This window comes from Betta splendens, chromosome 9, assembly GCF_900634795.4.
Source record: "Betta splendens chromosome 9, fBetSpl5.4, whole genome shotgun sequence".
In the NCBI taxonomy this organism is placed as follows: Eukaryota; Metazoa; Chordata; class Actinopteri; order Anabantiformes; family Osphronemidae; genus Betta; species Betta splendens.
In genome coordinates this window covers 14,675,428-14,736,375 of record NC_040889.2, presented here as the reverse complement: position 1 = coordinate 14,736,375, position 60,948 = coordinate 14,675,428, and the positions used below count along the sequence as shown (strand labels likewise).

Sequence of the window (60,948 nt, the reverse complement as noted above, 5' to 3'; positions counted from 1 at the left end):
TAACGAAGTCCCAGGTTACAGCTACACTTCCCAGATTGTGAGCCAACAAGTATTCCTCAGGCTAGTTGGTAAAGATGGACTCCCTGCAGGACACTACTCCCCAGAGTTCCCATTGCCTCCTCGTTGATGAAGAAAACAACGTTATGATTAGTTTGTTCCTATAGTATATAGGATATAGTATAGGATAAAATGAATATTAAGCTAACCTTTTTGACACCAGGACACTGAGTGAAGGTGATTTATTTTGGCTGAGATAACACCATCTTAAACAAAGCGCACTGTATGGTACATTTTGGTGCTTTCACATGTTAGTTTTAAATACTTTTTTCTAACACAGTTGTGCATTGGTGTTTTAGATTTCAGTATAATTATAATAGACACTCACAATGCCCAAGCCGGGGACATGGCATGATCCACCACATGATGACATATATGAATTTTCCATGGATGCAGAGGAGGCTCAGTCTCTTCATTTGCATGGGAAATCTTTAGAAAAAACTTCACCCCTGAGCAAATATATTGAGACTGAACACCAGCAAGGTGGGCTCTTCTTTCTATCTCCCTTCGATGCCTCCCTGGATGCCTCTGTTGACCCTCAGAAGAAAAGGAGGAAAAAATGTGGTGCATGCATTCCCTGCCTACGCAAAGAGAACTGTGGTTCCTGTGTAAACTGCCTCAACCGCAAGACGGGCAAACAGATCTGCAAGCTTCGCAAATGTGTACACCTGAAGAAGCGACATCACGAGTGGGAGGTTAGTAGGTCACTCATACCTTTACAAATACTATGTGGTGTATCATATACACAAAAATAGTCAAAACACCAAAAATGTAACTTATATACACACAATATACTACAAATGTTAGCAATGAAGTTTGTCCAACCACCTCTATGTGTGCAGCAAATATTAATGCTTGCTTATTACTGTCTAATGGCATAGGGCAAGAACAAGTGTACACTATAATGGTCATACCACTAATGTTGTAGGTTTACCAGAGATGTTGAGGTTCTGTTTCTCACTGTCTTAATTCCGTTTCCAAAATTAGCTGAGATTATTTTAAGATTATGTGACAAAGTAGATAAAGTGTTTGCTTGTACTTGGTAACCACCTAAAACGCACACACTGGAGTTTTGTTTTAGAAACACATTTTACCTTTAGCTGGTTGGGGCACTTTAGGACAACATTAAATGTACTTGAGCAATCTGCCCATCCACTTATATGTAGTACTTTCTTTGCAGACCATTATAGCCACTAGTTACAGAATTAGAATCCTTCAAGTATAGAGTTGCTTGTCTACGTGTAATGCAAACAGGGCTGTACTGGAAATCAAAATGTACAAATGAACTTTTTCTGCTTATGGCACAACAGCTTCTGTTTTAAGAAACAAACCCTAGTTTCCTTATCACCAATACCTTCTGAGATTGCCTTCACTTCTCTATTTGTACATTTAGGATTTTCTGTGTAAATGTGCCCTGCAAATATTCCCCAAACAGAGGTGCAGCAGTTTAATAAAGTAATCTGAGAGCCTGTACCCACCTACATTACTGTAATGTAATTAAATTAGAAATTATAGCTTTGATTTGAACTGTTAAATTAAAAAAGTGTTCCAGTCACTTGGTTTACGTAGTCAGCATATTAAATAAACAGGTATCGGTATTTAAACGTTTCAGTCTAAAGTCTCAGTCAGTAGTAGTGGTCTGTATGTGTGTTTGCATGGTTGTGAGCACTAACAAACAGCAGCATTGGAGAATTCCTGCCGTTGCCTGTGCTTTGTCCTTTGACCTCTGTGACTTCGAATGAGAGTGGGGGTTAACCTTAGGGCATTCAGTATTTGTGTGAGTTCGGGTGTGTGAAGAAAGAGAAAGACTGCAGGTTTTAAAAAGTGTACACTTGTGTTAATGGAAGTGCAATTCTATTGTGTGTGCGACTGTGTGTGTTTGTATGTATACCAGTGTCTTGAACACGGGGGATGGGTTGTAAAGTCAAGAAGAAGGAAGAGAAAACCAGTAAATGGTCAAAAGCAGGAAGAGGAGTAAATGCAAGAAAAAAACGAAACAAAAAAGCCTACTAAAGCAAAATCTAAACCTAAAGCCTTAACAGCCTCTCTAAGAGCTAATGCATAGAAGAACAAGCACATTATTTCTGTTTCTACTTCTAAAATTCAAGTCAGTTTAGTTTTATTTATATAGCACCAAATTAAGTCACCTCAAGGCACTTTACAAAGTAAGCTCAGGAGCTTACACAACTGTAGAACCCAACAAATCCCTGTGTGTGTGTAATAAAATACCTTATTCACACACTGAATAACTAGAAGATAACACAAAAGAGGTAAAACAAAAATTTCTAGAATTAAATTTATGTCATACCATGATTTTCAAAATTATCTATTTTGTCCAAGACAGTAAACACCAAAGTTAGTACAAAAGTAATTAAATTTATGATAAACATACATTTTAACTTAATCTAGATTCGAATGAAAGGATTGCCATAATGCAGCATTGATCAAGTAAACACAAGGATCATGTGTCTGTCCATTAGTTGAGCTCCTGTGATATGATTCGTACCTAAAGGCCATTGTCTGCTTGTCTTCAACGTGCAGAAGCACAACATCCTGTTAAATTTTTTTAATGTTGTGTTGCCATGTACAGTATGCCTTTTTCGCCCATGGTGAAAATGCTAGTTGCATAACCTAAAGAATATTTACTCAACACTTCATCGCTGTCTAAAGTTCTCTAAAGTTGTAGCTCAGAGGCTTAGATGCCTTTGCAGACAAGGGCATGTTACTCTTGAAGCGCACAAAGCTATTCCCCAGAGGAAAATGCCTGAGGTTTGGTTGCCACAAACAGGAAATCAGGGCTTCAATTAGCATGTCTCAAACTGTTTGTGTTCTGTTTGGTGAGACTCTTCAAATAACACTTTCTCTCTCTCTCTTGCCAAATTAGCAAATACTACTAATAGTAGTTTATGGAATCATGGATCAAATCACAATTTGAGGATTTATGAGAGCAATACTGGAAGAATGCAAATTGAGTGTAAAGAATTTATAGGCAAATCCTTGTACATAAGGTTTGTGGAACACAACAATGACCAGCACAGATCCCATGTCATGTCTTTGTCATGTAAGTGCAGCAGCTGAGAGGGAAACTGACTTGTTTAAAGATTATTAGTAATTGCAATTGTAACTAATTGCAACCATTACCTTTTTCAGAGACTCTTGTTTTTAGGGGTAATAGATGTTTATAGCCTCAGTATCTCAAAACCGCCGACCTCAAAGTGAACTCTCCCTCCTTTTTACAGTAGTAGATCCAGCAAACACAGAACAGAATTTATTCACTTGTCTGTGATATTACATTCTGGTCAGGCTATCATTAATTTGCAAACGTATGTTAAGGTTTTAAATGGACAATTGACGTTCTGTCTACTACTGCTACAGTCCTTTTATACTCAATACACAAGTCAAATGTAAACATGAGAAGGGAAGACTATTACTACACTGGAACTGCTAGTACAGTCATATAATAATAGTAGTTGTAGATGGGTAATGTTGGTTCAACATACTGTAGCTTGTCACAAATTCAAACATAATAAATATTTTTATAGTAGTTATGAGTAGAAATATTGTGAGTATCTACATCTAATTTGAAAGTACCGTTTTGTATTGGTCTTCTGAGACTGTTAATGGTCCACTGGACACAAAAGCAAGGTAAGTTGTCTCCTTAAACAAGTTTTCACCAAGTGCCCATCAATATCCCTCCCCCTCCATCCCTGCATGAGTAACCATGTCTCATGCTGCCTGACACCCTCAGTTTTGTCCAATGACTACAGCTTTGTAGCTCTCTGTTTTACATTGAGAGTGTTAGCAGCAACTCTTAACCTGTGTTTTCTCAGTACCTATTCTTAAATCCTATATAGCCTAATATACAGCGCAAATGTTTTTGCTTGTAGCTTTTGTGTTCACTCCATTTTACAACACACCTTTTATTACTTTGTATCATGTGACGATTCTGTCAGCAATTTGCTAATCTGCCCTGAACATTGACCATGAGTGCACAATGTGCTGTGCTTTTGTCAGACAAGATCAATTACTACAAATGAATATAACAGTATTTCTGCATGTGAATGTGAGGCTAAGCATGAATGAGAACTTATTACAGGTCTGCTTGTGTGGGCAGAGACTTCTATTACATGTCAGTAGGGAATGGCTGTAGTTGGAGGTGTTTGAATGAAATGAAGCTGAATGAAGACAATGCAAGTGTCAAGATTATAATACTGCTTCTTAGTAGGTGAGATGTAAAAGTAGGTGTTTCTGTTCAGATGTTCTGAGTGATTGCTAGGTTTCTGCTGTTGGCATATTGTCCGTGTCTCCATGGGTTTTCTCTTGGTACTCTGAAGTCCTCCCACAGTCCAAAGCCATGTGGTTTGGGTAACTCAAGACTGAATACTGAATGAGTAGTGGTGTGATGGACTGGTGACCTGTCCAGACTGTACCGCACCGCTTGCTAGGTAGCTGGAACTGCGATACTTAAAAGCATGAGCGGTTCAGAAGAAGACGGTTAACTGCTGCCTTTACTCAACTGAAACACGTGTAGCGTACCTAATACACCACCTGTAGCGATGACGTAAGATGTACACCCGAGTAGCGGAGACCGCTGTCCAGCTACCACAAACACCTCCGCTCACACAAACACGCGCACTTACGCGCATTCATACAAACACGTGGCCCATCTGACGTCAGCGGGGGGATTTCCCTTGCCATATTAGAGAGTGAGACAGACACAAGAATTGCTGTGTCACTGTGTGGCTGCATCGTCTCAGCATGCCACACGTCAGCTGCCTTTCCCTTTTCGATTCCCTCTCTGGTTCTGCGCCTCTGTTTTCCTCGACCTGCCTTGTATTCGCCAGACTATCTGAACTTTTGCTGACTTAGTCTTGTCTTTGGGAAGTTTCTTATTCAGCAGCTCTTTTCATGCTCATACGTATTTGCATGACACTTTACCGCCTTGCTGCTGTTTAATTTTGTCAATTATCCTATTTATTACAGCTGATCAGTGGTAGTTTTTAAGAGAAATGCGCCCAGACAGTGTCACATGGTTAGTGATCTAGAAAAAAACTTCCCTTTGGCTTTGTGGTAATGATTAGTAAGGCAAGTAGGTTGATTTGCTTATTAGACACAAGCAAACATTTTGAATGCAGACTTCCAGGTTCAGAAGGGAATATCATTGTTTTAAAAGGTCTTGGTAGTTTTGTCCTTCAAGTAATAATTATGTGTTTACTCAGCAGATTATTCTTATGAGTATATATATATAATGACAACCTTACAGCTGACCGCAGGTCTGCAGCTTTAGTGTGTACAAGTGTTGTTGCACTTGTTTGCTGTCTTTAGTTGATTTAGAGTAGAATAGAGTCAGTAAACTATATATTTGTGCTTTTTACTAGTAATGCTGTGCCAAGAGGTTCGGTATATAAATGTGTGTATGTTGTGTGTGCAGGCTGTGCAGTCCAGTCCAGTTATTGCAGGCAGCCGTGACACAGATGGTGCTCAGTGATACCACATACCAGAGGCATTGTTTAGGGAAGGCGAGTTCGAGGAGATAATTGACAGGCATAGAGAGGACCCATCCCCCACAACACATGCACACCTCCCGTCCACCTTTATTCTGTCTTGTTATGCAAGTCTCTCTTTTATGATGCTGTACTCTCAGCGATAATCCCCCCCCCCCCCCCCCCCTTTTTATTTTTTTTACATGTACCTCCTTCTTTTTACTGGCTCTCTCGGTTCTCCCTCTCTTTGCATTGCCCTTATGTGCTCTCCTTCAGTTTCACCCTAGCAGCAGAGCCCAGCCTGGTCTCTGATTGGTGGACAGACTTGCCTTTGTGTGCTATCTCTAGCGTGACGTCTCTGGCAAGCTGTGCGTGTGTGTGTGTGTGTGTGTGTGTGTGTGTGTGTGTGTGTGTGTGTGTGTGTGTGTGTGTGTGTGTGTCTACATTTTACATCTATGTTTAAAGAGGGAGATAAGGGGGAGGGGGTGTTTGAAGGGGCATTGACATCATGTATGCAGAAGGAAACAAAAAAAAAATACTGAACAGGGAGGAAGGGGTGATAGCGATCACAGTGCGTGTGTTTGTGTGCATGTGCGTGCAGTAGACCTATTGGCATAGTAGAGAAAGAGAGCGAGCAAGAGAGAGAGGGGGTAAGCGACAGAAAGAGAGCGAGAGAGAAGGAGAGAGAGAGAGAGAGAGAGAGCGTGCGTACGAGGCTTCATGTAAAACCAGATTAAAAACACAAGATGGCTTCCTGAATGGGCTGCCGGAGCACAGACGAAATAGAGCGAGAGACAGAGAAAGAAGAGAGGAGAGACAGAGAGAGAGAGAGAGACAGAAGAAAGAAATAGAGTGATAGAGGTGAAGACGAGAGGGAGTCGGGAGACTTCTGATGGGGATTCGGACAACAGACGAAGGAGTACAAACCAAGGCAGCTCAGAGGCTTGCAGGGTAAATATTCATCATTCTAGACTATTTTAGGATTGATAGGTGGGTGGGTGGGTAGGGGAGTAGGGGGTTGGGATAAGCTTGATGGGACTAGTGAACAGTTCTAGCACAAAACATATAATTTAGGGGAGATGTGGAATATATGACATTGTTTTTAAACAATTGCGTTTGATTTCCATGTATTACAGTTTACACTTATATGACCTGTCTACTCACACTTGTATTTTTTAGCACATTAATCCTCAATTCTGAAAACAAGTTATACAGACATGTCTAATGCATATATTAAGAAACCTGCACCAGTTCATGGTACTGACATTACATAAGTCTATAATTGAAATTAAGACCTTGCTTTTGCGCTCTCATTTTCTGTCCCAGCAGTAGAGGGAAGTACCGGCTCACTGTTCAGGCAATGTTCATAGAAAAGCGATTTACGTGTACAGCTGTCTGTTTGATGATTGCAGAGGATGGCAAGAATGATATGACAATAGCCTATAAAATGACATCCCCACGTATACAATTTCTAGCTGGTAGCCCTAGTGTTCTTAATGACGAACCAAGCCCTTGTCGCATTATTGTATTGATTGTTATTCTTCCCCCCTCCTATCTCTTTCTGTCTCCTTCTCACTCCCACCTTTCTTCTGTGCAAAGGCTGTGAAGGTGGAATATTCTGAAGACAACAGTCGAGGCATTTTGGGAAATCCTGAACTGGCAGCTAAGGTAAGAGAGAGCCCTGGGTTTGTGTTTCCATACTGTGTGTCTGTCAACAGTGCATCAGCTTTGTCCTTGATGCTTTGATGGTCAGTTGGTGGGTATCAGTGCAGTGGGGCTCTCATGAACTGTAATTGTAGTGGTTAGCCAGGGCAGTAACCAGTCTCCCTACTTGTGTGTGCATTTGTGCCCACTTATCATCTATTTCATTTATGTTAATGGAATTAACCATCAACTTACTTACTTAAGAAAGGCTCCTTTTTTTACAATTGTATTTTTAAGATATCATCAGACTTTTTATTAAACACATCAGGGAAACAATAAAATTGTTAAAATAGCCTTGAAGTCATTGTTGCATGGAGTAGGTGTGTTAAAGGTGTATTAGACACCTTTAGTCCCATTTACATTGCTCTATGCAGAGTCCATCTACATTAAATCATCTGTTTCTGCTATAAATCCAATTGAACCAGGCGCCTCAGTGATCAAGTGGCAGCATCCTCAGTTTAAAGCGTCCCACGCTGCCCGCTGATTGGTGCCCGAGCCAGGCATGTGTAGATACAAGAGACCAGGGAGAGTAGGAGGGTGGAGGAGGAGGAACCCTGCTCGCTGGCTCAGGAGCTAGGGGGCTGTCCTTGTTCTCCTAGGTTCTGAAGTCAAATGAGGTAAAGGGAGTAAAAGTTAGTGGGTCACGCATGCGTACGTGTTTGATTGTCTTGCGTAGTAACCTGTGGCGCGGAGCAGGTTTGTATGTTTACATGGAAAAGATGTTTGAGTCGCAAGGTTGAATCAAGAGAAACCATTTACTGAACATGACAACGGAGTGAAATATAAGTAGGTAGTAAAAAACAGGCCTTTGACGGCCAGTCAAATAAATATGTCTGTAAAAGGTATGATATGTGCGACTAGACAACAAGTAAAGTGGTAAAAACATGGAAGGAGAATATTAGTTTGCTATTCAATTTGATGAATAAGTTAAGCTTAGTTCTATAGACATACAATCTAGAGCTATGTCTGAACAATATGTAGTCTCCATTCAGTCTTTTCATCTGTAAAATATGAACTACACCATCAGGTTTGATGAAAAGAGCGGTTGAGTGTGTTTGACAAGTTTGTTCTCTGTTGTTCCTGATAGTTTAGTGTCATGGCTGCTGTGTACTATATGTCCTTGGTGAATTACTACACAAAGACAAGCATGCACAGTCAAAGGAGGGCACTACCATTGACATTTATAATAAACAAGTTTCAACATACACTGTATAAACATTATACAACAATCATAGGTAAGAAGTGATTCTGCTACACACATAGATTGATGATTAATCATTTATTCCACTTGTACAGCACAATACGTTTCTAGTGTCTACTAGTTTTCTTGCTATGCAAGAAGCAAACCTGAATTACAGGTTTACACAACAGGTTACGAGACAGACTGCACGCACATTTTTTTTTCCACGCCCATAGACAGGATTTCCTTTTACAGATGAAAAGAAGTTCACACAGCTCACTAGTGGGAACGAGTCAAAAGCAGAGTAGAAACTCTTGAACCACTGAGTACGTGACAACAGATGGAACGTTTGTTAATCACATGCTTTGCCTTGCGTGGAATCCCCAGCCTTGCTTACAAAGGGTTAACACTGACCTAGTTTCCGTGGTAACACTGAATGTCTGATGACATCATTGCTTTAATTTTAGCTCAAGTCCGGTATCCAAGGTTGATCACATGACCAAGTAGCCAGCACCACTTACACATGTGTGTGTATTTGTGTAGTAAGTGGTTTGGTATATAGTACAGACACAGGAAGTGGAGGGTTTGACATCACGTCTTCCATTCACCGTTAGCTTTCGATGTATTTACTGCAATGTTTCCACTAAGTCGGTAAAGAAGTACAGCTCTGTAACATGTTTGCCGTAAAAAGTGATGTAATAGATACAAGTAGCTTAATCTTTTTAATCGCAGGTCATTGGTTTTTCTATAATGTCCTTGATCTACCATGTTACTTCTTGTTTGAGGATGGGGTATTATAATCAAAGTTATTTCTAAATGTTACGAGAGCTCCACAGGGATTGACACATGAAAACAAGATTTATAAATTATGAATATGTCATAAGTCATAATTGTCAAAAGTCTTTTTTGGTCTTTTTTTGGTTTGTCTTTGCTACATATTGTACCCTGAAAAGGATATCACTTAACCTTAATCATTCTGTGCCCATGCAGTTTCAAACAACTTCTTTTTTATGACAGCAATAATTATATAAATGTACTTGAAGGTAGATTATTGGTGAAAACCTGACTAATACTATTTATAGATAAACCGCCTTCTACACCTCATAGCAACTGAACTGAACAACTATCGTATCAATGGTGGCAAAAATGCACTGTCCTGATGAAGGTCTTTTTATTAGACTCAACATGGCTGGACGATAGCCTGCATGGCACAATGAGTTGTGGTTGGTGGCTTGTTGGCATTGTTGGTGGTATTTGTGTTTGATGTCAGAGGGAGGTTGTCAGCCGCCTGGTGCCGCAGTTAATAAAAAATGAATGGAAAGAGAGGGGGTGGAGCCCTTAGCTGTTGCTGGAGCTCTTTAACTCTCGCCGCTCTGGTTGCTGCTCGGCTGCTCCCACTGGGCTTACAGTTTATACAGCCCTGAATCTCACTGCTGCTAGATTTTATGCAACACAGCCACGGCTATTGGAGTTTTCACCACACTACTAAATTATACATATAGAAAATTATTTCTGTATATAATATCATGGATATTCACAATAGACCTTTAGTAGCCAGAAAGGTGGATGATCAGAATAAGTGACATCGTAGCTTATGGCAATGTTTTTTTCTGTATTGCCACAGTCAAGTGCTGTCCCTTTAAGCCTGGCTACGCCTGACTAGAACATATGGGAAGCTAATCTTAGCCCAAGTCCTAAGAGAGACAAGGCTGGCAGCAAGCCACCGTGCAGGACTGCAAAAGGGTTCTCTTGCTTTCTCTTCGTTATGTCTAAGCAAATAGGGATTTAACCAAAATAATATTTATATAAATTCATTAGACAAATTATGTATCCTGTAATGCGTAGATACCATAGATCTCTCTGGTGGTCATATCAAATCAGTTTATGATTATGTCACAGTCCTATAAGGTTTGTAAATGACTTGGTACATTTGACTATAATGTTGCCGTTCATAATGTTCTCTGAACCCTTTCATTTCCTTCTTATCCATCCTTCTTTGTTTAAAAATATATTGGAAACATATTCTGTATATTTAGTACGTTCAAATCCCTCCAAAACGTTAAGCACAAAGGCTTGTGTCTAAAAAATAGCTACCCCCCTCCTCATCTTTCATCATTATCTCTGAGTGGCTCCACCCTGGCTTAAAACAGCCTCCCACCTTTCCATTTTCTCCCTCCTCTTTCTCAAACCACTCCTCCCTTTCTCTTTGTGAGGAGTGGTAACGGGAGGGGCTTGGGCAGTTGGGTGAAGGGGGTGGCTTCCCCAGCTGGGTTATTCGTGCTGACTTGCACGTGCTACATGTCAGGAGGTATGACTCAGACTGGATACCCTACACTTGTTACTACGATCTACACCCAAACACACTGCAATTTATTCTTCCTGGTAGCAGGTCAGAGGTGGGGGTGGGGGCAGATGACAATAAAACTAAGACAAAGAGACAAAACAGCCTGACAGAAAGAGGAAAAAATAGGCAGTGCTTTAAATACAGTGGAAATGTTCAGATACAGTAAATACACATTGTGTTAAAAAGTGTAAAAAAACATTGTACCGTCTATCTCTAACAAACAAAACATATTTGTAATTGATTTAAAAAAGTTCAAATGAGGCCAAAAATAAGAAACAGTGTTAAATGTTAAATTTGTTGAGCCAGGTTGAAGTACTCTGTTAAATCTATTGCACTCATTTGACCACTTGTCCCTCCCACTAATAAACCCAGTAACCTCTAGTAAATGATCCATTACTTTGTGCATTCTAACATGTGTGTGAGCATGTTCGGTAAGATGAAGAAAAGTAACACTTAGATAGAACATTTGCTTCTTTGTTCATGTTGATGGCAAATTGTGTGTGTTGAGAGAGAGGTGTTGTTGAAACACAAAAAAGAAACACAAAGATAAGGCCACAGACTAAAAGCAATGGTTAAAGGAGGGGAGTCAGCTGACAGGAAGAGGTGGGGGGAAAAGCCTCGTGCATGTCATTGTGATGCGAGTTGTTTAATGACTGCCAGAAAAATGTTTACCCTGAAAGACAAAACTCTTTTTAATAAGTAAAGGTGATGAAGGGGCAGAAAAACTAAGTTTAATAAATCCCTCAAATACTGTTTGTTCTTTGAGCCCTTGAATGTGAACAATTTGTTCTTTCGTGGCTTTTGTGTTACATCCCACAACCAATGTGATGGTGAAATTTTTAAAACATATTTGAGTTTGTGAAGAGGTTATGTCAGGACTTTGTTGAGAAGAAAAGGCAAAGATGACTCAGGCTTAGTCATATGCAAGTCAATCCAACACACACTGCTGAGAATGGACTTTTGTTGTCAGTCATCACTCCTACCACCAAGACCTTTCCTCTGAGCTGCTGAGAAACACTAAGTGAGAGACAGAGAAGTGAGAGAGATGGAGAGAGAAAAAGAACACGACGAGGGCGTGAATGAACTCATTTGGATAAGAATTTGACTACACTGAGATGAAGCGATTGATGTAACATCAGCCTCTGGTATATCTTTGTCTTTTCATGCCGGGTTACAGCAGATATACTGTAAGTTTGTACTTTATTTTCACAAAAAAGGTTGAATGTGCTTGAATTGTTGTTGTAATTTTCATTGCCTTGATTGCCTTGAAACCTCAGTGTGTCATGTGAAGCGAAAACTACTTAGTTACAAGTTAACCAGAATGTTTGTCTTAAGTGAAAATGTAACTTGTGAAGTGTTAAGTGCTATGAAGCAATTATGTGGAGGATCTGATTTGAAAACAGCTATGTTCGGCAAACTTAACTGGATACATTATACTGTTGGTTTTGTGTACAGAATTACTCAGAAATATCTTCATACCAAGGACATACATAATCTGATTTCACACTTTTTTGATAGGCTGGCATGAAACTTATGGTTTGTCAACGTGGGTGATCAAGGTAACCAATTCTTTCCTCTGGGGAATGATTCTGTTATCAGCTCATTTTTCTATTAGCCACATTATTTGATTGATTTATAACATCATTGTATATTTTTGTGATAATCTCAAATCTACCAAAGTCTCTTTTAGCCTAATGCCCATGCTAGCTGTATAGTACGACTTTTCTGATAGCGACACAGCAATGAAATATTAGAGTAAAGGTTCAAGAGGTATATAAAATATTGTGCCTAGGAGAGAGTGTAATTTAGGGGTTAAGTCAAGTTGCGGTACAAATGCTGTGTCACTGCAGCTGGAGGAGCGAGTAAGCGAATAAATCGGTTGAGGGAAAAAGTGTGTCTTCCAGCAGCAGTTGGTGTGTGGAGATGGCTGATAGTGGGCTTGTGTTAGATGACACGTGTGCCCACCCAGTGGTGGAGGCAAACGTCCTGGTGGGAAACACTGGTGATGTTGATGATGACGATGCAGCTACGTCATCGCCACATATGTTTCCTACCGCTGTTGCTCACTGCTCTCGCTCTTGCTCATTGGCACACGCCGGTCACATGACCTAAGGACCTACTTCCCTTAGACAGCTTAGGCTGCACTGTGTTTCTATTTAGGATTGAAGCTTATCTCTATGTGTCTGTGAAAATGTTTGGCAAGAGGGACTGGGAGTGTAAAATTTGCAGGGCCGGAGAGCGTGTGCATCAGAAAGGGTAATGGTATAATCGCTGCTAGAAGGAGCTCAGGAAACAAAACAGAGAAGCATATCGAAAGAGGGAGGCACAAGCTGACTGAGAATGGAAGAGAAATGAGAGACAAGACAGAGCTAGAAAATCAGAGAAAAGCAAAGAGAAAGAGAAGCAAAGGCAGACTGCGGAGGTTAATCTAGCCGCCGTGTAGTGTGTAGCGTAGTCATCAAAATGTGCAGTAATATAAGAATAATACTATGTAAGAGGTGACAGCGAACTGCATGGAGATGATCACCATGTCCGCACTGCCTGCTCCTCGTCCTGGTTGAATATGCTTCAGATGTCCCACAGTGTTGGAGGGAAGAGAGGAGACACCAAAAGGCTGGTCGGTCAGTAAGTGGTTGAGAGGAACCCCGTGATCAAGGCATCGCTGATGATGAACATGTCAGTAACGCCAATGCAGAAAAATGGTGAGGAGACTAAACAAGCGCACGTTTTCGTAGGCTGTTGGAAGAGGAGAGAGCAAAAGCCTTGGGACTTTAACAAACTGTGATGGATTGATTGCTTGGTAACAACAACATGTCCATTCTCGCTTTATTTGTACGATCCTTTTTTTCTCCATCTTTTTCCTTTCAGTTATAGATTGAGACTAGATGAAGAACTGAACAACTCCATCTTTTTTAACTGGTTTTACCACAGACGTCCTTTTCTGTGTCTTCCTTCTCTTTAATGTATTCCTCCATTCTCGTCATTCTTCTGGAAGTGTTGACTGTTCTATTCGATTTCCCTCGTGTAATTGTGTCGTTCTTATACCTTCGTTGCAATCATACTGCCATCTATGCCCTTCTCCTGAAGTAAGTGAGCTAATGTGGAATTTTGATAAAGAATTGCTTCATGACTTACAGTCTTACAGTCAGAAACCATAACAACTTATCTGTATAACTTGAATCTTAGAGTCAGGGCCAGCTTGACGACTCGCAAACCAGCTCTCTCTTCATCTACCAATTTTTTCCTCTTTTTCCGGTGCATACAACCTTATCACTTACAGTAAGACTGTAAGGACGAAGCATTTTGCTTAAAGCGAATAACGGACAACCAATGTGAATATGAATGTGGAAGAAAATGGAGATTGAAGAGACAATGTCAGCGGTGTCTTGTTCGGCCCATAGATGAGCCAAATGTAGATGTTCATACATGGAAAAAATATCCTTAAGGAAAAGCAGAAGTCATAAACAACATAACGATGCTTTTCCTTTGCTTCTTTCTTTGTTTTTCCTGTTGATGCCATTGTGAGTTGAGATCGTGTACATTCGCTGGGCACCGCTGGTTCGCCTCTGTACTCGAAGCAGAGAAGATCTGTCTCATCCAAAATTGCAAATACTGGGTGTTTGTAGATAAGCAAAACACGCAACATATCCCTGTATGTAATATTACCATCAATGCAACAAAGCAAGTAGTGTTGAAGGGTGTGGATAGCGTCAGAGAGAGGTTTTCTCATTGGTAAGAGCTCTGCTGCATTGTGCTGTTTCCTAGGCTGCCGCTGCTAGTGACTATCCTTCACAGCTCTCTCTGTTTCAGCTCACTGCACACTCCTCCATTCCATCGTACGTGCCCGCTGTGGCTCAGATAATGGCCTCTCGCTCTGCACATACTGAAGAGAGAGAGGAAAGGAGATGGAGGGAGAGGCTGCGTGAGAGGGAGGGGAATGGAGGGAGGGAGGGAGGGAGAGCGAGGGGAAGGTGGGGGCTGTGAAGTGAAGCCGACTGCATGTGTAGCCAAGAGAAAGAAAGAGGATATTGAAAAAAGGAAGGGAGGAGCAGACAGATAATGAGAAAGGAAAAAGGAGAGAACAGAAAGCATCGGCCATAAGAAGAGGAAAGAGAATGAGAAACGTGTGTGCCGTGCTGGGGGGAGGTGTGTGCTCCGTTTGTGGCTGGCTGTGTGTGAATGCTAGCATGTGTAGTTCTGCGCTCGCTCTGTCTGTACAGACTGGAAGCAACAAAAAGGAATACAACCCAACAGGGCAGGGTTGCTTGTGAGCCGTTCTACAGGCTAGCGAGTCTCATGCTCCTCTCTGTGTCCTCTTCAGCTATCTGCTCACCGACTGGCAACTCTGTCTGGACGCCTAGGACCATGTAAGTATACGCTGCCGGACCTTGAGGCTCTCAGCCGGCTTCATATTGTCACGGTCTGAGCTTAATGTTCCTGCTTGGCACAGCAGTAAAGGGGTGGAGGGAAAAGGAGGAGGACAAGAGGGAGGTTGAGGGGTGTTGTGTATCTATGGTTTAGATTCAGCTGTCTACTCACAAGCTGGACTTAACCCCCTCACTACCACTAGTGTATATAGACATTCCCTTGTCTCCTCCCTCTAGCTGTTCTGTTATTTTACTTCATTTTTTTTGCCCTGCTCAACCGTGTGGGTTTTGCTTTAAGATGTTATTTTGTTAAAAGGGCTGCGAGACCCAAGTGACAGGTTCACCAAGTTCTGTGAGATTTGAACCGGTTGGTTGTGTTGATGTTTTTGAAGGTGCAATTATTGGTGCGTGTCAACCTTGTACAAATGCGTGTTTGGATATAAAACAGGGTGACATGTTTTTGAAAAAAAAAAGACTGGGTTAGGCTCCTAGAAAGGGAGTAGACTCTCTCATAGTGTAAATATTTGTCAAACCACGTGGTCTGTATCGTCTGAGGCACCCAAAGAGAAGGTGTGAAGCACTGCAGAGGTCAGAACAGCATTTTGTCTCGGGACTTGCATATACTCACCAAAAATGTTCATTTCAAACCTCAGATTTTAAAAGGTGGTTTGTTCTGCTTGTGGTATTTGTTATCTGCACTTGCATACCATTGTAATCCTTTGTTCCAATAGCTTGGATTTAGGTGCTTTAAAGCCATGTGACTTTTATCTGAGTGGGTGTTTTGTGAGAAAGAGGAAAAGAGAGTATGAGTGTGACTGACAGTGGGATGTTAGCTTGTGCAGTGTTGCAGTCAGTGTTTCTACACACTGCAGTTCTCATAACTGCCGCACGCAGCTACTACCCCCCCTCCTTCCTCTTTCCCGTCTGATGCCACTGATAGTGCAGACATGGGGCCTCTCACGTATTGCATGCCGGCTGTTCACTGCCACCCCCAAACCTCCCTCCAACCCCACATCACTAATACTGCCACCACCCCCCTGGGACTCCCACCAGACTGCCATTGCAGAAGGTAGATTCAAAGGACCTGCATACTGCCTGTCCAGTGATTAGTAACCTCAAAGGCTCATTTCAATAATATTCAAATAATGAGGAAGCTGGAGATCAGATGCTCACGTCTACTGTCATATAGTGATGGATCCACAAACAGTGGCTATTTTTCTGAGTTGAGGTGAAAAACTGGATGAAAATACTGGATGGTTCACATCTGTCTGATTTGGGAACTAGTTTACATTTATGTGAGGTTGCAGGTTGAGGATTTTATATATTCAACAACATTATTGTAGTTCAGTATTTGTTGTATCTAACAAGGAAGCATTGTGCTTTGCAATAACCTATGTTATTGCATAGACATGCCCTTTGGAGTAAAGGCTAGCCTCGAGTGTGAAGCATATGAAGAGCATATTGTTTAGGATATCATTAATTTTTATATAAAGGAACACAAGACAAATATAATACAAATATGTTTTGTTCTTCTTTCAGTCAGTATTTATGTATTTATTATTATTTATCTATTTATTTATTAATTTAGTGAGTAAAAGGCTTTCTATCATAAGACCCATTAGCACATGTTGAAATATAATGTTCAGTCACAACATGAACTCTGTCAATGATTTCCCAGCGTGCCCTTGGATTATCTTTGTTTACTTCTAGTTCCACTCTAGACTCATTATACTAAGAGGATCTAACCTGAGCTGAATACTGTTTATGTGTAAAATAGTTAATTATTGTGAATAGTGATTTATTTAACATATTTAGCCCCAACATATGAATATAAATTTGTATAGAAAACATCTGGAATACAGCAACATTGCATTTTGTTATCTTCACTTCTGTCAAAATAAAGTAACCATACATTGTTGAACTATTTAAATGTAATTTCACAGAGGGTCAGTTGGTGTTTTTCAGTGTAACTACTAATGTAGTAACTGTTCCAGTTTTGGCTTAGAGAGGAAGTGAGATAAATGCATGTGGCTGTACTGATCAGCTGCTGATTAGTGTTCTTCTGAGAAATTTGTTCACCCAAATGACTATTAAATACTAACTAAACATGAGCTGTATTTAAATTAGAACAAACTCTAATTTTGTCAAGCTGCATTTTATTTTGTCATAGTGGCTTCAATGAATAAATTTACTTATTTACTTTTCCACCCAAAAGCTCCAGAGAGTTCCAGACGGTATGAATTAGGAGGGCTGGATTTATATATATATATATATATATATATATGGCGGCACAGACAAGCCCTGTTTTTATTGTGATATTAAAAGTTGTATATTTTCTGATGTCAACAAATGATTTCTATCATAATCCACATGATTTGTTTTTTTTGGAAAGCCTCACTTTTTTTGTTTTATCATTTGTATGTCCTGACCTAAATAAATACTCCTTTTCATCACATTTTATGTATTGCAGTCTGTCCTTGAGGATTTGTCAAGTCATGCTCAAACAAGACTTTCCTTCTCTCTTTTAACAAAGATTTTCAGTATTTCTAACATCGCTCGATCAGCTGTTTTCCTATTTACATCTTATGACAATACATTTACAAACCCAGTCATGCACAGTTTAGTTGCCTAAGTTGAGCTGAAGCCTTATAGTCATATGTCTATGAGTGGTCCACACCAATAGCAAGTGCAACAGTGTCTGTTCAATGACCATATTGGATTTAAGTTTGAGGCTGTGTTACTGGAAAACATTTATATCTATAAATAGTTTGATTTGGTTTTTAAGTTTAACATCTTATCTCGTTGAGGAATTGGCTCATAGTTTGCAATATAGTAATCATAGCACAAAGTGGACATTACCATGACCTTACTGTCATTTTGTGTACTGTAACTGCCTGCTTTGCATAGATCTGTTGCAGTGTCCATTTATAAAGGACCATGTCACATGACCTGTGACTTGCTTGTCACACACTTGCTCTTTGTGAAATCAGTCCACTGAATAAAGAGTTGATTCAGTTTTCTTTAGGCCCACTGCCTGACCCTGCAGCATGTTTTGTATGTACAGTATGAAAAGTGGGAAGGACAATAAAAATTGTCAGGAAGGAAATGCAGTCTGCATAATATCTTTATTGTTGATAGGTTCATCTTAAATACAGACATTTTATGTTATATATATTCTACATTTAAATGTACGTTACTAACGAATGATTATGTTTAATTAGTACTTAATTGACTGAGAACTTTTGTAATGTACAGTATAATTTTATATGTATATCAGTGCTAGATTTGTTGGCTTCTTATAATCTCAGTCCATGTTTACCTTTCAGACTGTTTGCAAAGTCACGTCAGTGGATGGCCCCAGAAGTGGAGGCCAGATGGAAATTGGGTCACATGACTGCCTCCAGGAAGGCACACTGAACCTGGAACTGGCCAATGGGGTGAATGGCTACCCTAATGATGTTCAAGCATCTATGGAAACAAAGCAGCAAAGGGCCGGAAGTGTGCCTCCAAGGCAGTGCTGGGTGGCAGGACATGGCAAGGTCAATGACAGTCAACAACAGCAACAATACTGGAATAAGAGCAATGATACAGCCCCTGGAGAACCTGTCCACCAAACAGACGTTGAGGATGCCCACAATTTGGTGGCTTTCTCTGCTATTGCTGGCTCCTTGCCTCGTTCTTCCTCATCTTCTTGTCTTCTCGTTCAGCCTAACACAGCACAGCTGTATGAGAAGTTCATCCAGGAGATGGGTGCTGAGGGGACTCAGGCTAGATTTTCTGCAGGGACACCTGAATCAAGCAGTGAACCTCAAAATGATCTGAATACTTTGCAGGTAGCACTGAGTGAGGCCAAACATGGACACAAGCCCCCTAACTGCGATTGTGATGGGCCTGACTGTCCAGACTATCTTGAGTGGCTGGAGAAAAAGATTAAATTAGCAGCCAGTGATGGTGCCGGCAAGATAACTGAAGGACCCCTAAATTTACAACCTCATCCACAGAAACCCCCTTTGCAAACTCAACCCTTCCCACAGGTAAATGGTGGCCAATGTCTGTCTTCATTGTCCCAGCAAAAACAGGGAACTCAATGCTCTCCGCCAGACCAGGTGCCCAGCTCCAAACCCCCAATTCCTTGTTCTCCCCAGGTGCTATTTATAGCCAAGGAAAAAAACATCAGTCTACAGACAGCCATCGCTATAGAAGCCCTGACTCAGTTATCAAGTACCAGTCCACAATCAACTGGCTTTCCGGGTCAAATCCCCTACAACAATAACCTCCATCGTCACCAGAACCTCTCATCACAGCTCCCCAATGACCTTTCTTCCTCACGCTCTCAGTCTGTCCCACCAGGACTGCACACCAGCCAGCCAGCCCCAGTGTCCTGTGAGCACCACAGACCCCAGTCCCAGGGCCAGCCACCCCACGCTACCCCTCTCCCATCCTCTACCTCTCCCTTCCCAAGTCAGGGAAAACCTTCAGGCTTCAGTCCCAATCCCCAGCAGTGGCAGCAGGGCTTGGGTAGAGGCTCTGAACAGAGAAACCCATGGATGTGTCTGAAATCTGAGTCCCAGTCTCAGTTTGCTGCTGCACCTCACAGTAGCTCAGACCCAATGTCAGAGCTCAAACAGTTACTCGGTGACACCAGTGGAAAGTTCAGCAATGCTCTTTTTAAGCAACCAGTTACGCAGAAGCTCAGTTTGAACCAAAATGGAGGTATTCAGGCCCAGGATAACCCAGCACTGGCAAAGATAAAACAAGAGCCAGACTCTGGTGAGCACTATCATCACACTGCCTCTATGGGACATTATGGTATGGCTAATGGTCAGCAGCAGGGTCAGCACTACCCTGGCACTTCCCTTTCACCTGGCCAAGCAACCATCAGCCACTCCACTCAGGCAGCTCTGCAACAGCACCTTCACTACAAGAGAAACCTCTTCTCTAACCACTCCTCGGGTTTTGGAGCTCTAGGCCCTCATTCACCTCTTGCTTGTCAAAATTTGAAAAAGTGGTGGCCACAGATGGAGGCAGAAGGTCTACCACATCTGCCCATCAAACAAGAACCCAAGAAGAAAAAAAGTCAGGGATCTCCCATGATAAAAGCTATGAGTGGGACGATTACACATCCTCCTCTGCCCAAACCCAAACAGATAATCATCAAGAAGACCAAGCAAAAAGCCTCTTTGCCAACCTTCCTGCCTCAGAGTCAGATTACAGTACAAAAACCGCCAGTCCTCATCATGGACAGAGCCCCAACCCTAACCAGCCTACAAGCAAGTTCTCTCTCTGCTCTGCCCCTCAACAGTAATTCCACTCAGGCTGCTGCTGCAGGATTCCCTGCCTCAGCCCTATCTCAGGTATTCATTTCCAATTCTTCAAAGACTCCCTCTTCCAATGTTTCTGCTTTGTCAGAAAACACTCCAGCCCTCTTGGGACCTTTGCCCCAACATGTGGCTTCTGTAGGCCACACTAAGTCCAATGGAGTGTTCAGCCTGACTAGCAACACCAGCACCGCCACATGTTTGACCTCCCCATCTCCACCCAGCAACTCACAATTACCCAGTCTTGTCAACCTAGATCCGAAATACGAAGAACTCATTCGTCAGTTTGAAGCTGAATTTGGGGACACCCCAGCAACTTCCAGTCAGTCCGCAGAGGGGACAGTGACACACCCTCAGCTGTCTGACAAGTCACATGCCAACAATGAGGCCCTTAGTCCCACAAAATTGGCCACCCCCCAGTCAAATTCCCTAAAACCCATTAGTCAAACTAGCTCCACACCTCATTCTCATCCAGATAATCAGGGCATGGAAATCGCAAAGGAGTCAGAAATCAAAAGTAAAGCTGACTTAAACCAGACAACCACTGAAAAACCTATGGAAGAGCAGCACCAAGAGGCCATTCTTGACAAACAACAGCAGCTCAGTCTTTTAGATAAATTCAGTGTACCATGTTCCCCGCTTCCTAAGCGCATGAAGGTTGAAGCATCAGGAGATATAGCAGTACTGTCCACCACATGCTATTCCGATGAGTACACACCCACCAAGGAAGGCCTGCCTTCTTCCCCATCACTCAGAGGCTTCTTAGAATCTCCTATGCGCTATTTAGACACCCCCACAAAGAACCTGCTGGATACGCCTTCCAAGGATTTACAGGCAGAGTTCCCCACATGCACCTGTGTGGGTAAGTGACTGTCTTGTGCATTCGCAGCTTTTAGACACAAAATTTTATCACACCACTCCATATATTCTACTTCAATATAAATGTAGTAGAATGAATGTTATACACACCCATTCAAACCTAAACCCAAACCTAAAACCATTTTTACATTGTTTTATACACTGGTACACTATTTAGTTTTTTAGCTGTTCTGTGTGCATGTCTAAGGATGTGCATGTTGTCAGGATGAGTGGCCACAATCATCCAGACTGCGACAAAATGAGGCACTGAAGGCAGCGGGCAGGAACAATAGCAGTGGTGGCAGAAGTAGCCTTTTATGTGGGTTTGGAGCTGGCAAAGAAGCAGAACAAAGTCTTTGTTTGACAAAGAGGGGTTCAGTCTCGTAGCTGGAGTAGTGCCATGTCCAGGTTTTTTTTTACAGCAAAATATGTGAATTTACAATGTACATATATGGGAAAATATAGATTATAATATATAATAAACATGAAAATATATGTACTTAATCCATTTCATTGTCAGCAACAAATCCTACAGTATGGGTAAGGTTGTGCTGTGATGTACCCCTAATATTATTATGATTATTTTCTATAAAGCATAAATAAATGACACAGTGATTAAGAATACTATTATAAACTGTGGGTAACTGTTAAACACCTCTGTCCAATAACTAAATCATAAACTATTTAGTCCTCAGAGAAGCAATTAAGAAGTAATCATCATTTTTATCGTAAATTATAGGGTTATGAAATGTTGCTGTGCTGCCACATAGCAGGGAAAGGCAGCTGCTGGTAAAGACTTGCTATATGTGTCCTGTTGTTAAAAGAAAAGACCAACAGCAAGTAAACTTACACACTGCCCTGTCAGCTCCCTGTAGCATGACACCACAGTGGAATGAGACTGCTTCTAACACAAGCATATGACTCCTCTGCTTCCTGCTCAGAGCCACGCCCTGGTGCCTCCCTGCACTACCAAGGGAATGTGACCTCATGTTGCCTCTAAACCCTGAGTGTGCCTGCATTTTGGATAATTATACAGTAGTAGAGAGCATTTAGTTAATATTGTTATCCAGTGTTACATGTTACACTAGAAAGAATACAGCGAATATTATCTAGTGTAAACAAACAGACAAACCAAAGATGTTATAGTCAAAGATGTGTATACAAAAGTCAAATGTACACCCTAAAAGACAGCATAACACTGACTGCAGTACTGTCTACTCAGTCACACCCTTACTCCCTGCCCAGTCACACAGACTTACTCATTCATCCTTACATCAAAAGAATCTGCTTTACAAAGTGTCTCCACACATGCACCACACCCTGCAGTCACAGCCCACCATCTATAATGTAAAGTGTGTTTGTGGGAACTGCATTTTGCAATCAGTTGCTCATTCTAATGCTTCTTAAATATGATTTGGCCACAGCTAGAATGATTTCTTTGTCTAAAAAAACATTAGAACATGAATCATACCTTTGACGATGGAACAAAATCCACTCAAACAAAAATGTAATAAAATGAAAATACAGAACTTTGCCCAAGACCATTAGTAGTAAATGTTCCTCATACTCAGGCAAAATATTATCAAAGCAATAGAAAACAGCAAAATTATGCATGTTTGATAAAATGGTAAAACACTCTTATAAACCTATGTAGTACTGTAGTAGTACACAGTTCTTTTCCTTTGTATTAATTGGAACAAATCATATGGTATTAAAACAAAATTATTAAAAGTTAGTTTTTCACTTAGCGTTTCTTTGTTGTATGTTGTTTTCTCACTTTGTATTACCTCCTTGTCCAGAACAAATCCTGGAGAAAGATGAGGGGCCCTACTACAACCACCTGGGGTCTGGACCTACTGTAGCTTCTATCAGAGATTTGATGGAGAGAAGGTGAATCTCTTTTCTTGTCTTCTCCTCTTTTCTCCTCCTCCTACATGCTCTAATATGCTCTTGCTTTTCTCTGCATCTTCCACCTCATCCTCCTCCTCCTCAGAATTTGTCCTTAAGGAATTAGTGACCCAGAATTCAGTAGGAGGAACATATCAGCATCATCAGCATATCAGAAGCTGAGCGGGAGGCAGAGGAGTAGCAGCAGAGAAAGGAAGAAAGAAATCAATGGAGAGGGACAGAAAAGGAGAGGGACAGAAAACAAAACAGAGGGAGGAAGGAGAGAAAGGAGCCTTTTAGTTGAAAAAAATAAATTGTGTATATTTATTATTATTTAACCTAATGGGGTAAACTTCAGTACATAACATTATCCAGAACACTAAACTGTGTGCTGAAGCACACATAAAGCTGTTATTCATTAATACGCTGTTTTTAGTGGGATTGATATTGTAAGTGATTAGTACTCGGAGAAGACAGGCTAAACAGGGGATGTAGACCAGTGACCATTTCAAGATTTTAAAGCACATAGTCCCCAGTCGACCTTTGATGTAACCCCTGACTTCTCCCGGCCACCCATGTGGTGATAGAGACTATACCCCTCCCATGTTCTCTGCCTCCTCAGAATGATTTCTTGTTTCCCTTGTGTCAATCCAAATCTGCTTGAGACCTAAGTTTTTACAATGCAGTTGTGAGTGAAGGGAAAGTAATGTAAATTGTTTCTTATGGCGCATCCCTATGCGAAAACTATGTTTGACCCACCGATTGTCTAATTTATCTCCACTCTCCAAAGTACACAAACATTAGGAAAATTTTAGAGAGTACAACCTGTGGTTTGAATTGTGCAGAAATTAGTGAATTCTGTTTCCCTCTGGCATGGTTGCTTGAATCTCAGCAAAGTCTTGCGAACAGTTCAGACCAACACAGGCAAAAACTATTTTTGGCCAAAAAATTTAAACCATGGAAGACTTTTATTGGTTTGTTGTCTCATTGGCACCATTTAAACCACTGGTCAACATACTGTAGCATTTGAAACTACAACATGACTGAGCTGAATAAACAAGGAATTTTATGATTTTCCTCTGTTTAGATGCATTGCGTTTTTCAGGTTTATTATATTTATAGCATAAATAGTTATAGTATATAATATTGTTTTTTTTTTAATTAATAGATAAAAAGTCTTAATTACATTTAATTCAAAGAATATGATCCGTCTGATTTTGCTGTACCTGGTCTATAAGATTAGCTTGTGACACATGGGAAACTAATTCTTGATAAACCAAGTACTGAAATTTTGTCTTTCTGTGTAGATATGGAGAGAAAGGGGAGGCTGTCCGTATTGAGAAGGTGGTGTATACAGGCAAAGAGGGAAAAAGCTCACGAGGTTGTCCTATTGCTAAGTGGGTAAGTAGTATCAAATCATGTTTCGTATGCACTGCAATTTATTGCAATTTATTGCAGTGCATACTTTTTAAAGATGCAATGTGGGAAGGAATGACAATAACTATTTTCATTCTTCAGAATTCTAAAGGTCTCTGCTGCTGCTCTGTTCAGAATTTTATTGTGTGTTTTAAAGGGAAATATATTCATGCTATTTGTGTTGCATGGCTGTTTTATTTTGTATGCAAAATGAACAGTCCTTTGAAAAAAAATTTGTGTAGTTTACAATTCAAATAAGTCATTTAACCAAAGGTCTTACTTTAAAACAATGACACACTTCACACCTTCTGCTAATGATGAATTTCCAAACAATCATCCTACTGAAAGAGGCTGTGTGTCTGAGTTAATTAGTTAGATGGAAAATGACTTCCACATACTAAACATCTTTCTTGAATGGTAGAAAACACATTTAATTTTTATTTTCAGGCAAGCTTTAATTTTCTAGTTTTGTATACAATTCTACTATAATGTGGTGGTGTTAATCTCTGCTCAAAACTTGTCAGCAGTTGTGTTTTATCATAAAAACACAGGGTGGAAGTCCAACCCTGTCATTTCATGCATGAGTTAAAACCTAAATCAACGATAAACTCTGTTTCAGGTGATTCGTCGGGGCAGCGATAAAGAGAAGCTGCTGTGTCTGGTGCGTCATCGTGCAGGCCACCACTGTGACAATGCTGTCATCATCATCCTCATTATGGCCTGGGAGGGTGTCCCAAAGGCCCTGGCTGACAAGCTGTATCGTGAGCTCAGTGACACCATCCCAAAATATGGCAACCCCACCAGCAGACGCTGTGGTCTCAACGACGAGTGAGTATCTAAAAGGTGGTCGCTGACACAGGTTTGCTGTCATCCAAGAATGTGAAATGAGACCAAAGAGTTGTTTATTTTATTACTAATTCTTAACTCCATGTGTTGATCATGGAGGAGAAGACCTATAATAACATTACATGAACCTAATGTATGGAAACTATGGATTGATTTACACCGAAGTATGAGTAGAGAAAAGATGAGAGTCTGTCTCCATCTGTACATATTCAGAAGTCTGTGAAATCTTCAAAAACCACTGTCCAACTTCGTAAACAAATGTGTGCACACTGTTTGATGTTTGCCCAAACCCTTCTGTTAAACCTGCATTGGTTAAGGAATACATCGTCTATATATAATATTGAGAGCATGCTCCTTGTCTCCCTCTGTAGTCGTACCTGTGCATGTCAAGGCAAGGACCCTGAATCTTGCGGTGCTTCCTTCTCCTTTGGCTGCTCCTGGAGTATGTACTTTAATGGCTGTAAGTACGCCCGAAGCAAAATGCCACGCAAGTTCAGGCTACAAGGAGATCGCCCTGAAGAGGTACTTTTCACGTGAAAGTCATATTTAATAGCATTACAATACATAGTAAAGTTTCATTTCACTAAAACATGTATATCTATTAAGTAAACATCAAGTTATTTTTTAATAGTTCTGTTTTTCCGTGTGTTGTTCTGAATTGTGTTCCATGTTGTCATTTATCAGGAGGACAAAATCAGAGACAACTTCCAGAATTTGGCAACTGAGGTGGCTCCTTTGTACAAGAAGCTGGCCCCACAGGCCTACAGTAACCAGGTATGTTGTATAGACAAGACCTTTACACAGACCTTTACGTCAACACACTTACGCATCTAACAACAATAGGTGTTCTATCACACACAATGCTCAGTACAATACTGAAAATGGAACAATTTAGTGGCAGGGCTTTATAGTAAGCCTCTATTATAGTACTTTATGTCACAATTAACAGTCTAAATGTGTCTTGTGTCTATCTTATTTCTATCATCTGCTTCAGTGCCAATATGAGTCCAGAGCTGCAGAGTGCAGGCTTGGTTTAAAGGAAGGCCGGCCATTCTCTGGAGTCACTGCTTGCATGGATTTCTGTGCCCATGCTCATAAGGACCAGCACAATTTATACAATGGTTGCACAGTGGTAAGATCACTGTTATATTTTTTTATTTGTTGCACAGTGTAATCAATATAAATAGTCTAAGCTTTGATCTTTTGTTTCATCTTGCTTTTCATATCTCTTTGTTAGGTGTGTACCTTAACTAAAGAGGACAACCGTTCAGTGGGAAAGGTCCCTGAGGATGAGCAGCTCCATGTGCTGCCTCTTTACAAGGCCTCTTTGACTGATGAGTTTGGCAGTGAGGAAGGCCAGCGCCTCAAGATGCAGACGGGAGCCATCCAGGTGCTTCAGGCTTTTCGTCGTGAAGTACGCAAATTGCCCGAACCTGCCAAGTCCTGTCGACAGCGACGTCTGGAAGCCAAGAAGGCTGCCTCAGAGAAGAAGAAAACTAAACTAATGCAGCAGACAGGGGAGACACCAGAGAAAAAAGTAGTTAAGGCTGAGGTTTGCGTCACTGGTTCTCCTCAACTCCAAGATAATAAAGGTGAGTTATTACTTTTGTGTACCCTTCTGTGGCATTAAGACAGAACTACAAAATAGAGATCCACAAAAATAAACATTTTTAACTGACTCCTGTCTGTGATTTCCTTGTTTGTTTTGAACATTTAGCAATTATAAAACAAGAGGTGAAACCCAACATCAAGAAGGAGCCCTTCAGTGGATCAGTAGATGGACACCCAAATCAGGCTGCAGACACATTCAATAACATCTATTCATACCCTGCCTACTATGCAAGGGGAGGCCTTGCCCCAACTGGCCAGTCCTCTGCAGCAGACCCAGTAAATGGTTACCACCCAAATCTGCCTGCAATGCACTATGGCTTCTACAACTACCCCCCAAATGCACTTTTCCCTCCTAAGCTGAGGACCTATGAGGGTCGAAATGGTTCTTTGCCCAAAGTAGGCAATAATGTAGACAAGAAGCCTGACATTCAGAGCCTTCAATCCAAACTGGCCCAAACCTTCCCAAGCCATGCAGAGCAAGCCAGTCATCCAAACCAGACTGCTTATGCCCAGCCTGCTGAGTACAACCAGTCCCGTCCATCCTCTGTCTCCTCTGAGGCTGGTAACAGAAGCACTCCCGTCATCAAACAGGAGCCAATGGATCTGGCAGTCTGTGAAGGCACAGTTCCTAGCCAGGCTGGTGCCAATACAACTACCAACACCCCCCAGTCTGCGGCCTGGCCAGGGAACAAGCTTAATGGAAATATTGGTCAAACAAACTGGGAAGGCAACCCTAAACAAAATCCTGAGGCCTCATCGTTGAACATGGAAAAACAGCAGTTTCACCAGCATCCCCAGCAGCGACAGGCCTCGCCTTACCCACAGCAATGGACATCCTACCCAAGCTCAAATTCTTTGATGGCTTCTCCATCTCCATCACCATCACTTCAGGTACCTCCCTCTCTGTCTCCTCATCTAGGGAAAGTTCTCCCCGGGAACGTAAACCAAGGCTCACCCTGTCCTGTCACCCCACGACCGAGCACTCCTCTCCCAGGTACATCACAGCCTGGCACCTCTAACTCAGGCTCATTTACACCACCTCCAGGCACCCCAAGGCACTGGGCCAGTCCTGCTCCTAGTCCACAGCCGAATGCTTGGGGTATTGGGCATGCAGCATACAGTCCTGGTTTGAAGCACAGCAATCCTGCAGGAGCCTACCCTGACAAGATCTGGTCCAAGACTGGGGAGAGTCGCTGTTCCACTCCCCTTGGGCTCCAAGAGAAAGCCTGGAAGTCTTGTGGAGGTTCAGTGGCAGGCTGTACTCCCTCCCCTGCACCTGAGGGTCGCCTCTTTCCAGATGCATTGCAACAGTCAGATCAGGCATGCTGGGACCCCAGCCAGGCTGAGCATGATGCTGAGCACACCAAGCATAGTGAACAGGATGAGGAAGAAGAGTGGTCTGACAGCGAGCACAACTTTCTGGATCCCAACATTGGTGGTGTAGCAGTAGCACCAGCCCATGGCTCTATTCTAATTGAATGTGCCCGACGGGAACTACATGCTACCACTCCAATCAAAAAGCCTGATCGCTCTCACCCTACCCGCATCTCCCTGGTTTTCTACCAGCACAAGAACCTCAACCAGCCCATGCACGGCCTTGCTCTCTGGGAGGCCAAAATGAAGCTGCTGGCAGAACGAGCGCTACAGAGGCAGCAGGAAGCAGCTCTCCTAGGCCTTTCCCAGGAAGACATCAAAGCCCTTGGAAAGAAACGCAAGTGGGGGGCTACTGTGGCTGGTGCTAGCCCAGGCCCTGGGCAATCTAAGGACAAGAGGGAAGGACCAGTGACACGGTTAGCTTCCACCTTCAACACCTCCTCTGTAGTTACTGTGTCCCCCTATGCCTTCACCCGCCTCACTGGTCCATACAGCCACTTTGTCTAAGGTCAGCTAGACAAACAGACTGACAGGTGTGGTGTAATGGAGGGCTGAAGAGGGCAATGAGCAGGATGAATGTCTTTTAGCTGTACCGCAGTCTGGCATCTCTCCACCATGCCCCCTCTGCCATTCCTGTGGAGGAGGGGACATTTTTATTGTTTTTACCTCATGTCAGGCAGTGGTTTGGGCTTCAGACACACTGCCTGTGGTGCTCTTCCTCTCTCTTCCCTGGAGAGGAACTCCATTGCTTTCTCTTGTTTATAGAATTTTAATGATTCTAATTATTACTATTATTATCAATATTATTGATTGCTATTGTTACTGTCAATGTTGTTATTGCAGGTATTATTATAATGAAGACTTGTTTTTTATTATTGCTGTTTTCATTAATGTTATTATTAATGATGTGATTGTTTTGGTTATATATTTTTGAATCAATCAGTCTGAGTTTTTCAGACAATTGTTTTTGTGTTTTGGGAAAGGTGTACCCTAGTTTCTGTTCTTTTTAATCTTCCAGTTGTACTTGGAGGAGAAGCCACTGTCTACCTGGCAAGAGAGCAGATCAGTACTATACATTTTAATGACATGTAAAACATTATTCTAGTAACGTTGTGACTGATATATATGGACATTATATAGATTTTGTAAAAGCCAACAGAGCCCTTTTTAGCCGTTACAAGGACTGGTTTAATTTCTATTAGTGTATAGGCTCCATATAGAAGGCTAAGCAAGCCAAGGCTAAAAGTAAGCTTGGATTTTACAAAACCAATCATCCTGATACACAGATACAAATGTGAATCAAACAGCTTTTTAAGTTGAATTGGAAAAAGCCCACTGCTTCTCTTGTAGTCAGATGATGTGTTTCTTCTCCTCTGTTGCATCTCCCCAGCTTCTGACTGGTGCTCAACTTCCAAATCGGATTGATTTTCATTCTGCTACTTTTCATGGCATTTGATGCTGTACTTTAGGTGCTCTCAAATCTGAATCAGGTAGTATTTGCAAGTGATTTTCTTTTTGTTTAGACCAAGGTGAACTTTGGGCTGAGAGAATTGGCTAGGAATTTTATTCTTTATTTGTTAAGTGTAAAACTGTGGAAACCTTTATTTGGTATACTAGTTTCAAAATAAGTGACACTGTTTGCAAATACTATTTGACCCAGATCAGCCATTACCACATACAAATGAAACAGATGGCACTCTTTTATCTTCCTATAATATTCAAGTGGGAGTGTGCACACCCCAGTGTAAACTCAAGAGGGCAGCAGTGACTGCCATTTCAAAGTGGTGTGTAAAACAAACCTACAAGCGCTTGAGAGCCACTGAGAAGCCTATAGAGCCCTGCCTTGCTGCTTTAACCATCCATAGCAAATAGAGGGGGCTCTTACACCCTGGTTGGCTGACCTTGCAAAGGCCTCACTAAATCAGCTCTAGTTAAAGTTGATCTCTGTCCCATCGTGGCACAAATGTGAATGAAGTTTGGTCAGCCCATCCAGGGTTAGCTCAGAATGAACAGTGTTGAGATGGTAGCGCTTTGGTGCTCCTACACACACTCTGGTGCTCTCCTATTACACTTGATTTACTGTGAAGGCCCCACATTCCTCTGCATGGTGCTGTCATCTTCAAGCAGAGTTGGGTGTGTCCTTCTACCGGCACCTTGTCACCACAGAGCCAGCCAATCAAACTGGCCGCTCAGCAGTCACAGCTCTGTCACTGGGCTCAAGACCCATATGCTTTAGAGATAATTTATCAGTTTATTCTGGCAAAGTGTTTTGATTTCAAAGAAGGTTAACTGTTCAGGAAGTGCAGTCATTGAATGCATTTTTGTTAACCTATTCAAAGTGGAAATTATTTTGAGAAATATTGGAAAAACAATTGTAGCTTCTGGGAGTTGACTCAAAATGCAAATGCATTTTGAAAGTGAAAAAGAAGTGCCAAAGAGAGAGACAGTTTATTAGCTTGTATGGAGTCTTGCAAATCACTCATTTTTATTTTGTACGTCAACCATGTTGCAACGTGTTTTACTTGCAGTAAATTAAAATGAGTGAGTAACTAATAGAACATGATCAAGGTTGACTCCTGGCTGCTGGGCGGTTGTTTGAGTTTAAGCCCTGGTCACCTGTGAAAGACCCTGTTACCTCTAGAGGGTCTCCAGCTCTCTACCTCATGCTGTAGAGACACTGGTCACAATCACAACATGCTACTGAGGGCAGAGAATCATGCATATATGTGTCTTTGTGTGCTTTAAGATCTTCACACTCATTTTAATCTGCTTTTTTACTCTTTATTTATTACTACATGGTGATGATGATTGTCTTTGAGTTTGACTTTTTTCATCTTTTTTTATATAGCTAATACAAATTGTACATAGAGAAGAAAAGATTTATAAAAGCACTTTTAATCTTGGTTTTAATGACAAAAGAAAGAGCCGAATATTGACAACTTGAAGCTTAGTTTTTTCTTTTAATTTTCTCAAGAGAGAGATAAAAATGTAAATATTAAAATATTTAGGTAAGATTATTTAACTGGTGAGGATAGTAACTAAATCAATAAAGACAAGGGGGTATTATAAAGGTGCTGACAGCCCTTAACAACAGTAAACAACACTTGATCCCAGTGTGTTGTGTGTATTGTGTGCTTAGTAACACTGCTGTTTTACTTTTCATAAGTACTGTACCCCCTGTCAGCATGTAACTGACAGAGACCTGTTTGTTAAATCCTTATCCCAATTTTGTAACATGAAAACGCAATTGACAATAGTCAAAATTATGTGAAAACCCCCTCATTGTGCAGTTCTCTGACCAAAACCTTTGCATTAAGGTATGGAATGGAGAAGAATAGACAAATTTGTCTGGCTAGCATCAGTTATTTGGATGTTTTACAGCAAGTAACATTCAGTTTGCAAATAACAGGCGATAATCAGTTTGAATTTTGCCGAGTATTATGGTGCTTAACATGGTGTGACCTAAGAACCAACCTAAACCATGTACTGTGTGTACTTTAGCTTGACATTATAGGGAACAAGCTTTAGATGAGAAAATCAGTACCATCAGCCCAAATATGTATTTGTTTGTAACATTCTGATACCTGTAGATGGTTGGAGAGGCCGATCAGTGGGTGAGGTTTTTGCACGTGATAACTCATAGTCTTTGTCAGTTGTGTTAGACTATCAGGTAAGAAACTCCCTCCCAGCTTGTTTAGATTTATATAATCCGACCAATGAGAGTAAATATGCACTTGACATAAAAATCATAACATCCCTGTAGAAGACACCAGATTGACAGATCATAAATAATAATAATTTTACTGATGCAGGTGCTGAATATGAGTATATTGTTAAAATGAATGCATGGCCCACATTACACACACACACACACACACACACACACACACACACACACACACACACACACACACACACACACACACACTTCAAGACAGAGGATACAGCATATATGGTATCTTAACTTTGTAAATTTTTAAATATCTTGTGAGTTTGGTGGATAGTTCTCATGAGAGGTGCCACCTCCCGAACACATACTAAGACGTGGGGGTTGGTCAGCTGGTGCTATGATGCTACATCTTAAATTCACTGTGTAAAAAGACGTGAGGGGTAAATGAGGACCACACATATTTTTCTGAGCTCTTCGAATGTTAAGAGAACTATACTTTGATTAATGCAGTTTTGGAAGCTGCCCTGGTGCTGACTTCATGAAAAGTCTTTTGTTACAATGGTTCAAAACAACATGTCTTTTTGAGGGCAGCGGGGGTCAATCAAAAAGTTTATTACATTACTTATTAATATTCATTCCATATTGTACTTGAAGTCATTTAAAATTAGAATGAGATAGAGAGTCATATTCTATGAGACTGTTATCTGGGTTTCATGTTTGGTACAGCGCAAGTACCAAAAGCTATTTGAAAAGATCTGTTGAGTATGTTGTACATGTTCATGTTAACTGAATGCTAAAATATTTGAACAATACGAAATAGCAATTGTGTACTGCCTCCCTCCTCCTTTCCCCAGTCATGCACTTCTTTTCTTGAACCCTTTACTCTTTACCTTGTATATTTTGTCTCTCACCCAGACACAAACAAAACTACATATGCATCTCACTGTGTGTGGCCCACTTTTAGAAGTCACCTGATTGAATGAACACTCTTTTGGGAATTTGGGAAAGACTTGGACCCTGGCCCATACGACGGCAAACAAAATAAGAAAAGAAATCGAACCTACAAAACTGGCAGCTACATTCCTTGTTTGAGTTTTAGGGTTGTTCTTGGTTCTTTATTTTTCATGTCAAGGATGCAGTATGTAAAAAAGTGTTTTTGTTCAGTCTCTCTCTCTCTCTTTGTAGCTGTATGGTGTATCATGTGAATACATAGTGTATGTGGTAAGAACCCCACAATATTGTTTTATGTTGCGCGATAAATAAAAACATTAAGGTAAAATGTTTTTTGTCACTTTATTTTGTAACCAGCTCTGACTAGTTCCTTTTTGATCCTCAATGGGAAATTGTGTCCTCTGCATTTGATCCATTCCCTATGGGGGAGCAGTGGGCCCCCACACATGGGGGCTCCTGTGGCGCTAGTGTGAAGTGTCTTGTTATTTATACCATTGCTAGATGTTTACTTAAACTAAATTGCCTAACTAATTTCCTCTCTACTGTAAATTATTTTTACAGTACAACAAGGTATGTCTTAAGTGTAGAACACTGGGTATTTATAGTGGAGATATTCATCCTAAAACTTTGTTTTTAAATAATATACATTTCATTGTCTATATGGAAAATATCCTTTATTCCTTTAGCAATACCCTAAATCTGGCATTAAACTTAATTGAAGGGACTGACAGTAACAGTATTTTAAAAAATAGCGATTTTTTTAGGAGTAAAATATTAAACTTAATTCACTTTTTTACGCTATAAGGTGAAAAGAAAATTAAATTAAAATGAAATTATAGAGGCCAGATATAATGTTGTAAAAGCAGGAAATTCAGATGGTGCATGATTAATTAAGAAAGAAATGCTGTAGATGTGATTATTTTGTGTTGCTTGTTTACTTGTTTACACTTGATTAAGCAGCTTCTGATTGTTGTGCGTATGCGCAGTGTGGTCAGATGCATGTGGCCTGCAGCATTCAGAAGAGAAAGTTAGCAGAATGTAGGTGTTTCAGCATCAGCTTGGTTTGGCAGTCTGCTGGAAGTCTCTTTCCTCATTTGTAGTCATACTACATCAAATTCGAAACTTTGAGTGGATCTTAGTGGTTACTTAGTTGGACACAGCAGTGCAAATACTTACCAAAATAAAATGAAAATGGAAAATGAAAATGGTTCAAACTTGAGTGAAACAAACTGTATCAAACCTTGATTAAGTTAGCTAAAGTCTCATCTTTAGTGAGGGTCCATGCTCTGATAGTGTATAGATCCATACTAATAATCCATACATGGCCAACTTTTTACTAAGTGTCTGGGTTCTGAGAAGTCTAACCGCCATAGCACGAAGGCGAGCTGCAGGTGGCATTGCTGAGGCAATAGTAGCCCAGGTTGCTCTGATAGCGTGCCTTTAGTTTGCTTGCAGTGTTGGGTCTGGTGCCTTATTTTCTCCAATACCCCAAATGTTCTCTGTGGGGTTTAGGTCAGTGTGTTTATAGTTTACGCTCATTGTGGAGGGTGTCCATTACTGTCTTCTGGACAACTGTCAAGTTAGAAATCTTCCCCTTGGTTGTACTGAACAGCACAGATGTTTAAAGGCTCAGGAAAATTTTGAGTTAATTAGCTGATTAGTTTGACACAAAAAATCCACAACATGGAACTTTTTTCCAATCTAATTTTCTGATATAGTGAATTGTGAAACAAAAAAAATTACCAAATTTAAATAAGTGATGAAAACGTGTAATGAATGTATAAAATGAGTTTTGGCTACTGAAATTAAATTACAGAAGCCTATTACGTTTTTATATTCTAATTTACTGCACCTGTACCTGGAGTGCAAGTATTTCTTAGCTTGTGCTAACACTAACGAGGATGGAATTTCCAGGATGCAAAGTACTGCAATTCTAGCATTTATATCATAAAACAAAATTCTATTACCAATTAAGTGAAGTAACATTCAGCACTGTAATTACATGTGCACTTTATGAACAAAATAAGACAAGATAAAACTTTATTCATGCCGCAGTGGGGAAATTCAATTGCCAGAGCAGCCACAAAGAACAGCAAGATGCAGACACAGTCCGAAATAGGAAATGTGCAACTTTTTGTACTGAATTAAAAAGAACACGTATCGGATCTACCACTTACACGTACAGTATATACAGTTCTTAAAATGCTCAGGATAAAGTGACTAAAAATGCGTTTAAGGTTGAGTTGGTAAGACCCTTGAGTTGTACAATAGCAGGTATGAAGGATCTGCGGTAACTCTCCTACTTACACTGGGGCCGAATCTGTCTACCACTGAAAGAGCTGCTCAAAGCCTCCACTGTCTGATTCAGTGGATGAGAGAAATTGTCCATGGTAGAGGTCAGCTTGGCCAACATCTTCACAGAGTCCAGTGGACAGCTCAGGACAGGGCTGGCCTTCCTGACCAGGTTGCTCAGTCTTTTTCTGTCGTGATCTGTGCTGCCTGCTCCCCAGTAGACTACAGCCTACTGGATAACTAAAGCTACCACAGATTCATAAAAAGTCCTTAGCAGGGGACTGCACACTTTGAAGAACCTCAGTCTCTCCAGCAGGTGGAGTCAACTTTGGCCATTCTTGGACAAGGGCATCACTGTTATGAGTCCAGTCCAACTTATAATTTAGGTGAACACCTAAGTAGTCAGAACTGTCCACTGTTTCTATGGCTGGGCCCTAAATGTTCTCCAGTGTGTAATGTCTTTCTCCAAAAGTCAATCATCTTTCTTTTTAAGAGTCACATTTCCATAAGGTGTCTGAAGTGTACTTTAGTATATGATGTCCAACTGTTGTGATATTTACCACAGCTGGGTGTAACATCAACATCCTTCCTTCTACAGAGCCACTGAAAAAATGTTTCACATTAACATAAAAAAACATTTACCTTGAGTACTTACAGGGCGTCGGTAAAGCCAGTGAGACATTTCTGAATTTTTACATTGGCAATGCAGGGCCTCCATGTGCGAGGCATAAATTCTGTAGTGAATCAATGTAGGCACAAGGCCTGTGGCCACCAGCTGGGTTCCTTCTTTAAAGAGATGACGATCCACATGTCGCCACATCCCCAGGTTGCAGTTAAAAAGGACAACTGTTTTCCCAATACACACAAACACATACCAATACAAGGCTTGTTTTACACTTTTTCTAAGAATCTGTATACTGTACATTATCATTGCGTGACAATTATGCTGTTGTGGTGGAGTTTAAGTTGTAAGTTATGGTTAAGGAGAAGGTTTTTTGCTGTGAAATATTTTCTGCCTTATGCCTTATTCATTAAATTTATTTAATCTGAATAGCCCCAATAAATAGTAAATATGTTTCAAATTTGGGTCATTAATTAATTCTTTCAAAGCATTTGTCATTTTAAGGATTTGAAGCGGAAGTCCAGCTACCTTGATAGTTTATGTACGGGGTTAAATTGAGAATTAAAGACAATAAGCAACAACAAAAAACATTATTCAGGTTGGTAGTTCCAGTAGGTGCCACAGAAACAACTGCAGTACCTCAGCATTATGATAATGCATAATGACATTATTACAAACCAAATCCGTTAACAGCTTATCAGTACAACTGAGGATGACTACACAAAAAGTAAAACTAAGATAACCAGGAAATCATCCTGGCATGAACCATTCTACTAAATTAACCTAATAAATGGAATGGATAGGAAACTGCAACCCAGTATACATTACATTATACAATTGCAGTATATATAAACATATGTAACTTCACTGAAATAAAAATATGTTAATTGAACTATGATTTATGCAATGCAAAGCATTCACTGTATTGTGATTCAAATCTTTATTATCACAGTGAATGCTGTGATTGTTCTTTCTGCATCTAACTAGTCCCGCATACTTTCAGCTACAGAAACCATTCAAATATCAAAATATTCAGCGTTTTAAGGAGAAGTTTGCTTCCATTTACCTTTTTAATATCTTTCATATTTTCCAAGTTATTAAGCTCTATTGATCAAGATTTCCCTATTGAAATGCATGAAAAACGATTTTCAAATACTCTTTAGCTTAGTCTTCTTTCAGCTTTAACTACTTCAGCATACTTTAAGCTACAGACACCATTCAAACTTTCAAACTCTTCTTTAAAAGTCTTCAGCTGTTGAACTATTAGTCTTCAATTCAGCTTTTTAATATCTTTAATACTTTCTGATCTATAGCGGTTTAAATATTGTTTGGTTTTTAGTCAATTTTCAACTTTTCCATTAGTATGTATTGCGTGAGCTAGAGTGCAAGATGTCACAGCTAGAGTGTGAAGGAATGTTTTTAAGACAACCTCTCTCTTTAACTCATCACTACAACCACAGTTTTTTAAGCTATTAATATAATATTTTCACTCATTTGTAGTCATACTCATCTTTTTTCTTATGATATGTCTGGTTAAGCCCTCAGACCTGTACTTTAGTGTATAGCTGGCTCAAACTGCAGAGAGTTTCAGAAACTCTAGTTCTAATCATGCTAATGCCTTTGGCTGTCAGGTTTTTTTGAGGTAAATGCAGAGGTACAATGCTTCGAAACAATATGCAATCCATCTACATCTATAAATAACTATCCCAGACACGGCTGGGATTTCAACCTGTTTCTCCTGTTTAGAAGACAGGCACTTTGACCAGCTAAGCCATAGCGCCTTGATTTGGCAAAGTCTAAACTTCTTTCTAAAGCTCGCCATGCACCTCACTTTAAATAACTTTTTTGTGTGAAAATGCTTATGAATAATTTGCAATCTAGCTACATCTTTAAATAGGTATCACCAGGGACTGCTGGGATGTGAAGCCAGGATCTCCTGTTTACTAGACAGGCACTTTGACTAGCTAAGGCACAGTTCTGGCAGAAACTAAAGTTAATTGTGTAACTTACTCAGACATCAGATTGCAGTGAAAATTCACCAGGATTCGTCCATTATTAGATACAAAAAAGTGGTACAAATGAGATCTACAAGGAGATTTTTTCTTTATTAAACAGCTACTTTGACAGACAAACCTGTCCCGTAAGTGTATATATAGTCTTCCGTATAACTCGCTGTAGACAACATTTAGGACTGAAAATTCTTCTAAATAATTCTATTAATACTCACAAAATTGATATACTGTTGGGATTTGAGAGTAAATCTCTTGTTTACTAAAGATGTACTTTGACCAACAATGCCACAGTGGCATGGAAAGTCAGAAACTAAAGTTAATCGTGTAACTTACTCAAACATCCGATTGCAGTAAAAGTTCCCATGATTCATCCTGTATTTGTTACAATAAAGTGTCACAAGTGAGATCTACAAGGAGATTTTTTCTATGCCACAGTGGCATGGAAAGTAAATGTTTTTGTCACAACCAGGATCTCATGTTTACTAGACAGGCACTCTGACCAGCTAAGCCACAGCGCTTTGATACAGATGGAGTGGTTCATTTTCGCTGATTTCAGTCGACTGTCAGTGCCCTTTCTGACACTGATCACACACTTACAGTATCACACCCTCATAAGCCGACTGTCAGCAGCCCCCCTCCTTGGTCTGTCTGGGAAAGGTGTTAAAAATGTTAATGAGCCCCCCACCACCTATTTTAGCACCAAAGACGCATTTTTAGGGTAAAACCAAAAGGTGGAGCTTTAGTATCTGACCTGACCTGTATACCTGTATATCTGACCTGGGTCAAATACCAAGTATAGGCACAGTTCTGAGAACAGAACATAGATCTGATAATGTCAGTTCTACTCTGTTTGCTAGGGCAGACAGACAAACAGACAGACAAACAATAGTCTGTCTAAACAGTCAACTAAAAAGTTGAAAAGTTGACTTCATGTCAGAATTGAATGTTGTACTTATTTTTTTAATCGTAGATAAGCATCGGCAGTCTTCACACCTCCTCACAGTCCTTTGTTTAACTGATGAGCCAGTTATTTTCAGGTGTGAAGGGAAGCTTATTGTAAATAGAGGATAATGCCTAACTTTACTAATGGTAAAGGTTCCTGCACTTTTTACATGGTAAAGGTTCCTGCACTTTTGGTAATGTTTCTACTTTAGGAAAAGTCTGTGAGTTAACATGAAAATTATTGAGCCGTCACAATCAGCCGATTGTGGTAACATTTGGCAGTAAAGGTGATTGAAATGACACAGAACTGAAAGAAAATCAGCTGGCATGACTCATAACACATATGTGTATTCAGATGTCCTTTTATTACTGGATATGGTGGATGATAATGCTGATTTCCTGCTGTACAACCAGGCCCAGTGTCTGTTCATTCTTAAAGCACTGATGTGCTATGCCTTGTCTGATTTTTCTCGCCTTGTCAACAGAAAATGGGGTGCGCAGATCTCTGTATTTTGTGTCACTTGAATTTGTGTGATAAACAAAAGACATCAGACGCAAAGTTTACACCAGATGTCTCTAGCTTGGAGCTTCTGTGGTTTAACCACTAGGCTGTTGGTGTAGGCTGAGGGTGACCTGCTGTATGGACAGACACTAAATTCCTTCATATTATGTTAACAAAGCCTTGATTTGAGCGGGACCTTTAAAGTTATGGATCCATCAAGAATTTTCTTTTTAAGCAGTTTACAAATACAGTATATCTGGTTTTCACGGCTCAGGTGAAGTTGTTCACCCATAGCCAGCTGGGTTAGGCTCCAGCACCCCCGTGACCCCGCATTAGGGAATAAGCGGCTTGGAAAATGGATGGATAGATGGAGGTGAAGTTGTGTGGAAATTGAGGTATGTCAACTCTTTCAGTCTGGTGTCCTTCTTGGGGGAAGGTTCATCACACCTACTCACTTTTGTTTCTTTTGTTCACATAACGAGCCAGTTATTTGCAAGTGTGAAGTAAAGCCAAACTGGAGGTTAATATGGAACTTCCCTTAGACTGAGGAAGCTTTTGGTCTGTTGTTTGTTGTCAGTTATTCCTGGCTGGTTGAAAAAAATTGCCAGTAATTTTAGTGCTAATCATTACAATACAGTAATACATAGTATAATTAGAACAAATAAAATATCCATGTGAATCTTGACTAAATGTTTGACTAAAGGGCATTTTATTCAAAACTGCTGTCATTTTCTACTTACTTAGACATAAATAACTTTAAGTAAACAACTTTACATTTAAGACACTCATGAGGTTTGTGTACTCATTATTTATATATATATAAATATATAAATATATATATATATATATATATATACTACTCAAGTAACCCTAGTCAGAGGGGTTACATGAATAGAATGTGTGGCGAATGGGAACGGAGAAACCCACATTCAAGACTGACTGCGAAGCAACTAGTAGCTCAGTGTTCCAACATCCACAAACGGCAACTGCTATCACAACTTGAGATTGAAGAGATACAACACAAATGCTACGGCAAGGGGGAGCCAGGACGCCAGGTCAGAGGGGAGGTTTCACCATCTCCCCAACTGGAAATTGGGTACGAAGCCCCAATAAGCACAGATACGCTGAACGAGGCAGCGACTGACCTGAAAGATAAGATCATGGCGAGATTAAACAGGCAACCCCGAACCCCACTACAACGGCTAAGTGAAGTACCATCAGAAAGTCTCATGGAAGATGTGAATGCAGCATTGAGAGTGATCCCTACCACAACAATCACAGAAACCAATGAGCTGATATACGCTTCAGCATCAGTGATCCTAGAGGTGCTTGGCTATAAGAGCAACCATGGGAGCCATGAGAAACAATACCCACCATGGAAACGAAGGTTGGAGGCAAAAATCAAGGCAGCTCGGAGGGAAGTGAGCCAAATGACAGAGGCCCAGAGAGGTGCAATGAAAAGACCGATGCCCAAGAGGTACAGCCAGATGCCCATACCTGAAGCACTCGAAACTGCCAAGCAAAGGCTACAAGCCTTGGCCAGCCGTCTAAAGAGATACACCAGAGATAACGAAGCCAGACGAATAAACCGGCTGTTCGCAACACAACCTGCGAAAGTGTACTCTCAATGGCAGGGTAATAACAGCAGAGCAGACCCACCAAGGCTGGAAACTGAACAGTACTGGAAAGGGATATGGGAGAGGGAGGCATCACACAACAGAGATGCACAGTGGCTGGTGGATCCTAAGGAAGACCACAGCAACCTCCCTGAACAGAATCCAGTGACTATCACAGTGGCAGACATCCAACAAAGAGTCTCAGGTATGAAAAACTGGCCCTGACATGATCCACGCCTACTGGCTAAAGAAGCTCACTGCAATCCATGAGCGCCTGGCAGCACAAATGAACCAGCTGCTAAGGCATGGGACTCACCCTGAATGGCTAACCGAAGGGCGAACGATCCTGATAATGAAGGATCCCTCAAAGGGTGCAGTCCCATCCAACTACCGGCCAATAACCTGCCTCTCCACAACATGGAAGCTCATGTCAGGCATCATCGCAGCTAAGATAAGTGGGCACATGGGTCAATACATGAGCGAAGCACAGAAGGGCATTAGTAAGGATACCAGAGGAGCCAAACACCAACTCCTGGTAGACAGAACAGTTGCCCAAGACTGCAGAGTGCGACACACCAACCTGTGCACAGCCTGGATCGACTACAAGAAAGCCTATGACTCAATGCCACACACATGGATCACTGAATGCTTGGAGCTGTACAACATCAACAGAACTCTAAGGGCCTTCTTGCAAACTCAATGAGGTTGTGGAAAACCACACTTGAAGCCAATGGGGAGCCACTTGCCCAAGTATCCATCAAATGTGGCATATACCAAGAAGATGCACTGTCCCCACTGCTGTTCTGCATAGGTCTGAACCCCCTCAGCCAAATAATAAACAAGACTGGCTATGGATACCGACTCCGGAACGGGGCCACCATAAGTCACCTCCTCTACATGGATGACATCAAGCTGTACGCCAAGAGTGAGCGAGACATCGACTCACTGATCCACACCACCAGGATCTACAGCTCGGACATCGGGATGTCATTCGGGCTCGAGAAATGTGGGAGGATGGTGACTGTGGTGAGTGAGCTCTGCTGCTCACTCGAGACGTGGAACGCCGTGCAAAAAAACAACCAAAAAAAAGATGGCTTGCTCGCAGATAGTGAGTTTATTCAGTCCAAAAGTATAGTGCAGAAAAGAATCAGGTGCAGTATTTACAGTTGCTCCAAAAACCCCGCGGGTGCAACAGACAAAAAAAAAGAAAAACAGAATGATAAGGACAACTATGGATGTGGAAGTCAACCTGAAAAAAAACTGCTCACATCACTCCCTCCAATGAGACAACGAAGCAGTTCTTTATCATCACAGATGAATTTATTCTTTCCTTCTGAACACTTGTTGCTCCTTACGTCCGAACAAATCCACCGTCGAACTATGACGTACAGTAAAACATCACATTTTAAAGAGACAAACAGAATTATAAATAAATGCACAACATAAACCAAACACAAAATAAACGTACCTCGCTGGCTGCACACCCCAGAGGGAATGGTTACGAATCATCAAAATCCCAAAATAAATGCTTAACCTTCACTTTCTTGCCTGCTTGTACCCTCACTTCTCTCCACATGCTTCTCACTCGTGTACCAGCAAAAATGTCCGGCGGAACACAAACTTTGTTCCGGGTCCGCATTAACAATCAAATAATTATAAACACACAATAAATATGCAAATAAAATATAAACATGACTTGACATTTATGTCAGTTAAACTCCCACCAAATCACAATGTTTGGGATTTCACTGAACAATCGAACTTTCACTTAACTCTTGAAGATCATACAGGCATAGCATATACCTAAAAATAAGGTATAACCTTAACTCTACTTCAAGCAGTAGAACAATCTTGTGCACCGGTCTATCTAAATAAACTGGCTTTGAAATACGTCTTCCTTTACTATCTAAAGATGAGTCACTGATCAGAAGTTTAACTTTCCTAACCTTTCCGTCCTTGCTAGGATACACTTCTGCCACCTTTCTCTTTGGACTAGTTTTATAATGAAGCGTTCTGCTTCTTGTCTTTCTTCAACATTTGTGGCTTCATTTAGCTTAGATTTCAGTCCTTTAATCTGTTGAGCTAAGCGCTTAAGACTAGCAATACCTTTAATTGCACTTTTCCAGTCAGAAAACTTTGTCAAACGATCTAACAATGTCCTGTCTTCCTTTGCACTGGTTTTGAGCACCTGCACCTTTCGGAGTTCTGGATCATTGTCACTGACTTCTTCCACTTTCACTTCACTTGTGGGTAGCTCCCTTTCCCACAAGAAATCTGGGCCAGTGAGCCAGTTTGAAGCAACAAGCTCATCTGCCGTTAGTCCTCTGGATGCATGATCTGCAGGATTATCTGCAGACTGCACATAATGCCACTGTTGGGGTTCTGTAATTGACCTAATTCTTTGGACTCTATTTGCCACAAACACATGAAAACGTCTTGCATCATTATTTAGGTATCCAAGAACTACCTTTGAGTCAGTCCAAAAATGTTCTTGAAGATCCTTCAGTTCAAGTTCTTCTCTGAGAACAACACTTGTCCTTGCTGCTACTACTGCTGCAGATAGCTCAAGACGTGGTACAGTGGTTACCTTAGTAGGAGCAACGCGTGCCTTTCCCATAACAAAAGAGCAATGGACTTCTCCATCAGCATTAACTGCTCTAAGGTACGTACACTCTCCATAACCTGTGACACTCGCATCTGAAAAGTGATGAAGCTGATATTGCTTAACCTCGTAGAAGCTTACTGGTAGGTAAGGTCTTTTGATCTTCACTTTAGACAAATTCTGAAGATCTTCTAGCCAGGATGTCCACTGTGTTCTGAGTTCTTCTGGGAGGGACTCATCCCAACCAACCTTCTCTCTGCACAGTTTCTGTAGAATTTGCTTTCCTCTTAGGACAAACGGAGCTAAGAATCCTAACGGGTCATAGACGGAAGCTACTGTAGACAGTACTCCTCTTCTGGTCAGTGGGTGTTCCTTGACAGTAATTCTGAAATGAAAGTCATCGGAAGATATGCACCACTGAACACCAAGAGCTCTCTCACAGAGAGGCTCTCCCAAAGCCATGTCCAGGGTTTTGACACTATCAGCACACTCTTCCTCTGGTACTGATTTCAAAACAGGCTTGCTGTTGGAAACAAACTTATGCAGTCTAAGCTTCCCTGTTTTGCAGAGCTCTCTGGCTTCCTTAATGAGTTGGATTGCCTCAGCATCCGACATAACACTCACTAATCCATCATCAACATAAAAACTTCTCTGAATGAATTTAACAGTGCTTTCACTAAACTGATCCTGACTAGCTAAATGCTTCAACCCAAAGTTGGCACACCCAGGTGAGGAGGCTGCCCCGAACAGATGTACCTTCATTCGAAACACTGATGGTGAAGATTCCAGATCATCATCCTCCCACCATAAGAACCTTAAGTAGTCCTGGTCTTCAGTCTTAACATGAAACTGATGAAACATGCGTTCGACGTCACACATGACAGCTATGGGTCCCTTACGAAACCTACAAAGAACTCCCACCAAGTTGTTTGTAAGATCTGGACCTGTAAGAAGATGGTCATTCAGGGAAGTGTCTTGAAACCTTGCAGAGCAATCAAAGACTACTCGTATCTTCCCTGGCTTTTGAGGGTGGTATACACCATGATGAGGTATATACCAGGCTGGTTCGTTGTTCAATTCCTCATCTGTGATCTTTTCTGCCTCACCACGAGCTATGAGGTCTTTCATGAAGTTCTTATAGTCTGTGTGATATTTCTGGTCTCTCTTGAATCTGCGCTTTAAGCATGACAACCGATGAACAGCACATGCTTTATTGCTAGGCAGGTTTGGTCTGTCTTGTTTGAAAGGCAGGGGCATTTCATAATGACCATCATGTTTCTGCATGGTTCCCTCCTTCAGCTTGGTCAAGAAGTGGAAATCTTCCTGAGAAAGTATTGCTTCCTCCACATCTCTTTCACTGAAATCAGATTCTAGGATCTTAATTACATTGTCTGGAGTGGTCAATTCCTTGATTTGAGTCTTACACACATAGTGAACTTCACTCTTAAGTTTAGCTGTAGGTGTGGATTCTGGCATCACTCTCTTTACAATGATGCAATGACTTATTCCAATATCATCACCATGGTGCTCGAACGGTGCAACATAGCTCACTATGCTCCAACCTAGGTCAGTCTTCTGTGCAAAAGGTTGGTTTTCTTCTCCACATACAACTTCTCTAGGTAATAATGCTTGTGGGCAATTATAACCTATTAGGAGACCAATTGCACAGTCCTTCTGTGGAGCCATGTGTGCTGCAAGATGTTCCAAGTGCGGCCATGCCTGAGCTGTCTCTGGAGTTGGAATATGAGTCCGATTGGCAGGAATGAACTCCCGAGTATAAGCTGTTGGCACTGTAACTTTCTTAGAGGAGTCTAGTCCTCTTATCTGTAGACTATTGAGTCTTTTACAAACTACAATTGTCCCTTTAGATGACATTGTAGACAATTTCAGTCTGACTTGTTCTGTGTCCATGTTTAGAACATCTGCTACTTCCTCAAGAATAAATGAAGAATCACTCTGTGAATCTAACAGAGCATAAACAAGAACTTCCTTGTTTGGATCCTTTGGTGAAGACACATACACCGGGACTATGGCTGAAGTCTGTACACTGTTACCATCTTGTACAACTCTGTTGGACGTGCTTTCGTTACTGACACTTGGTTGTGCTGATTCTTTAGTGCTAACTCTTCCTTTGAATTGTTCTCTCTTTGCTCCTTGTTCACGGTTTGAGCGATCTTCGTGTAAACACGTGGGGTGACGTTTTGAGCAGACTTCACAGACCATCCGATTGGTACATTTCTTAGACTGATGGCCAATGCTCAAACAGCCGAAGCATAGATTTTCACTTCAAATGAATTTGACTCTGTCAGCAACTGCCTTGTCCAGTAATTTGAAACACTTTTGTACACCATGTCCTACTTTCTCACAGAACAGACAGGTGACTCTGTTTCTCTCACTGGTATTGGTTGTGAATATTTTGGAACCTATGGTCTGGGTTTTAGGAGTTACTAATGTCTGATTTTTAATCCTCACCTTATCAGATTCAGTCTGCCGTAATGATTGATAAGATGTAATAGGATTGCAAGCAATACTGGCCTCTAATGAAAGGAATGTCACAAAATAACTGAACTTCGGGAATCTCCCATGCTCCAATTGATATTCAGTGGCCTTTCTGTTCCATCTGGTGCTTAACCAGTCGGGTAATTTAGCTGCCAGCTTCTGGTTCTCAAGTCCATCTTCAAGGACATTTAGACTTTCATTGTGAGCCATAGCACATTCACAACTGCGCAAGAAGTCCACAAATTTCCTTAACTCAGCACTTTCCTTTGCAGCTACCTTTGGCCAGGAATATAATTTGTCTCTGAAAGCCTTTGCAATTACAAATGGATGTCCATATCGTTCACTGAGCAACTTCCAAGCTGCTTCATATGACTCTTCTGAACCAATTAGAAAGTAACCTTCCAAAGCCTCTCGTACTGCTGCTCCAACATATCTCTGAAGGAAGAAGATCTTCTCTGAGGTTGGAATGTTTTTCTGCTCAATCAGAGTCTCGAAAGATGCCTTCCAATGAACAAACCTAAGTGGATCTCCACAAAAGACGGTAGGTTCTGGAATGGGGAGCCTGTTTGCTGACATAGCCTCAGCCAAAACCTTCACAAGTGCTCCTGTTTCATTTTGTGTTGGACTACTATTAGAGAACACAACTCTTGGTGGTTGTGGTTCTTGCTTAATCTGACTGACAGTCTGCATGACAATAGGAAGTTCTGCGCTATTTGCTGCAAAACCCTTAACCTGATCATTCTCGTGTTCATCATAAACCTGAAGTTTTGCCTTGGCTGCATTCAGCCTTTTCAATTCCTCCAAACGCTCAAGTTCTCTTTTTAAGTTTTCTACTGACCTCCTTCTTGCGGCGTTCTCCTCTTGTTGTTTCCTTTGGAGAGCGGATTTTCGTTTCTCCCTTTCTATTCTACGCTCTGTTTCTTTCTTTTCCGCTTGCAGATGACAAGCTAATGCAGCTGCTTCTTGTTCTGCAATGATCAACTTCTCTTCAACCTCAAGGTTTTGTAGTTTTTCTTGATATGACTCTTGCTCAGCCATAAGACAGCTTGTGTGGCTGCATACTCAGCAGCAGCTTCTTGTCTTTTGATTGAAGATGTATCAGAGCGCAAAGAATTAATCTTAGAACGACTTGAAGCAGGTGGTGAAACACTGGATATGGAAGATGCAAATACTGACTTTGCATTGGGCCAAATAATCTGCTCTTCTCTTCCTTGAATTTGCAACTGAGCGTTCTGAACCACTACTTCAGTAATTGATGTACAGTTGTCCATCTTACGACGCATGTCATGAGCTGGACTATCAATTCTTCTGTAGTCATCATAAATATTGTTCAGCTCTGATGCCTCTTTCTGAACGCTGCTAATGTGTTCCTGTAGAATTTCACTGGGATCTTGACTCATTACAGATTTCTTAGCAACCTTGGTCAGAGCTCTCCATCTTTCATAAATACTGTCAAAGCGTAGCAGAAGAACTTCTAGCTTTTCCTTCTGAAGTTCTTTTCCCTTTTCAGTTAATGTTCGAGGTCTTTCACTCCTTTGAGGCTCTTTAGATAGTGTTGTTGGTTAAGGAACATCTGACTGGTCTACCTCTTGCTCTAGACCAGCTAATGCACTCTCAGTGTCTTTGCTTGCCTGAGACATCTTAGAAACTACGTAACAGTCAAAATAGAATTTACCAGGATTAAATTAGCACTGTTAAAACAACCGCGAAGAATTAGCAAGTTATGGTTTCTACATATTTCCTTTGCATAAGGTAAACAACACAAATTCACAAACCATACAAAAGGTAACAAGTTGTGGCACTTAATTGAACTTAATTGACCGACCCTTCAATAACAACACTGAACTTCAAAATACTAATATCACGATTACTCTTAAATGTCCAAAGGTAACTTAGATTACGGTCCTTGTCCTTAACGTTTATAACAGCTTATCTGAGATGCTTGTCGACGACGCGTCGGGAGTCTTGCAGGTCCGCTTCGGCTTGTTGCAAAACGAGTTCGACTATCACTCCCTCCAATGAGACAATGAAGCAGTTCTTTATCATCACAGATGAATTTATTCTTTCCTTCTGAGCACTTGTTGCTCCTTACGTCCGAACAAATCCACCGTCGAACTATGACGTACAGTAAAACATCACATTTTAAAGAGACAAACAGAATTATAAATAAATGCACAACATAAACCAAACACAAAATAAACGTACCTCGCTGGCTGCACACCCCAGAGGGAATGGTTAGGAATCATCAAAATCCCAAAATAAATGCTTAACCTTCACTTTCTTGCCTGCTTGTACCCTCACTTCTCTCCACATGCTTCTCACTCGTGTACCAGCAAAAATGTCCGGCGGAACACAAACTTTGTTCCGGGTCCGCATTGACAATCAAACAATTATAAACACACAATAAATATGCAAATAAAATATAAACATGACATGACATTTATTTCAGTTAAGGCTCAAATAAAAGGAATGTCTCTTCTCTTCTCTTCTCTTCTCTTCTCTTCTCTTCTCTTCTCTTCTCTTCTCTTCTCTTCTCTTCTCTTCTCTTCTCTTCTCTTCTCTTCTCTTCTCTTCTCTTCTCTTCTCTTCTCTTCTCTTCTCTGCGGTGCATGCTGGGAGCGTGGTGAGAGCGCGAGAGTTCGAACAGGTGTGGAGTGTGTGGAGTGTGTTGAGTTGGTGAATGAGATCGGGACCTTTCTGGATACTTTTCTATGTTTCTTTCTTCGGTGACAAGGTAATTAAACTTGTTTCTAACTTGTTTGAGGATCAGGTGTGAGCGGTAGTCGGCTGTTTGCAGGTGGTCATGGCGTCCCTCCCAGGGGAGGGATCGCCTCCCCTGTCGCTGAAACACGGGGTTCGCGTTGCGGCTAATCCCACTTACACGGTGGAACAAGTCCTCCTGGCGATCGGAGAACAGGTTGGCTTTTCTAATATAATGTATGGATCACGGATGAGCAGAGCGGTGGTGGCGTTTATCAGGGAGGAGCGGATGGTGCACCAACTGGTGGAGAGTGGCGTTGTGCTCGGCGATGAGTTCGTTAGCGTGTCGCCGCTTTTTGCACCGGCCACTAGAGTCACCGTATCAGGCGTTCCCCCGTTCGTTCCCGACGAACTGCTGGAGAAGGAACTGCTTCGGTTTGGGAAGTTCGCTAGCAAGTTCAGAGTGGTTCGGCTAGGATGCAAGGACGAGAGGCTGCAGCACGTCCAGTCGCTGCGGAGACAGGCGCTCATGTACCTGACCGAGCCCGGACAAAACCTGGACGTGTCGTTCAGAGTCACGTTCGGCGGAGGTTTTACACGGTCTATGCGAGCTCGGGGAGCCTAAAGTGCTTTGAGTGCGGGGATGTGGGACATAAGCGGACGTCCTGTCCGCACAGAGCGAGGGACAGACAGTCGGAGGAGCAGAATGATGGCAATGGGGAGCGAGAAGACGTAGGTGGTCAGCAGCAGTCTGCTGAGGAGAACGTCGGTGCTGGTGGGAGTCAGAGCAGCGAAACGCAGGGTGACACGGAGCAGGGAAACTGCACCGCAGGTCCATCTAGAACAGGGGGGGAGGAGCGCAGCGAAGAGGCGCTGAACGAAACAAACAGTAAACAGGAAGCGGAAGCTGCGGGGGATCAGGGTGTCGGGTTGGATGAAACGGGGGAAGGAACAGCGGAAAACGAGGAAGAACAGATGATTGACGATGACACGATGTCACAGTTCTCTTTTTTTTTTTTTTTTTTTTTTTTTTTTTTTTTTTTGTTCTGTCCAGCAGTTAAGCAAGCAGCATATATTACGCTGAATGCCATATTGTGATGGACAGCTTTGCTTTAACAAGAAGAGTATATATAGAATATATATACTCTTCCTGATTTATGGTTTATTTAATGGTTTATTTAGCTAATCCAAAATGTGTGTGATGTTGCTGTGTTGGTGGACAGGTTAGGTTTCTGCTTTAGGGTGTGTAGGCGGGAGGGTGGGGGGGAGGGGGGTTAAGGGGTGCAACCAGCTGCTGAAACCAAGCAAATCTGTTAAGTAAACAATCGGAGCAAAAAAATAAATAAATAAGAAGCATGGATGTACCTTAGGCTAACACCTTCATAACTAAACAATTTTTGTACTGTGGTTTACCTTGGAGATTAATACTAATACCAATAATAGTGCTAAGGTATGTGCACATACTAATACAAACATATACATACAATATACATACATATGTGCATTATTATACATATCCCATACTACTTAATAAAAGTCATGACATACAACACCACAAATTCCATATTCACACATTATTCATATCGGTAGTGATAAGTATCAATAATACTTACAGTTGGATTTGGAAAGTGTCCCACTACAAGGTTAGTAAGGCTGTAGCTTATCATTATTCACCCAAAGGGTGAGGCAGACGTTGGTGCATGAACAATGCCACTTGTGGAAGCCAGGGTGATGTGAGGGGCTCCGCCACTACGCCCATCCAGCAAGCAGAGGAAGGAATCCTAGCAGCCAGGGAGCCCACACACCTTCAGTTCCAGGAGGGCAGGTGTTGCGACCCAAGCCGCCCACACAGAGCCCCCCAGGCAGAGCTGCAGCAGCCACAGAGACAGCACCCGAGGCCAGAGTGGGCCACCGGGGGTCAACGCTGTCCGCCCCATGAGAACCAGGGGCAAACACTCCCCCCGGCGGGAGGGTCGGCCTGAAAGAGTAGAGCCCGAGGACCCACGGTCCGTAGGGAGCCCGCCAGAAGATGCCCCCGCGCCCAGAGTGGGGCCCGCCCCCAGCCCCCCACCCCCACACGGGCGGAGCGGGGCCTACCCCATCGGCCCGACCTCATCCCCTGGCGCTACAGCGGCCTGCAGCACAAGGCCAGCAATTGGTGGGGTCAGCAGAAAAGAGACCACCCAGGCAGACGATCATCGTACCCCGGGCGAAAAACCGGACCCCCCACACTTCAACCGCACCACACGCATACCAACTCACACAAACACAGACGCATACACCCATCCACATGTGCAACACACATCATCACATCAACACACACACACACCATAGACTCTCTCACAACAAACTAGTCAATCATACGTGAACCAATGCACTCTCAGATACATTCTCCCACCCACACCATTCGCTTGATCACATTCGTGGGGAGGGTAGGTCTCCGGCCTGCCGTCCATGTGGCCCCAGGCAGGGACCGCAGCTCCTCCCGAGCCCCGACCAACCCCCCCAACCCGGGGGAGGCAGAGGGCAGTAGAAATAGGTACCCCAGAACCCTGCAACCCAGCTTGGACGTGAGTGTGTGGAACTAAAGTGCACTGAAGGTGGGTGACACCTCCAGGAGCACAACCGCTGGCTGACGGTGTGTCCCCCGGACAGTGCCCCCCCCTCGCCCTAAATGTCTTTTTGCAGTTAAAACTGGGTGGTGATCTCTCCATCAGGGCCAGTGGCCGAGGCCACAACTGGCCTGAGCCCCAGGCCCCAGTGAAAGAGCCCACCCCCGGCCCTAAATGTATGTGTATGTAGCTAAGTATGAGGAACTTTGGGAGATACCCAATTCTCCGGGGGGTCCAGCAGACAGAGCCATCAATGGGAAGTCTACTGGCCCCCCCGGAAGGAGCCCCCAGATTCCTGGACAAGTGTGTATGACTAATGCAATTAAAACTGCAGAGCATCCCACTTGGAAGGGATGGAACCACTTCCCAGTAGCCCTGGTCCCTCCATCAGCAGGACGCCCCTTGCAGACCTAAGTGGATGAATGCGGAGAAATGTAGTTGGGAAGCAGAGCACCAGGGTCCGCAGAGCCAGGTTCCCGACTGGCTCTGCTACCTATCCCACCACCCCCCACAACCCCCAGCCAGGAAGGGACAGCCGAGACCCAGGGACCGCAGTACTACTGCCCAGGCGCCACACGCAGCACAGCCAGAGCCATCCTCACCCTTCTTTCACACTTACCCATTCTCTCGCTCAAGTATGCCCATGCTCGCCCCGTGTAGTGTGACACTCAAACCCACACACATACTCTGCGGTTGTGCATTGAGGGCCAGCCTCCGCCCAGGGCCCAATGAAGGTTCTAGCCTGAGTAGTCTGCCAACCCCCCCTACAACAGGCCCGAGCAGTTACCAGAGGGCGTCGGACCGCTAGGGCAGGCAGCGCCCCACCCGAGCAGGGGCAGCGCCCCAGGGGAGAGACACCCCTCCGGGCACAGGCAGGCACCCCCAGAGGGAGTCCCCCGGACGCAGGTTACCCAGGTCTCCACCCCCAGGTCCGCCCCCGCACACCGGCAGGGAGGCCCGCCTCCGGCCCCCCGGAGACAGGCACACGCCAACCCTCAAAATGGTCCCACCCCGGCACAGGGCCGCCGGTCCCAGCAGCCACCACACCCCCACCGCAGGGGACCCATGCGGCCAGCCCTGAGTCCACCAACCCGTCCCGGTTTCTTAGGCAGGCAGGCACCACCAACCACCAGTCACCCCCCCCACCACTGTGCCAGACATGACGCAGCACCCGAGCCCCACGCATCCTTACCTGGAAATGGAATCAATCAGAGTATAGTTTTGGTCATTGATTTGATGAAGCAGACAATGTGTCTAAGGTGGTATAATCTAACAAGCTGTTCAGGTATTGAGTAATGCTTAATTTTTTTTTAGTTTTCCAGTTCATGAGGATGATTTTCTTTGCGACACAGAGGGCAGAAAGAAGTGTGTGTGATGAGTTTATCTCTAGATCAAGCCCACTTAGATCTCCTAGAAGACAAAGTGCAGGGGCTGCTGGGATTGGACAGCTTAACTTGGTTGACAGGTGTTCACATACTCTTTGCCAAAATTGCTGCACAGGTGAGCATGACCAGAATGCATGTAGGAATCTATCTGCTGTGTTATCTGTACAGTGAGGGCAAATATTTGAGTTTGTGAGACCCATTTGGAACATCCTTTGTCCTGTATAGTGAGTTCTATGAAGAATTTTGTATTGTATTAGTTGTAAATTTGTATTTTTTGTCATTCTGAATAAATTAGAACATATGTTATTCCAGAACGTGTAATTAGTGGTGATATTGAGATCAGCTTCCCATTTAGAGATCGGAAGGCTCACTGTCTGGTCTACATTGGAAATTAAGATATAGATTTTGGATACTGTCCTTTTCCCTGATATATCAATAAATCGCTCTATTACTGGTGGTGGTTGCATGTGGATGGCAGTATTCTTACTTTTTGCATTAAGTATTGACTTTAGTTGTTGGTATTCTAAGAAATTGGCACTAGTGATTTCATAGTGAGACACTAGTTCTTCAAAAGAGGTAAACTTGTCTCTTGTGAAAACATGTTTCAGATGTGTTATCCCTTTGATATGCCAAGTTGGAAAGTGTATTGCCTTTTTGTTTTGTATGATGTCTGGATTGTTCCAGAGAGGTGTGTTTTGGCAAAGAGTAAGCGAAGACCCATTAATTTTAAGAAACTCCCACCAGGCTTGCAGAGATGCTTTTATGCTAATGTTCTGGTAACAACTATGATGTTTGATTTTGGTGCTGATAAAGGGCAGATCTGCAACTTTAATATTTCCACAAAATGTTTGTTCAATGTCTATCCAGGAGGAGTCTGCTGGCATGGGTTTTATCCATTTGTGGACATGGTTCAGTCTATTGGCAAGAAAATAGTGGTGGAAGTTAGGTAGTTCTAGGCCGCCGCAGCATCTGGATTTTTGAAGAGTTTTTAAACTAATTCGTGGTGGCTTGGTTTTCCACAAAAACTGTGAGATGTAGGAGTCTAATGTCTTAAACCACGCCTGGGCTGGCTGAGTTGGAATCATTGAAAATATGTAATTAATTTTTGGCAGGATCATCATTTTTATGGTGGCAATTCTTCCCATAAGTGAAATGGGTAAGGACTGCCATCTTTTGAGGTTGGCTTCTATTTGTTTTAATAATGGATTGTAGTTTAGATCAATAAGCTCTGATAGCCTAGACGACAATTCAATGCCCAAGTATTTAATGTTTCCTGAATGGAGTGTGGTAGAGGAGATGTTAGTCACCTTAAGGTTAAGTGGTAGCACTATAGATTTGGTCCAGTTAATAGAGTACTCTGAAAGTCCTGCGAATTCATCTATGAGGCTGATAGTTGTAGGAAGAGACGTCTGTGGCTCAAGGAGAAACAGTAACACATCGTCAGCATATAAACTTATTTTATGATTTACTGATTTGGTCGATATTCCAGTAATTCCTTCATGCTGTCTTATTGCTGCGGCTAGAGGTTCAATAAATATTGCAAATAGTGATGGGGACAGTGGGCAGCCCTGTCTTGTCCCTCTATGCAGATTAAACCTTGGTGAGATCTGGTTGTTTGTTCTGACTGCAGCGTTTGCTGAGTTGTATAATATTTGGATCCAGTCTATGAATGTTTCCCCAATGCCGAATTTGTGCAGAGTGGCTAAAAGAAACTTCCAGTTTACTCTATCGAAAGCTTTTTCTGCATCTAAGGAGACGATGGCTGTCTCTAGTTTATGGATGGTGACATAATCAATTAAATTAATTAGTCTGTTCATATTGTTTGTTGACTGTCTACCTTTAATGAAGCCTGTTTGATCAGAGTGAATTATATATGGAGTGATTTTTTCTAATCTTCTAGCAAGTGCTTTACACACTATTTTTAGATCTACATTTATTAGTGAAATTGGTCTATAACTCGATGGGAGTGTAGGGTCTTTTCCTGGTTTTTGGAGCAGGCTTATGAAGGCAGAATTCATATTTGTGGGTAATGAATGTTGTTGTTTAATTTCAGCTAACATTTTGTAAAAGCTGGGTGCCAGCATGGACCAGAACTCTTTATAAAATTCAGTTGGGAATCCATCTGGTCCTGGAGCTTTTTTATTGGGCATCTCCTGCAGAGCTTCATGTAGTTCTGCCAAAGATAACAATGAGTCTAGAGTTGTAGATTGTTCTTCATTTAGCTTTGGCAGTTCTAGTTTATTCAGAAACGCCTCTATGGCTGAGGTGGGTGGATCTATTTGGGACGTATATAACTCTTGGTAAAAGTTTTTAAAGGTATCATTTATTTCATGGGGATCACGAGTAATGTTGCCTTCCTTATTAGTTATTGAATGGATGATTTGTTTCTCTTTATTATTTTTTAATTGGTTAGCTAGAAATTTACCACATTTATTAGCATGGTCAAAGTTCTCCCAGCGTAATTGGTCTATCTGAAACTGAGTTTTGCAATCAATTATATTATTTAATTTCAGCTTTAGATTCTTTAGGTCTTCTAGGACATCATTGGTTGGAGAGGCTGCATATTTAATCTCTAGAGATTTTATTTTTGCTCTAATTCTAATTCAAGTAACATGTCCTTTTTTTTCTTGTGTGATGAATATGAAATAATTCTACCGCGCATAACTGCCTTCCCAGTCTCCCAAAGAACACAGGGTGAGATTTCCGGTGTATCGTTGATTTCTATAAAGGTTTTCCATTCTCTCCTGACATAACTGATGAAGTCTTGATCATTGAGTAATGATGTATTAAACCTCCAATTCCTGGTTGATGGTGTGGCTGTCTTAATCAACGAAATGGACATTGGTGCATGATCACTTATTGTGATAGAGTGAATATTGGTGTCAGAGACATCTTGTAAGACTGAGTTATTTACTAAAATATAATCTATACGGGAGTGAGAGTGGTGAACTGGTGAGAAAAAGGTATATTCCCTGGATGTAGGATGAAGAGAACGCCATGTGTCACAGAGACCAAAGTCATCCATGTACTGTTTTAAGGTCTGTACTGATTGCCAGTTCCTGTTGCTCACAGCTTTGCTTAGCCTGTCCAACTCTGGGTTAAATACTAAATTAAAGTCCCCTCCTACTATAAGTTTGGAACCAGAGTGAGCTGACAGTGATGTGAAGAAGCTGTGAAAGAAAGAGGGGTCGTCAGCATTAGGGCCATACACATTAGCTATGCAATATTCAATGTTTCCTATCAAGATATTAATGATTATATATCTCCCTTCTGGATCTACAATGGTATCGTTATGCGTAAAGTTAATCTTTTTATTTATCAGGATGGCGACCCCTCTTTGTTTAGAATTGTAACCGGCTAAGTAAGCATGTGGGAACTCTGCTGATGCCAGAGTGTAATTTATAATTTTGGGAATATGAGTTTCCTGTAGTAAAACAATGTCTGCTTGTAGGGTTTTCAAATGGTTAAATATTTTAAATCGTTTCTCCTTCTTATTGATTCCACGTACATTCCAAGTGACAATCTTCAGTGGTGTCATATCTTACCTGACTGCTGTGGATCACTAGTCTTGTGTGTATGTAGTGTGACAGACTTTAGGTGTGTGGCTAACCTTAAGTACCTGTGTATTCTGAGTTGTGTGTTACCTATGTATGTGCACGTGTCTCCCCTGTGCAGTAGATGTTTGTGTGTGGCTGTTGGAGGGCTACATAGCTGGCTGACTACGTGGGAGAAGAATAGAGAAAACGATGTAGACAGTGTGGAGTGAAAGTAGGTGAAGGAAAAAGAGTAAAGGGAAGGAAAATTAAAGTGAAAGGAAAGTGAGTGATTACGTATGGTAAGCGCTTTGCAAAGTAAGTGAGTGAGTGACATTAGAATGACAGTAAACATTTATATGAAACATCTGCGAGAGAACGAGTTTGAATACTGGATGTAAAGTTATAACACATAGTTGCATTGCATCTATTGTTTTTTTTTAACAAACCTTTTATATTAAACCATTGTTTTTACATACCACCTGCTAGTACAGCCACGGAGTTGCTTCCCGGTCCCGGTAGAGCTCTCCGTTGACGTTCAGTTTGTCGACGCTGATGACAGCCCTGCAGCCTTCTGCCATGAACCTCTTACGGATGGGGAACAGTCGGCGGCGGCGGTCGAGGATCTCCTTGGGGAACTGGTCGTTGACGCTGTAGTCGGTTCCCTTCAGCTGTCTGCCCCGGCTCTTAACCAGTTCCTTCGCCTTAAAGTCATGAAACTTGGCAACGATGGGTCGGGGGCGCTGGCCATCCGGTCGTCTTCCTCCAAGTCTATGCGAACGGTGGAACGCCATCTTGTCGACAACTTCCGCTGGAATCTTCATCTGTTGTTTAATGAAGTTTTTAATTGTGGTTTCCGTGTTTTCCTCCGCCTGTTCTGGAATCCCCGAGAACACCAGGTTGTCCCTCATGCTGCGGGCCTGCAGATCGATGATACCTTCTTTTATTTTTTTTATTTTCGGCTGCTAGCTGAGCCACATCCTCCGTCAGGGACTGCACCGTTCCTTTCAGGGCCTCGTTCTCGGTGGCGAGAGAAATCACCTGCTGCTGGCTAAATTCCAGGGAGTCGCGGAGGGCCATAAACTCTTTGTGGAGGAGTTCCACTAGCGCCAGACGTGCGTCGAAACTTGATATTTTTTTCTCGATTGACTCCAGGATGTCCGTGATGTTTTTATCCGCCGAGCTAGCTCCAGGTGACTCAGGTGAGTCAGACGGACGGGAACGCTTGTTTGGAGCCGTCTCCTTTTTCCCCATTACCAGACGCTCGAAGCACTCGTCGATGTACTCGAAACTTTCTTCGGTGTTATCCAGAATGGTAGGGTGGTTGATTATTTTCCGTAAAATAAGGTAGTTATTTATTTAAATTGGCGGATAGTTTGTCGCGCTGTTGTTTACTATCGGTGTCGCGCCGCCTTGTTGAATTTCTCGTGCTGTTCTCGCAGAGTCTCGCGTTCTCTCACAGCATCGCGTTCCCTCTCACAGCATCGATGTCACAGTTCTCTGACGTAGCCTCGCAGGAGGATGTGCAATCGTATTCACTGACTGAGATTAATGAGTTTTTGGACGAGACCTATGGTAGACAGTCGGTAGAGGTGACTGAATTCTTCTCTAATGTGGACGTTTTTATTTGCTCTGTTATGAAAGAGATGAGGAAGGCCACTTACGATCAACTAAGTAAACAAGAGATTCCGATTAAAAAAGTTACTGACAAAATTAAGGAAAGAGAAAAGGGACAAGCGTTTCGAAATGAATAAAACAGTATAAAGTATTCTTAAACGACCCTAGTTGCCATGGCTAAATTTTGCATTCCCACTGGATTCACTGCTTCTTTCTGTTCCCTCTGTTTCTGTTTTTTCTTACTCTTCATGGAGAGGCTGAGGATTGGAACACTCAACATTAATGGAGGGAGGGACAGGGAGAGGCGGGCCACGGTTTTTGAGCTAATCAAGGCCAAAAGCATAGATGTGCTTTTTTTACAAGAGACACACAGCACAACTGAAAATGAAACCGATTGGGCAGCTGAGTGGAAAGGGCAGGTCTTCCTGAGCCATGGCTCCAATCTAAGTTCAGGGGTGGCTGTTCTTTTTTCTCCATTTGTAAAATTAACAGAGGTGGGAGTACGTGAGGTTGAGTCTGGCAGGGTTCAAATAGTGGAGGCAAAAATTAGAGGGTTATCTTTTAAGTTTATAAATGTCTATTCACATAATTCCGGTTCACGCAGGTTAGAGCAGTTTCGGAAGCTGCGTGACACCCTGAAGCAGGTAGATGGCAGTTCTATAGTCATTTTAGGGGGCGATTGGAATTGTACCACACACCCTCAGATGGATAGGAATACGGGGGAACCACATTTGCCATCTGCCTCCCTGCTGTCGGAGGTAATGACTGAAGCAGATATGGTGGACGTATGGAGGGTTTTTAACCTAGATGTTAAACAATACACATGGGTCAGGGTGACTGAAGGAAGTCTTAGGGCGGCCAGATTAGACAGGATTTATATGGACAAGAAGTACTGTAATCTACTGACTGCATCCACAATATCACCAGTGGGGTTTTCGGACCACCATTTGATGACAACAGACCTGTCACTGGTTGCATGTCGTCAGCGATGTCCTTATTGGCAGTTTAATGTTAAGTTAGTACATGATAAAGTCTTTTGTGAAGCTTTTGCTGAGTTTGGAGTCAGTGGAAGCTGAGGAAGGGAGAATTTGAGAATCTGGGCCTATGGTGGGGGGTTGGGAAGTCTCAGATCAAAACCTTTTGTGAACAATATATGATGCATACCTCAAATCTAGAAAGAAACTACATAAACAAGTTGGAGAAGGAGATAAGGGTGTTGGAGGAAGAGTTAATAGGTGGGGCGAGAGAAAACAGCAAAACTTTGAAGACTACGAAAGACCTATTAAGCCAGTTTATGAATGAGAAAGCTAAGAGGGCTTTAATAAGGAATAGAATTTCAACTGTTAGAGATATGGATGCCCCGACAACTTTTTTCTTTAATCTGGAAAAGAAAGTGCGGGAGGAAAATGTGATGAAACATCTAAAACTACAGAATGGATCAATAACTACAGAGCCTGCCATGATGAGAAGAATCGCCATTGACTTCTACACGGAGCTGTTCGGGGCGGGCAGTTGCAGATCGGACTGTGCAAAGGCGCTCCAGGAGGGACTGCCAAAGCTGACAGAGAGCCAGTCTTCCGTGCTGGAGCAAGGAATCTCATTGGATGAGATGGCTAAAGCAGTGCAACAGCTAGGCAGCGGTCGATCAGCGGGGATAGATGGTCTCCCTGCGGAGTTCTTCAAGTGCTTCTGGGATGTTTTGGGAAAAGACTTGGTTGAAGTCTTGTAGACTGCATGGATTCTGGGAGGCTGCCGACCAGTTGCACAAGGGCCATAGTGACACTTCTGCCCAAAAAAGGAGACCTTGGGCTGTTGAAGAACTGGAGACCAGTGTCACTGTTATGTACTGATTACAAAATATTTGCCAAATGCCTTGCAAACAGACTAAAGAGTGCGTTGGGTCGATTGTGCATAAGAGCCAATCATATTGCGTACCCAATCGGACTATAATGGACAATTTGTTTTTACTGCGTGATATTATTGACCTGTCTAAAGTAAATGATTTGGATGTGGGTGTTCTTTCACTAGATCAGGAGAAGGCTTTTGATAGAGTTGACCATGGGTATCTTTTTGGCACTTTAGGTGCGTTCGGAATTGGAGAGAAATTTATCTCTTGGCTAAAAACACTCTATGGCGAGGCCACTGTCTTAATCAAGGTCGGAGGAGGTCTTAGCAGAGCGATACCGGTTCAGAGGGGGATAAGACAGGGCTGCCCATTATCGGGGTTGCTATACGGACTGTCAATTGAGCCCCTCTTGCATCATCTTAGACAGGATCTTGAGGGGGTGTGTCTTCACAAGGACCTTCCATCCAGGGTCAGTTTGTCAGCCTATGCGGATGATGTCACCATTTTTATAACAGGACAGAGGGACATTCAGGTTCTCGAACAGAAATTGGCAGTTTACGAACAAGCTTCTTCAGCCAGGGTAAATTGGGCCAAGAGTGAAGGTCTCATCTTGGGAGGTTGGAGAGGTAAAGCGCAGCCAGTTTTACCTGAAGGGCTGCAATGGGGCACAGAGGGGATAAAAAGCCTGGGTGTTTTTTTTGGTAGTGGAGGCTTTCAGAAAAAGAATTGGGAAGGGTTGATTGAAAAAGTTAGTGCCCGACTGTCTAAGTGGACCTGGATCCGCCCTCAGTTGTCTTATAGGGGAAGGGCCCTGGTGGTTAATAACCTGGCTGCTTCCATGCTTTGGCATAAATTCACTGTGATGGAGCCTCCGGAAACACTAGTGAAGGAAATCCAGAAGAGGCTAGTGGATTTCTTCTGGGGAGGTGTGCACTGGACTCGGGCGGCATTGCTATATTTGCCATTGTCAGAAGGAGGCCAGGGATTCGTGGACCTGAAGAGTCGTGTGGCAGCCTTTCGCCTGCAGAGTGCTCAACGGTACCTATACCACGATCCGCAAATGTGGACGGAAACAGCGACGGTACTCCTCCGCAGAGTAATG

At 42.2% G+C, this 60,948-nt stretch overlaps 1 protein-coding gene and 1 long non-coding RNA gene across 7 annotated transcripts; one reads left to right on the top strand and one right to left on the bottom strand.

Moving 5' to 3' along the window:
- Window positions 1-371: 371 nt before the first annotated feature.
- Window positions 372-33,394, top strand: tet3 (tet methylcytosine dioxygenase 3). Of its 6 annotated transcripts, XM_055511563.1 has the most exons (12): window positions 6,101-6,491; window positions 7,140-7,208; window positions 15,090-15,135; window positions 18,462-21,315; window positions 23,111-23,201; window positions 24,506-24,599; window positions 25,234-25,442; window positions 25,832-25,982; window positions 26,145-26,234; window positions 26,455-26,592; window positions 26,698-27,052; window positions 27,178-33,394. In XM_055511563.1, the coding sequence occupies exons 4-12, from the start codon at window positions 18,510-18,512 to the stop codon at window positions 28,950-28,952; spliced, it is 5,709 nt and encodes a 1,902-aa protein (XP_055367538.1). In that variant the 5' UTR covers window positions 6,101-6,491; window positions 7,140-7,208; window positions 15,090-15,135; window positions 18,462-18,509; the 3' UTR covers window positions 28,953-33,394. The 6 variants fall into 6 exon arrangements, with proteins under 6 accessions (XP_040928141.1, XP_055367538.1, XP_029017453.1 ...); XM_041072207.1 differs by lacking the exons at window positions 6,101-6,491; window positions 15,090-15,135 and adding an exon at window positions 372-752; XM_029161620.3 differs by lacking the exon at window positions 15,090-15,135.
- Window positions 33,395-48,188: 14,794 nt separating this feature from the next.
- On the bottom strand, window positions 48,189-48,535 carry LOC121202514 (uncharacterized). The gene is made up of 2 exons (XR_005898195.2): window positions 48,359-48,535; window positions 48,189-48,268 (listed from the first exon to the last, which is right to left on the bottom strand). It is a non-coding gene; the product is annotated as an uncharacterized LOC121202514 (long non-coding RNA).
- Between the last annotated feature and the right edge of the window lie 12,413 nt (window positions 48,536-60,948).

Coding starts and splice junctions, on each gene's coding strand:
- tet3 (XM_041072207.1), top strand. CDS start 387: ATGCCCAAGCCGGGGACATGGCATGATCCACCACATGATGACATATAT. Junction 753..7,139: donor AGCGACATCACGAGTGGGAG/GTTAGTAGGTCA, acceptor TTCTGTGCAAAG/GCTGTGAAGGTGGAATATTC. Junction 26,593..26,697: donor TATACAATGGTTGCACAGTG/GTAAGATCACTG, acceptor TCTCTTTGTTAG/GTGTGTACCTTAACTAAAGA.